This window comes from Ylistrum balloti, unplaced genomic scaffold (assembly GCF_031769215.1).
Source record: "Ylistrum balloti isolate Yb309-2 unplaced genomic scaffold, AGI_CSIRO_Ybal_v1 Utg370370, whole genome shotgun sequence".
NCBI classification, from domain to species: Eukaryota; Metazoa; Mollusca; class Bivalvia; order Pectinida; family Pectinidae; genus Ylistrum; species Ylistrum balloti.
The window spans coordinates 2,203,728-2,275,816 of record NW_026782260.1 but is presented as its reverse complement, the minus strand read 5'-3'; the positions used below and the strand labels follow the sequence as shown (position 1 = coordinate 2,275,816).

The 72,089-nt window shown below is 36.1% G+C and overlaps 1 protein-coding gene across 1 annotated transcript; it reads right to left on the bottom strand.

The window, feature by feature from the left end:
- Nucleotides 1–12,300: 12,300 nt before the first annotated feature.
- LOC132554030 (protein Wnt-6-like) lies at nt 12,301–43,946 on the bottom strand. The gene is made up of 4 exons (XM_060218328.1): nt 43,873–43,946; nt 32,929–33,149; nt 18,629–18,903; nt 12,301–12,762 (listed from the first exon to the last, which is right to left on the bottom strand). Exons 1-4 carry the CDS (start codon nt 43,944–43,946, stop codon nt 12,301–12,303), a joined length of 1,032 nt encoding a protein of 343 aa, XP_060074311.1.
- Between the last annotated feature and the right edge of the window lie 28,143 nt (nt 43,947–72,089).

Genomic DNA, 72,089 nt, shown 5'->3' with positions numbered 1-72,089 from the left:
CACACAATGACACAACCTGATACAGCTGTACTGTTCTGTCAACACACAATGACACAACCTGATACAGCTGTACTGTTCTGTCAACACACAATGACACAACCTGATACAGCTGTGCTGTTATGTCAACACACAATGACACAGCCTGATACAGCTGTACTGTTCTGTCAACACACAAAGCCACAACCTGATACAGCTGTTCTTTTCTGTCAACACACAATGACACATTCTGATAATACCATACTGTCAACACACAATGACACAACCTGATACAGCTGTGCTGTTATGTCAACACACAAGCCACAACCTGATACAGCTGTACTGTTCTGTCAACACACAATGACACAACCTGATACAACTGTTCTGTCAACACACAATGACACAACCTGATACAGCTTTACTGTTCTGTCAACACACAATGACACATTCTGATAATACCATACTGTCAACACACAATGACACAACCTGATACAGCTGTACTGTTCTGTCAACACACAATGACACATTCTGATAATACCATACTGTCAACACACAATGACACATTCTGATACAGCTGTACTGTTCTGTCAACACACAATGACACATTCTGATAATACCATACTGTCAACACACAATGACACAACCTGATACAGCTGTGCTGTTATGTCAACACACAAGCCACAACGTGATACAGCTGTACTGTTCTGTCAACACACAATGACACATTCTGATACAGCTGTACTGTTCTGTCAACACACAATGACACAACCTGATACAACTGTACTGTCAACACACAATGACACAACCTGATACAGCTGTACTGTTCTGTCAACACACAATGACACAACCTGATACAGCTTTACTGTTCTGTCAACACACAATGACACATTCTGATAATACCATACTGTCAACACACAATGACACAACCTGATACAGCTGTACTGTTCTGTCAACACACAATGACACATTCTGATAATACCATACTGTCAACACACAATGACACATTCTGATACAGCTGTACTGTTCTGTCAACACACAATGACACAACCTGATACAACTGTACTGTCAACACACAATGACACAACCTGATACAGCTGTACTGTTCTGTCAACACACAATGACACAACCTGATACAGGTTTACTGTTCTGTCAACACACAATGACACAACCTGATACAGCTGTGTTGTTCTGTCAACACACAATGACACAGCCTGATACAGCTGTACTGTTCTGTCAACACACAAAGCCACAACCTGATACAGCTGTTCTTTTCTGTGAACACACAATGACACATTCTGATAATACCATACTGTCAACACACAATGACACAACCTGATACAGCTGTGCTGTTATGTCAACACACAAGCCACAACGTGATACAGCTGTACTGTTCTGTCAACACACAATGACACATTCTGATACAGCTGTACTGTTCTGTCAACACACAATGACACAACCTGATACAACTGTACTGTCAACACACAATGACACAACCTGATACAGCTGTACTGTTCTGTCAACACACAATGACACAACCTGATACAGCTTTACTGTTCTGTCAACACACAATGACACATTCTGATAATACCATACTGTCAACACACAATGACACAACCTGATACAGCTGTTCTGTTCTGTCAACACACAATGACACATTCTGATAATACCATACTGTCAACACACAATGACACATTCTGATACAGCTGTACTGTTCTTTCAACACACAATGACACAACCTGATACAGCTGTACTGTTCTGTCAACACACAATGACACAACCGGATACAACTGTTCTGTCAACACACAATGACACAACCTGATACAGCTTTACTGTTCTGTCAACACACAATGACACATTCTGATAATACCATACTGTCAACACACAATGACACAACCTGATACAGCTGTACTGTTCTGTCAACACACAATGACACATTCTGATAATACCATACTGTCAACACACAATGACACATTCTGATACAACTGTACTGTCAACACACAATGACACAACCTGATACAGCTGTACTGTTCTGTCAACACACAATGACACAACCTGATACAGCTGTGTTGTTCTGTCAACACACAATGACACAGCCTGATACAGCTGTACTGTTCTGTCAACACACAAAGCCACAACCTGATACAGCTGTTCTTTTCTGTGAACACACAATGACACATTCTGATAATACCATACTGTCAACACACAATGACACAACCTGATACAGCTGTGCTGTTATGTCAACACACAAGCCACAACGTGATACAGCTGTACTGTTCTGTCAACACACAATGACACATTCTGATACAGCTGTACTGTTCTGTCAACACACAATGACACAACCTGATACAACTGTACTGTCAACACACAATGACACAACCTGATACAGCTGTACTGTTCTGTCAACACACAATGACACAACCTGATACAGCTTTACTGTTCTGTCAACACACAATGACACATTCTGATAATACCATACTGTCAACACACAATGACACAACCTGATACAGCTGTTCTGTTCTGTCAACACACAATGACACATTCTGATAATACCATACTGTCAACACACAATGACACATTCTGATACAGCTGTACTGTTCTTTCAACACACAATGACACAACCTGATACAGCTGTACTGTTCTGTCAACACACAATGACACAACCGGATACAACTGTTCTGTCAACACACAATGACACAACCTGATACAGCTTTACTGTTCTGTCAACACACAATGACACATTCTGATAATACCATACTGTCAACACACAATGACACAACCTGATACAGCTGTACTGTTCTGTCAACACACAATGACACATTCTGATAATACCATACTGTCAACACACAATGACACATTCTGATACAACTGTACTGTCAACACACAATGACACAACCTGATACAGCTGTACTGTTCTGTCAACACACAATGACACAACCTGATACAGGTTTACTGTTCTGTCAACACACAATGACACAACCTGATACAGCTGTGTTGTTCTGTCAACACACAATGACACAGCCTGATACAGCTGTACTGTTCTGTCAACACACAAAGCCACAACCTGATACAGCTGTTCTTTTCTGTCAACACACAATGACACATTCTGATAATACCATACTGTCAACACACAATGACACAACCTGATACAGCTGTGCTGTTATGTCAACACACAAGCCACAACGTGATACAGCTGTACTGTTCTGTCAACACACAATGACACATTCTGATACAGCTGTACTGTTCTGTCAACACACAATGACACAACCTGATACAACTGTACTGTCAACACACAATGACACAACCTGATACAGCTGTACTGTTCTGTCAACACACAATGACACAACCTGATACAGGTTTACTGTTCTGTCAACACACAATGACACATTCTGATAATACCATACTGTCAACACACAATGACACAACCTGATACAGCTGTACTGTTCTGTCAACACACAATGACACATTCTGATAATACCATACTGTCAACACACAATGACACATTCTGATACAGCTGTACTGTTCTTTCAACACACAATGACACAACCTGATACAGCTGTACTGTTCTGTCAACACACAATGACACAACCTGATACAGCTGTACTGTTCTGTCAACACACAATGACACAACCTGATACAGGTTTACTGTTCTGTCAACACACAATGACACATTCTGATAATACCATACTGTCAACACACAATGACACAACCTGATACAGCTCTACTGTTCCGTCAACACACAATGACACATTCTGATAATACCATACTGTCAACACACAATGACACAAGCTGATACAGCTGTACTGTTCTGTCAACACACAATGACACATTCTGATAATACCATACTGTCAACACACAATGACACAAGCTGATACAGCTGTACTGTTCTGTCAACATACAATGACACATTCTGATAATACCATACTGTCAACACACAATGACACAAGCTGATACAGCTGTACTGTTCTGTCAACACACAATGACACAACCTGACACAGCTGTTCTGTTCTGTCAACACGATATGACACGTGTACATCCTGAACCGAGGGGGACATATATTGAAGATAAGTTTTACCCGTGTTGTTGTGCTGTTGTTCTACCTGTAATTTGTCTCTACATTTATTTGAAAGTTAAAATTAAAGTAGAATCAAACAACACCATTATTATACGGGATCAGCTGGATACATGACTGTATATCTAATCATCGTTTCTTTGGGTTCACTGAGAACATATTATCAGGTAGGCAAACCTACCTACATAGAGTGATATAAGTATAATGTGCGGTTTGTTAAATTCTCACATCAGTTTTACGACAAGTTGATTTTCTTTCTATATTTGTTTGTGGTCCAGTAAAAACGTATGGGGAAGAAGATGATGAATGAGGATTATTGTACACATAAGTATCAACCTTTTGCTAGCTCCATTTTTATCTTTTAGTCCTATACAACATTTCATTTTGTTTAATTCAAACAGTAACAAAGCGATAGAAGTAGGGACGTATCTATAAAGACCCACCTTATCTTATAGATATGAAGATGATTCTTTTTCACGAATGAGTAATCTCCTTTCGAGCGAAAAAGAAAGATCAAAGCTTCGCACCGTCATTATTACATTCATCGCGTCATTAAAGTAGCTCACTTCCGGTATGTGATAAATGGGTGCGTTCGTATATAGTCATGTGATTTTTGTAATATAATTGTCCACACATTTAGGTAATTTTTAGGTTCATGTAATGAAAGAAATCAGATACCATATGAATTAATTTAGGTAACATCTGCTAAACACTCCATTCGTCGGGTGTGAACAGTTGGGAAACATTAATTGAATAGTTAAGTTGACGCGTAAAGTACTATGATCAGAGGTTGGCGGTCTAGCGCGTGCGTTATTAGATCTATTTCCACACACACACGAGACAGATAGACCTGTGTGTACGCTCTATATATCTTGAACACATGTTGCACACTCACTTAAATTTTGAGTGTGTTCCTCTTCATTATAATCACAACCCTTCACATGGAACACGACTTTTAAATGAATATTAGTTTGATTACGCGCCTAGCATAAGCTCTTATTCACCATGGAACAATTGAAATGCATTACAAAAGTCTGTCTCGATTAATTAATTCATTTGTGTATTTTATTTATTCAGTAGTAAAAGATGGGATTCTATTACCAGTATATAACGTCATATCAACAGCACAGTTGCCACCGTCAAGATTTTGAAGAATCTCAAAGAATCTTATTCTTTTGGTGTCAGACCACTTCACAATTATATATATAGAACAGTTACTGATTGCAACGAAATGTATGACGTCATCAACTTCTGTTTACCTTATTCTGACGTCAGATCGTAACAGCTAATATAAATACTTGTAATGCTAGACCTTTCCGTTTCACTACTCCTAGTGCTAATTGTTATGAGGTTTTCTGTCTGTATTACGTTGATGCACCATTAGAAAGAAATGTGACATGCTCTGTCACCACACGAAAACTTTCAGATGGAATGAAAAAAATTTCCGACAAATTGAAGACCGCAATTTGTGTAATTAAATATCTAGACACGAACTCTGAGACAAGGACAATTTACAAAAAAATGGCAAAATATTGCAAACAGTATTTATATCACCAGCTTCAGCAGCTTGAAATAGACATAGGAAGGGAGGTAACTTCAATTTCACTGGTTGCTATGGCATCGTATCAGATGAATCTGTGAGTACAATTCAACAGAATACACAATTGTATTTTGACAGATGAACAATCTTAACAATATTCAGTGGAAACATGTTTTAATATTAATTAAAAAAATAACTCAGGTTGGTTTTAATGATTAATCTGGAGATCCAAATATCTAAAGATAATTAAAAAAAAAAATTCAACATGAACTTCTTTATCTTCATAGAAACAATCCTTGTCGGCGTGTCTTCTACCGGTCTTTTAACTTGCTCAATAAGATTTGATATTAACAGATGTGCTCAACATGTAAACCACAGACAATGTTCAACCACGTGTCCAAGACGCCGTTTGTAATGGACCAATCAGAAAGAGAATTCAGACACACAAGAAAACCACATCATTACCGAAGCTTCGGCACTAAATTAACATTCTATCATATATGCAATATCAATATATATATTTCATGTAACCTAGGTCAGATAGCAATAATTTTGATTCGATGTCGTTATGCTGATGACCTCGGTCTCAGTAATATTGACAGGAAGTCGTTATACTGTTGATCTCGGTCTCAGTAATATTGACAGGAAGTCGTTATACTGATGATCTCGGCCTCAGTAATATTGACCGGACGTCGTTATACTGGTGATCTCGACCTCAGTAATATTGACAGGAAGTCGTTATACTGATGATCTCGGTCTCAGTAATATTGACTCGATGTCGTTATACTGGTGATCTCTGTCTCAGTAACATTGACTGGATCTCGTAATACTGGTGATCTCGGTCTCAGTAATACTGACTGGAGGTCGTAATACTGACGACCTCGGTCTCAGTAATATTGACTCGATGTCGTTATACTGGTGATCTCTGTCTCGTTAATACTGAGTGGACTTTGTAATACTGGTGATCTCGGTCTCAGTAATATTGACTGCACGTCGTAATACTGGTGATCTCGGTCTCAGTAATATTGACTGCACGTCGTAATACTGGTGATCTCGGTCTCAGTAATATTGACTGCACGTCGTAATACTGGTGATCTCGGTCTCAGTAATATTGACTCGATGTCTTTATACTGGTAATCTCGGCCTCAGTAATATTGATTGGACGTCGTTATACTGTTGATCTCGGTCTCAGTAATATTGACTGCACGTCGTAATACTGACGACCTCGGTCTCAGTAATATTGACTCGATTTCGTAATACTGGTGATTTCGGTCTCAGTAATATTGACTCGATGTCGTAATACTGGTGATCTCGGTCTCAGTAATATTGACTGAATGTCGTAATGCTGGTGATCCCGGTCTTAGTAATATTGTCGGGACGTCGTTATACTGGTGATCTCGGTCTCAGCAATATTGACTGGATGTCGTTATACTGGTGATCCCTGTCCCAGTAATATTGACAAGAGGTCGTCATACTGGTGATCTCGGTCTCAGTAATATTGACTCGATGTCGTTATACTGGTGGTCTCGGGCTAAGTAATATTAACTCGATGTCGTTATACTGACGACCTCGGTCTCAGTAACATTTTCTTGCCGCTTGTATTTTGAATCTTTTACATAAACAATACTTCAGCGGTTGTCTCCCCTCTTACACGTGAATGATACATGTTACAGGGAAGAGTTCAGTCAGGACACTTGAAGAAATTTTGCCTTTTTTTAACCACAAAAATATGGATGAAATGCCGAATAAGCATTGTGATTTAGCAATAGATAGACTTAAGTCATTGTTAGTTTAAATTGGAGAACATTTAGTTGTTTTGGGTTGTCTCTCCTTAAATATTGATCGATGTCAATATTTAAGAAATAATTTGCCCTTTATCGTTTGCTAGTGTGTGAACTGCCTTTTTCAGATAATTTAAAAGTTTTGTTTTAAGGTAATAGCGACATTTTTACTCAATATAAATGATAAGATGGACGCAATACCAGCCTTCTATATACAGATGGTACATGTTCATAAAAATGGGACTTTGTAACTTGATGTGGATATTTTGAGATATGCGGTTCGATCTCTACCCGAGTGGTTTGTGTTTCCGGGTACTGGGCACAGATCATTCTGTATTGTTGTGGTTGTGTTATTGGGATAGCAATACAACGACAGTGTATTCTGACCACTTACATAAACAGGTTTACAAACGATGTCAACCCTCAATGCCAGAAAGACATCTCGCTGCATTTTCGTAACCAGGTATAGCTACACGATGAAACGGGGTAGGTATGTGATATAGGCCAACATCGATCAAAGGTCAGAGGTCATTCTCCTGGCGTCAGTAGTATGGAACCGACGTATAGTTCGAAATGAGTGAATTTACGAGTTTCACACAAACTAATGAAAAGTGTACGGGTTAAGAAGAGTCAGTATGTTGCTCAGCAATTAAGAAATGACAGTATCATATTAAACAATATTACTTTGTTTTCATGTTTTATATCGTCTCCACGTCAATGTATTATTGCAGTCTGTCGAGTCACTAGTGGAACTAAAATAGCAGCTCTCTTGTTTCATTTTCTGATAATTCATGTAACTGCGGGATTCATCAATACATTTAAACCATGTACCGTTCAGTTGACCACGAAAGACCAATAATTGATGAATAGGCAATGTATTTATGTGAACACCGACCAGACACACCTAGTTACTAGGAGTACTTCAGATAACTAACGTGAAATGTAGGCCGTCACTAGGCTGTTTGACGTCAAATATCCAACAGCCGATATTTGTACATGTAATATTAAATTTCAGATATTACAACTTCAGGTATATCAAATGTATTAAGATCAATAAGTCAAAATGGAGAATGACCTTCCCAGATATGTAGTTTGCTATTTTTAGAGTCATCGATAATTGAAATTCTGTGCTTTAGATAATTACTTTTCAAAAATACATGTGGCGCTTTTATTGCGCCACCAATTTCAGATGACTGTGTCTTAAAATAAATCTCTATAAACAATTGCTGAGTGTTTTGGTACTTTTCAATATAGATTTTAATCTTTAGTCTGGAAAGTAAAAGTTATGTATGCTTGGAACACGTTTTGTTTACAAGTTTGATACGAACGAGTCACGGTATTAAACTATCTCATGTTTTATATATATTTCTTTACAAATAAGGCTTCCACAATTTTAACACAACAATGTGACAATGTGTCATTTGCTTTTAAGTCAATTTCGACAAATATCAGAATCTCCATTCAGATTCCAACTCTAAACCATAACGAAAGTAGCCGGCAAGATGTGATCGTGCTCTTAAAACAACACATACTGATTTCTTGATATCGTCTGACTCTATCCTCTAGATCTCCTCTGACACTGTCCTCTAGATCTCGTCTGACACTGTCCTCTGGATCTCGTCGGACACTGTCCTCTAGATCTCGTCTGACTCTGTCCTCTAGATCTCGTCTGACACTGTCCTCTAAATCTCGTCTGACAATGTCCTCTAGATCTCGTCTCACACTGTCGTCTAGATCTCGTCTGACACTGTCGTCTAGATATCATCTGACACTGTCGTCTAGATCTCGTCAGACACTGTCCTCTAAATCTCGTCTGACAATGTCCTCTAGATCTCGTCTGACACTGTCCTCTAGATCTCGTCTGACTCCGTCCTCTAGATCTCGTCTGACTCCGTCCTCTAGATCTCGTCTGACAATGTCCTCTAGATCTCATCTGACACTGTCCTCTAGATCTCGTCTGACACTATCCTCTAAATCTCGTCTGACAATGTCCTCTAGATCTTGTCTGACACTGTCCTCTAGATCTCGCCGGACACTGTCTTCTAGATCTCGTCTGACTCTGTCCTCTAGATCTCGTCTGACACTGTCCTCTAGATCTCGTCTGACTCTGTCCTCTAGATATCATCTGACTCTGTCGTCTAGATCTCGTCAGACACTGTCGTCTAGATCTCGTCAGACACTGTCCTCTAGATCTCGTCTGACACTGTCCTCTAGATCTCGTTTGACTCCGTCCTCTAGATCTCGTCTGACTCCGTCCTCTAAATCTCGTCTGACACTGTCCTCTAAATCTCCTCTGACGCTGTCCTCTAGATCCTTGCTTTCTGCTGAAGTCCGATCCCGAGGATACCATATAGATATATGATTTTACATGAGCTCGACTTGATTTGTGATTTTTGAAACGAATCTAAAAAATAGCCATTGAAACAAACCTTTGTTGTATCTAAATATCTAATGGACATGAAATCAGCATCGCGTTCATCACATGATTTATCGATCTGATAAATCTTGTCGAATATCGACATTTTCACGTCAAACTTGAGGTCATTTTGGCTCCACAACTATGGTGTCCAAATGTACTGAACATCAGGTACATTTATAATGAGATAAGAACAGAAAACAACATTGTCACGTTTTGTTTCCATCTGGTGCAAACAAATAAACACAAAAACAAGTAAACCGGGAGACATTTAATGTCGGAGAGTTTCTACTAAAATGTTTAAAATAGGAATAATTTTGTTAATTGTTAACATACAAATGGCAATTTTTGGACAGGAAGATATTAAGCGCTAGCTCTGCTTGGGAGAGTTTTTATACGTAATAATAGGCGAGGCACATGACAGAGACAAAATACAAAGAATAAAGATCAAGGCGGGTTGGTTGGCTGTGTACTTATATAGAACCAGCTTGTCGGGTCATTCCATACCGAAAGTAACTCAGACGAAATTTTTGTTTTTAATATTGATTTTTTTTATATCTTTATCAGAATAATTGAAATACATTTCAGGAGGGGTGATAATGATGGAATTCTCTTGACAGTAAAGTCAGGATTTGGTAATACTTCTATATTCATTACCCTGTCAGTCGATATTCTCCCACCCTCTCCCCTCCCCATTTTATCCCCAAATTCATAAAACCATTACGTAAAAGAAACTATTGGAGGCATTGCAACATCTAAAAATAGTTTCCCACTTTTTTCCACGGAAGTCAAATTTGTATTTTGAAGCTGAGATATCTCGAAATTCAAATATAAAAATGAAAATACTTGCATTTCATTTGAAATTTTAAAAGATTGACTTACCAGCGTAAGTATAAATTAGTGTAAAATGGTAGAAATTAATTCGGGTTTGTAGGATTGATACTCTAGTATAGTAGATATGTAAAGTACACACAACCTTCCCAACATCGATCTTAGTAATCATTAGATATCCGTGACACCGGATATAGGTACCACACAAGCGACATTTTACAAAAGGTGGACACCATATTGGCGAGTGTTTCCATACTGATAAACCATAGTTTAGTCGGAGACTAATATTAGGATGGATTTTGTATATAAACATTACTTCAGGGAATCAATGGCTGGCCATCGTATTGTACGTTTGTGCCGGTATTAGAAGATATGTCTATGCTCCTGAACACGTGCCCAGATCTTACTGTGGTTAAAACCAATACTTTTTATACGAGAGTCTTAACAGAACAATCTATGAAACCTCACCTCATACATAGTGTCTGCCTTATGATAATTGCCGTTTGCCCTGTTCCAGTATCCGTTGTCTTGAGCATCCTGTGATAAAGGACATGAACAAATGTTGCTTGTATTCAATAATATGCGTTAGACGCATCACAAGTCACTCTAATATTCTATTTTGTAATACACGAGATGAAAAATTGATACAACGCATGCGCACTGTTGTCTGTCATACATACTGTGACACGTGTTATGACATCAAACAGAATAAATTATGCCAAAAATATTCAAATCTATATGATATGATTAATTGCATTTCTAAAATATACAATTTGTAACTACTCCTAATAAGGCACGGTTGATATGGTAGCAATGACGTTTTTCGACACAATTATGACATCATCAATCTAAACTGACGTATAATGCAATGACGTCTGCCTACAAGTATGATATGAAAGAACTTGATTTCTGTGTTATTTAATGGCGAAATGCAAATTTGACAATATATCCTGATTTTTGTGTTAATCTTGGTTTTCCGTGGATGTTTTAAAATTTTAAAATGTTTCCAAATTCTCCCCTCATCCCCTTCACAATTTGAGTGTTGGATCACTGACATGATCTTGAATTTCCCATATATTAGCGATGGTAGAATTATACATTTGATAAATGCTTCTAGGGATACGACTATGGAAATATGATTCTCTGTACTTTCCTCGTATTTTACGTCAATTCATATCGTGAACTTCAGAACAATGCAGTGTATTTACAGATATTACGTTTGCTTCAATGGATGTTGCCATACCAACCAGTAAGTGTGATTATAAAGCCAGCTTCGCGGCACATCCAATCCCTACCCCTACAAAACTCTATATAAACATTATATTTACATATACCATCAAAACAATGTATCACAGAGTACCGGTCTAATAATAATAATAATGATAATCAAATTACGATTATTCAAATAGTAGTCATTGCATACAAGTACATCATTGTATGTTTAGGGATAACGTGCACGTGTCCCTCACTACGTCATAAGCGGAATCCGTAACTAAGATAGGACCTTCCGCTGTATGCAAAAACTGATGGTTAAAACCACTATGTGTTTAAAATATCCATTGGCGTATACAATACGTCCATACGTTTGCAGGCACAGTTTTTTCAATGATACCTGGTTAAAATATCAATCATCGCACTGTCTATCTATCGTCACATAGTTTTTTTATTGCCAAAGTTTAAGAACATCTCATAAACACCTGTAGATGTCTTTCGCACTTTCGCACGTTTCACATAAAACGTCACAACACCAAATAAATCTGCATTTGCAATTCTCCCTAACGTGGACTGTCTCTTTCTCGTAGCCCCTGTTGCAGCACAAGAGGTCACATCCACCAACGCCCATGGAATTCGGATCACACTGCCTACCGCGCGTGCCCAACGAACCCTGTTTCCGGTTCCGCTTACAGAAATTTGGAGAGTTCTCAGAATAGATAAGGTCTAGATGGCTTTGTGGCTTTATGGTGTCCTCCACTGGTTGAACACCCTTGCCATCGTTCGTTCCCATTACCTTTATCGCTCCGTCGAATTTCTCCTTTAACGATAGACCGACTTGACGAAATATCGGCATTTTCAGCCAACATGTTTTCAACGTACAGGATCCAGAGAGGCCGTGACATTTACACTCCGAGCGCATGTCCCCTTTAACCGCCTGTTAAATGAAACATAACAATTTCATTTAGAAACTATCAATATTTACATGATCAAATTTCACAATTTCACAACATTAACTTAGATGTACATTGCAGACAAGGTTTATTCGTTCAAAACGTTTACCGTTATGCTAGTCTTGAAGTGGCTATTAGACCTTGGCTATATATCATCATATTGGGATAATTTGGAAATTATATCTCGCAAGCGGGCGACATACGTGTGGCCCAAAAGTACGATATGATACAAACTTAGCAACCACCACTGTTACCTAGGTTCTTACTGACCTCACACATCCTCCCAACCACCACAGTTACCTAGGGTCTTACTGACCTCATACATCCTCCCAACCATCACTGTTACCTAGGTTATTACTGACCTCACACATCCTCCCAAGCACCCCTTTTACCTAGGTTATAACTTGACTCACACATCCTCCCAATCATCACTGATATCTAGATTCTTACTGACCTCACATCCTCCCAACCATCACTGTTACCTAGGTTCTTACTGACCTCATACATCCTCCCAGCCATCACTGTTACCTAGGTTCTTACTGACCTCATACATCCTTCCAACCACCACTGTTACCTAGGCTCTTACTGACCTCACACATCCTCCCAACCATCACTGTTACCTAGGTTCTTACTGACCTCACACATCCTCCCAACCATCACTGTTACCTAGGTTCTTACTGACCTCACATCCTCCCAACCACCGCTGTTACCTAGGTTCTTACTGACCTAGGTTCTTACTGACCTCACACATCCTCCCAGCCATCACTGTTACCTAGGTTCTTACTGACCTCATACATCCTCCCAGCCATCACTGTTACCTAGGTTCTTACTGACCTCACACATCCTCTTCACCACCACTGTTACCTAGGTTTATACTGACCTCATACATCCTCCCAGCCATCACTGTTACCAAGGTTCTTACTGACCTCATACATCCTCCCAACCATCACTGTTACCTAGGTTCTTACTGACCTCACACATCCTCCCAATCACCACCCATACCTAGGTTCTTACTGACCTCACACATCCTCCCAACCACCACGGATACCTAGGTTCTTACTGACCTCACACATCCTCCCCACCACCACTGTTACCCAGGTTCTTACTGACCTCATACATCCTCCCAATCATCACTGTTACCTAGGTTCTTACTGACCTCACACATCCTCTAAACCATCACTGTTACCTAGGTTCTTACTGGCCTCACACATCCTCTCTACCATCACTGTTACCTAGGTTCTTACTGACCTCACACATCCTCCCAACCACCACTGTTACCTAGGTTATTACTGACCTCACACATCCTCCCAGCCACCACTGTTACCTAGGTTCTTACTGACCTCACACATCCTCTCCACCACCACTGTTACCTAGGTTCTTACTGACCTCACACATCCTCCCAACCACCACTGTTACCTAGGTTATTACTGACCTCATACATCCTCCCAGCCACCACTGTTACCTAGGTTATTACTGACCTCACACATCCTCCCAGCCACCACTGTTACCTAGGTTCTTACTGACCTCACACATCCTCTCCACCACCACTGTTACCTAGGTTCTTACTGACCTCATACATCCTCCCAGCCATCACTGTTACCTAGGTTCTTACTGACCTCACACATCCTCTCCACCACCACTGTTACCTAGGTTTATACTGACCTCACACATCCTCCCAACCATCACTGTTACCAAGGTTCCTACTGACCTCACACATCCTCCCAACCACCACTGTTACCTAGGTTCTTACTGACCTCACACATCCTCTCCACCACCACTGTTACCTAGGTTCTTACTGACCTCACACATCCTCCCAACCATCACTGTTACCTAGGTTCTTACTGACCTCACACATCCTCCCAACCACCACTGTTACCTAGGTTCTTACTGACCTCATACATCCTCCCAACCATCACTGATACCTAGGTTTATACTGACCTCACACATCCTCTCCACCACCACTGTTACCTAGGCTCTTACTGACCTCACACATCCTCCCAACCATCACTGTTACCTAGGTTCTTACTGACCTCACACATCCTCCCAACCACCACTGATACCTAGGTTCTTACTGACCTCATACATCCTCCCAACCGCCACTGATACCTAGGTTCTTACTGACCTCACACATCCTCCCAACCATCACTGTTACCAAGGTTCTTACTGACCTCAAACATCCTCCCAACCATCACTGTTACCAAGGTTCCTACTGACCTCACACATCCTCCCAACCACCACTGTTACCTAGGTTCTTACTGACCTCACACATCCTCTCCACCACCACTGTTACCTAGGTTTATACTGACCTCATACATCCTCCCAACCATCACTGTTACCAAGGTTCTTACTGACCTCAAACATCCTCCCAACCATCACTGTTACCAAGGTTCTTACTGACCTCAAACATCCTCCCAACCATCACTGTTACCAAGGTTCTTACTGACCTCATACATCCTCCCAACCATCACTGTTACCAAGGTTCTTACTGACCTCAAACATCCTCCCAACCATCACTGTTATCTGTTTTACCTCCCGTTCTTTAAGAACAAGTTTGATGAATCTACAGCTCTTCAATATTTAATTAAATTTGAAATGATTACGAGAAATGTTAAGACGATAGTAAAATTCCCAAACGAACTAAGATATCTGTTAATGGTATAAAAGTTTGTCTTAAAATTGTCACAATACATACATTGTTGGTGTTGTATTTTTAGCCTACAAACCTGTAGAATTGTTTTCTTGGGGTAATTATTTATAAAACACCTCACGGCGGAAATCTTCCCATTTATCTCACTTCAGAAACGATTTGTGTGTGATTGACAGACCGTACATTGTAAAGTGTCCATGTTTTAAGAACTTGCTTCCTCAGAAAATGTTCCCATTGCATGCTTTTATGTTGAACTGAAGTGTTTTAAAACACGTATACGATTACCTGAGGTTAATATGACTGCATTCCAAGGAAGAACCTCACAGAAAATATTATGAATATGCAGCAAAACTCAAAGGAATTAAGATATTTAGCACTTTAAATGTCGTTTGTTATGAGAGTGATGACAAGGACCCTCGACAGTATTCGAGTATTCTGACCGGCTTTGATACAGCGATCAAAAGGCCTGTGTCAATCGCCCCACACCGTGTACAAACAGAAGCGACGTTAAATAGTCAGAACACGCGTGTACGCCCTGTCCACTTTTCACTTCGGTTAAGGTATTACCGGTTTTCTCCTGTCAGGGAAAATCAAAATAAGCTATGGTTTCCCACTTAAATTATCTGTAGACTTAAAAAAATACACGCATCAAAATATGTCTAAAGCACGAAACGGATTATCTCTAAGGCAGACTAAAAGAAAGGCTCGTCGATTCAACACGATTTTATGCCTATCCCAAGTCTAGACGATATATTAAAGTTTAGTAAAATTTCTTTTGTTTTCATATGTACATGACTGATTGCAACACGATCAAATTACCTATTATGTGTATCAGCCTATCGATGTGAAAGACAAACATGTTATGCATAACCTAACTTACCACGAACGTGTATAAGTTGCCTACCTTTCCACGCACGTGTAAACGTAACCAACCTTACCATACACGAGTGTTAGCTACTTACCTTGTCATGTAAGTATATCAGTTACCGATCTTATCACGCACGTGTAAACGTAACCAACCTTACCATAGACGTGTGTTAGCTACTTACCTTACCGCGCACGTGTATGAGTTATCTTCCTTACCACGCACGTGTATGAGTTATCTATCTTACCACGCACTGTGTGAGTTATCTACCTTACCACGCACGTGTATGAGTTATCTACATTACCACGCACGTGTATGAGTTATCTACCTTACCTCGCACGTGTATGAGTTATCTACCTTACCACGCACGTGTATGAGTTATCTACCTTACTTCGCACGTGTATGAGTTATCTACCTTACCTCACACGTGTATGAGTTATCTACCTTACCATGCACGTGTATGATGTTCATTGCACTGCAGACCTTGTCACCACACGTGACTGATACCTACGCGCGGCATATTTCTGTTTGGTATCTACATTGTACCTTTTGGATAGCCCTTCAGGTACATCATAAAACCTACTGTCCCCATTGTTGAATTCGTATTTCTCTTCTTTCTTACCAACTCTTTTCTTCCTAATGTATCGTTAGACATTGTCTGGATGTCTGGGATGGAGCGTTCACAACAGTGAGGAATACTTTTGGTTCTTTCCCTGACCGAGACATACCAAAATGATTGTTACTATTCCCTGCATAGCATCTAGTAAAGTGGAAGGTAAACGAGTGGTCTACTATTGCCGGTATCATGTGACTGGGTGGGGTGTCCCGCTAGGCGGTCGGTTATACACTTCAGTGTGATAGCACTATAAAGTCGGATTTAATTCTGCACATTCAATTAACCCATGTAATTACCTCACTCTGATGGGGAGACCGTCTTTAAACACTTATACTAAAACTTAAACCTCAGTCTTATCTCTAAAATGTACACGTAAGTTTTTCTACCCACACATGTAGTTGCTGTCTCCCTACTGTGCATGTGTAAGTGTCATTTACCTCATCACGGTTGCACTTAATCTCCTTTGAGCCACCGTCACGTCATACGAACTCAGTCGGACGTTTTTAATAATCCCTTTTTGACTCTTATGCCATATTATTGCTACCAACTACCGTAAACACTACATGCAAGTAGGATCAAGTTGGTCAACTACGTTCAAACCACAGTCACAGTAGGGTTTTGGCACTCAAGCTCACCATAGAGATATTTTGAATTATTTTTGTTAAACGGAAAAGGAGAAGAGTTTGGTTTTAATACTTGGAGTATTTAATAACCTAACCTCTGTAATACGACATCTAACGAGACTTTACAAAGACCTTCTGATAACCTCTCGTCTGCCATACGACACCTAACGAGACTTTACAAAGACCCTCTGGCAAACTCTCGTCTGTCATACGACAGTAAACGAGACTTTACAAGGACCCTCTGATAACCTCTCGTCTTTCATACGACATCTAACGAGACTTTACAAGGACCCGCTGATAACCTCTCGGTCTTCCATACGACACCTAACGAGACTTTAAAAGGACCCTCTGACAACCTCTCGTCTGCCATACGACATCTAACGAGGCTTTACAAAGACCCTCTGACAACCTCTCGTCTGTCATGCGACACCTAAACGAGACTTTACAATCTTCCGTCTCACAAACGACACATAAAGACTATCTGACAACCCCTGGCTTTTCATACGACACCTTAACGCATGTAAAGTGATGACCTGTCGTAGATGCAGGCCTGTTTTATACCCTGGATGTGCGTATACGTTAGGCTTGGACTAAAAATGTCCACTACTTCATTAGATACGATGACCGGAAGATTTGGTTAGCCTAGGGAGAATGTCTTAGATTTGTTTCTTTATCTCAACATTAAACATTTTTAACTTGCATTGTCAGCTTTAATGAGACTTAACCGCAGTCACGAGATCTATAACGGTGGTCAAATCTAACGCGGTAACATAGATTCGCCATAGTTGACTCAGTTAAACGTAGACATAGTTCAACCGCAGTTCTACGTAGTTATAAACGGAATTTGAACTTCAGGAAACGTGTGATTTGACAGTGGTAAGTCAAATTTATTTCAACATGTTCAAAATATCTCTATGGTGAGCTTGGTTGCCAAGACCCTACTATGACTTAAGTTTGAACGTAGTTGATCGTAGTAATATTTCTGTACGAGTACTATGGTAACTTCAACGACCAAGAGTGGCATACCTACACGAAAATGTAATCTGGCAATTTGAATATTTCACTTAAAGTTCGGTGCGACAGGGTACTCTTTACCTACCATGCGCCCGGCGTCGTTGTTATGAAGTTGTATAATTGTCGTTATGTCGCCTCGTCGTTTTTTCTTCCGTGCGTCCATGAACTCCTTTGACTTTTTGTAGCCAAATTCGACGTTATCTCCACACCCTCCCCATTCCCACTCCCCATCTGTTGTGATGTCCTGTATGTCATTGTCACACGTGCATTGCAGGAGTTTGCCCATACTGCATGCCTCTGTCACGGCATACACTACCCCGGCCGCTGTCACCGCGTAAACGAAGGCAGATTCACGTGTATCTGAAATTATAAAAAATACACCGGGTGACTTGGGTTTTTTTAAATGCATGATACGAAAACATGTTTCATACTCAAACTATTATCAAGAGACATTGGACATTGAAAGGCCACAGAATTTCTTAGGGAGCAGTATGATAAACAAACTGGTACCAGAGGGAACAGGGTATACAGTGGACGTGACGTCACACAAACAGGTACCATAGGGAACAGGGTATACAATGGACGTGACGTCACATAAACAAGTACCACAGGGAACAGGGTATACAGTGGACGTTACGTCACACAAAGAGGTACCAGATGGAGCAGGGTATACAGTGAACGTGACGTCACACAAACGGGTACCAGATGGAGCAGGGTATACAGTGGACGTGACGTCACACAAACAGGTACCATAGGGAACAAAGTATACAGTGACGTAACGCAGCATACAGTATATGACGTGACTTACAATTACGATATTTTAATACATCAAGTGTGTTACTATAGTAGTCTACGTGTCCCACAATTATGACGACAGAACACGTGCGAGATTAGCGTATATATATGAAGACTTTATTGACAATGCACTCAAGTTCAATTTTATTGGATAAGTATGTATCTCACAATAACAATGACACTGCACGTGTAGCTTTACTGTAAAGTTTGTATCTCTCAATAACAATGACATTGCAAGTGCAATTTCACTGTAAAGTGTGTATATCACTATTACATTGACATTGCACGTGCAATTTTACTGTAAAGTTTGTATCTCAATATTACATTGACATTGCACGTGCAATTTTACTGTAAAGTTTGTATCTCACTATTACATTAACATCATACGTGCAATTTTACTGTTTGCCCCTCAAAATTACAACGTGCAATACCATGGTTAACACTTGAGACTGATTATAAAGGACTTGTAAGACTGTGAAGCACTATGTTTACATTTATGTAGGAGGGTATGCAGTTGGACGTACGCTTAATGAAAGTAGGTTACGTTAAACAGGAAACAAACATCAATTCTAAATCTACTTTATGGACAAATAAGTCTTTCGAATTTGCAGGGATGATGACCGTGAAATCCCGATACTTAGGAACGTGTTCCTGAAACTCCGGGTTCTTCCTTAACGACTCATAAAGCCTATCATCATAAGTCTCTACAGCCATAATATTCCCTTATTATAACTTGTAACACAAAATGGTAATCACCTTGATCTCCGATATTACCAGGGAGAGAATTTTTTTACTGACCCACATAATCCAGTCTTTTCGATGTTTAAATGAGTTTGAGATTTGTCTTAACTAAGATATTGCGATATTTTAATGTCGGACGAATACACCAATAATTAGTTTTTTTTTTTCAAATTCTGGACATTCATAGGTATCCGGATACACAAACTACTGTACGAATTTCTCAGTAAGTTTAAATCCAGATTTAAGATTGTTCCCTATAAGTGTAGTCATAATTGAGTTGCAGAAAGTTCGAAACTATTCGACCTGAGCAGAGGTGTTCAGCACTCAGCAGGGGCGGAGATGAATATTTTTATCACCTCACATAAATGTGTTATGGTTTATGAGATGCACTTTAAATATACATCAAATAAATGGACCATAGACTATATCAGCACTTTTCTGCCAAACTTTTTGAGAAACAAAATAAAAAGTTTGACACCAATTTTAAGACCTACACCAAAACAATCCGCTACAAATATATTGTTCATGTAAGTAAACGGAAAAAGATAATATTTTGTTTTGAATATACTCGGGATAAGGCGCCATTTATTGGTGGAATCTGGAAATAATTCACATTTGCCTAATTTCCAAGTTTTAGCATGTGCACAGGCTTTTCGAATTATGTAAAACATACCAAATCTCAATGATATTTTAAAATACTTTATATAAAAGTACATATGACCTCCATTACAATTTTAATCAAAGACACACCTGGTTTAAATGAAGAAGTCAACAACAGCTTCTTGTGACACATTGAAATGGACAAGTTCACTGAGACACTGACAGAAATGAACGCCCGTTTGTTGATTTCAATCAGAAATCAACAGCTTAGTCTAGATTTATATCTGCAAACAGGTTCTATATTTTTTGTGCTGATTCAATAATTAATTAAAGTCCATTTTAAAGGTCATCTGAGTTGAAGACACATTTGTCTTAAGTGCGTTGCGCGCGTCGTCCGTTTTCGACTTCCCTTAAAAAAACATGAACAAATAGTATGCTATGGAAACCTTTCATGGTGAACCAAAAAGTGTTTTCAAATGTTCTCAACTTCCACGAGTTTGAGCTTAGTGACCAATGATCGAATTGATTGAAACTACAAAATTCTTTTCCTCTAGTATTTTTTTTTCGCGAACTCATTGCAACAGTCACAACGAGTTGTATGACAGAGGGCGTCACACGTTGAAAGGTCTTAGGTGCTCTACTAAAATTGTAAATTTCATGATTCCATGAACTTATGTTTAACTGCATATACAGCTTCTGTTAGTTAATAACAATTTCAAACATATTCTGTTTTATTTCTATTTTAGATACGGGAAGCGTTTAACATGGGACGGTAGTTGGTACCTTAGAGCCTGACTGACCTCAATGGCCCCCAATGACCAAACGAGGTCAAAACTAATAGCTGAAACAGGTTTCTTTCTCAGTTGCACGGATATTTATTAAAAAGATATTCATCAGTATACTAGATATCTGATAGGGCAGTTTTATTGCAATTAACAGGTGCCACCTGAAGAAAATGTGAATGTAGTTCAAGTTATCGAACTTTGTTAAAAAGGTCCTCGGGCCTCATACTTCTTTACTTCACCAATCACGAGGGTGAATAGTATTTTTCTTTAAAAAACTGTCTACGTAGATATTAAAGCACTATAAGAAACTATAGAAATGTTAGTAATGTGAATCAAATTGACATCGAGAAGTAGCTGATAATAATGGTAGTAACAAACATTAAAAATTATTTTTTGCTAATTGTTTTTGTTTTGACCCTTCATCCTATCTCTAAATCTCTTGATTTCTCTGTCTCCACGAATCAGCCTTTGTTCAAATGATTTGATATAAATTACATACAGATTTCGTAATCATTAGTCACTAATGAAAATTGTTTAGCTATTGACACGTTGCTATGAAGAAGACATATAAATTAAATCAGTTATACTTTTTAACCAGAACTTAAAATTATTTTCAATCGACATTTTTTGAATGAATGATACCTGTTTTTGAACGTGCCCAGTGGATTATATTCTGCCAGTAACCGCTGTTTGACATTCTGAAGAGGTGCCTTTTGTGTCAATAGACACCACATAGTTTCCCGTCACATCAATGTCATACAAACGCTTAATCAAACACAAAACAGGTACATCATTTCAAGATCAACTATGAACATGAGTCCTTAAACAGCAGGGAGACATTCTTCGAAAAACATGAATTCTTGAAGTATGTGGATGACGTTATCATAAAAAAATTGAGTAATGAAATAACTTTCACATCGTTGGATAGCGTTAAGGTACTTCAGCTATCTGTCAGTTAAATGGTTCAAATGGCAATCATATTAACAGTTTTTTCATTTGTGATCTGTATATAATATGAAACTAAAAGTGCTGGTATTATCAGAATAATGTTTATTTCATTTTTATGAATTTGAATAAAAAAAATATATTTTTTTGTTCCTTTCGTTTTGTTTAGGTCAGTATTGTTACAGGCGACAAAGATGTTTTTATGATACGACGAATAAAAAATTGAAGCAGGGAGGACTTGGAATATATTCTTCGATTTAGCTAGGGGCTATAATTACACCACCGTCCACAGAAGTGCACACAGTGATGTGAAATGATGTAAATTTGATGATACAAAATTTGCACTGAAGCACACGCTCTAAATCAAGTAACACAGCAGTGCTAAATTTTAGTATTTCAGTTCGAGTAACGAGTCGACTTTCTAGATAACACATAGGAATTTTACTTTAAAATCAGCACGAGGGGTGGTTTCCACCAGCAAACGTACATGGGCCTCTGAACATCAATTCCAGTAACCACGTGTGGCCGTGCATTCCAGACACGCGCGTGCCATAAAAAGATATACATACCCCTTCATCATGAGGTCACTTCTAATTTTTCAATGACAAAAATGTTCCTTTAATATGTAATCCAGCCACCCGTTATCAGCAGTGCAAGGTGTTTAAGTGGCACTAATATTAACATGCACGAATAACAGAGTATAGGGATACACGTGTTGTCGGGGATACACTATACTTGGCCAGTAGATACACGTGTTGTCGGGGATACACTATACTTGGCCAGTAGATACATGTGTGGTCGGTGATGCACTCTATCTAGCCGGTGGATACACGTGTGGTCGGTGAGACACTCACCTTAGTCGAGGGACACACGTATTGTACTTTATCTGGTCGAGGGGGAGGGGGGAATAATATTCATTATCCGAACGGTGTTTTACACATGTGATTGGTAAATCACTTTACATTGCCGAGGGACACCGGTGGTGGATACACGACTGGTTGTCACTAACACCGACCAAGGAATACACGTGATGCTGTTATTACACTAACATCGGTCAAGTGATACACGGGTGGTTGTGGAAACAGTAACCCTGGCCGGGGGATACACGTGTGGTTGATACACGTGTGGTTGTTGAAACAGTAACCCCGGTCGAGGGATACACGTGAGGTTGTTATTACACTAGCCCCGCCGAGGGATACACATGTGGTTGATACACGAGTGGTTGTTGATACACTAACCCCGGTCGAGGGATACACGTGAGGTTGTTATTACACTAGCCCCGCCGAGGGATACACGTGTGGTTGATACACGAGTGGTTGTTGATACACTAACCCCGGTCGAGGGATACACGTGAGGTTGTTATTACACTAGCCCCGCCGAGGGATACACGTGTGGTTGGTACACGTGTGGTTTGTTATTACACTAGCCCCGCCGAGGGATACACGTGTGGTTGTTATTACACTAACCCCGGCCGAGAGATACACGTGTGGTTGCTATTACAATAGCCCCGCCGCGGGAAACACGTGTGGTTGTTGATACACTAGTACGTGCTAAGGGATATAAGTGTGGTTATTATTACACTAACCCCAGCCGAGAGATACACGAGTGGTTGTTGATACACTAACCCGTGCTAAGGGTACACGAGTGGTTGTTGATACACCAGCCCGGCAGAGAGAAACACGTGTGGTTGTTGATACACTAGCCCGTGTTAAGGGATACATGAGTGGTTGTTGATACACTAGCCCTTGCTAAGGGATACATGAGTGGTTGTTGATACACTAGCCCTTGCTAAGGGATACACGAGTGGTTGTTGATACACCAACCCGGCCGAGAGATACACGAGTGGTTGTTGATACGCTAGCCCGTACTAAGGGATACACGAGTGGTTGTTGATACACTAGCCCGTGCTAAGGGATACACAAGTGGTTGTTGATACACTAGTCCTTGCTAAGGGATACATGAGTGGTTGTTGATACACTAGCCCTTGCTAAGGGATGCACGAGTGTTTGTTGATATACTATGACGGTCGAGAGATACACGAGTGGTTGTTGATACACTAGCCCGTACTAAGGGATATACGAGTGGTTGTTGATACACTAGCCCGTGCTAAGGGATACACGAGTGGTTGTTGATACACTAGCCCGTGCTAAGGGATACACGAGTGGTTGTTGATACACTAGCCCGTGTTAAGGGATACACGAGTGGTTGTTGATACACTAGCCCGTGCTAAGGGATACACGAGTGGTTGTTGATACGCTAGCCCGTACTAAGGGATACACGAGTGGTTGTTGATACACTAGCCCTTGCTAAGGGATACACGAGTGGTTGTTGATACACTAGCCCGGCAGAGAGAAACACGTGTGGTTGTTGATACACTAGCCCGTGTTAAGGGATACATGAGTGGTTGTTGATACACTAGCCCTTGCTAAGGGATACACGAGTGGTTGTTGATACACCAGTCCGGCCGAGAGATACACGAGTGGTTGTTGATACACTAGCCCTTGCTAAGGGATACACGAGTGGTTGTTGATACACTAGCCCTTGCTAAGGGATACACGAGTGGTTGTTGATACACTAGCCCGTACTAAGGGATACACGAGTGGTTGTTGATACACTAGCCCTTGCTAAGGGATACACGAGTGGTTGTTGATACACCAGTCCGGCCGAGAGATACACGAGTGGTTGTTGATACACTAGCCCTTGCTAAGGGATACACGAGTGGTTGTTGATACACTAGCCCTTGCTAAGGGATACACGAGTGGTTGTTGATACACTAGCCCGTACTAAGGGATATACGAGTGGTTGTTGATACACTAGCACGTACTAAGGGATACAAGAGTGGTTGTTGATACACTAGCCCGTACTAAGGGATACACGAGTGGTTGTTGATACACTAGCCCGTACTAAGGGATACACGAGTGGTTGTTGATACACTAGCCCTTGCTAAGGGATATACGAGTGGTTGTTGATACACTAGCCCGTGCTAAGGGATACAAGAGTGGTTGTTGATACACTAGCCCGTACTAAGGGATACAAGAGTGGTTGTTGATACACTAGCCCGTACTAAGGGATACACGAGTGGTTGTTGATACACTAGCCCTTGCTAAGGGATATACGAGTGGTTGTTGATACACTAGCCCGTGCTAAGGGATATACGAGTGGTTGTTGATACACTAGCCCGTGTTAAGGGATACACGAGTGGTTGTTGATACACTAGCCCGTGTTAAGGGATACACGAGTGGTTGTTGATACACTAGCCCGTGCTAAGGGATACACGAGTGGTTGTTGATACACTAGCCCTTGCTAAGGGATACACGAGTGGTTGTTGATACACTAACCCGTGCTAAGGGATACACGAGTGGTGAGGCGGTTAGTAGTCCGGAGGCGCAGTGGTAATCCACTCGCCTGTTACCGAGATGTCCGGGGTTCGATTCTCCGTGCAGATGTAATAAGGCATGGCTCAACAACCGGTTTCTCCGGTTTCCTCCCAAAGTAAGACAATGTTATCGCAATAATTTCTTTATGAAAGTGCAGTTAGAACAATAAAGTTTTAGTGCACTTCTTTTAGCGTGGTAAGCGCTAAAATGAGTGTACCACTAAAATGTGTACGTTTACAGTATAACATTCAAAAGGCAAGCTCACGTCTTTAATTGTAATCCGAAGTGAAAAAAGATTATTCGAATGTTCGGAGTCTACAACAGCTCAGCGTTGGACTACGTCATCTCAGATGAAGATGTGAGGTGTCTGGTTCTATGCTTCCTTCCCTTGGCGGTTTACGTTTCTCAGGAAACTGTATATGCTGTCGTGGTCATGTTCTTAAGCTCTAAATGACATGCGATGGGCCTCCCGTATCTTGTCCACTGAGGTAGTCACCAGCTACTTCTAGGACATCTCGCCTCAAAACGACCCTGACTTTTCAGCGGGCGATACACCCATCAAACAAACAAAAACCAAAAGTTTGGGAATGCTGTCGAAACGAGGAGCCTTAAGTTGGTTCCTACTTCCGTTTAAGAATCAGATTCTAACCTTAACCGGAACTGGGAATTTGATCCTAGTTCCGCTTAACCTTAACATATGGAACTAGGATCAAGTTCCCAGTTCCGTTTAAGGTTAAGTTGGTAGTCTTACTTTCTCCTGAAAGGTTTTGGGTTCGAGTCCTGCACCGAATTAAAATCTATATCATGCGTGTATGATCTTTCGTTCTGTCAGTATATACGCTTTCGTTAAACGAAACTAGGATCTGGTTCCCAGTTCCGGTTTCCTTAAACGGAACTAGGAACTGGGAACCAAATTCGGTTCCGTCGAAACGGTTGACCAGAAGACCGCTATCTCTTTATTTTTAACGTCTGATTAACGAATGATCATGCGCCAAGAATAGTGGACCATGATCGAACATAACCACGTGAAAAGAATGAAGAAAAATTAATTCCAACGGTTCCTATACATGAAAAACAACGTCTATTTTTTTCAAACATCAAAACTATCAATCAACAGCGGAAAGCAAAACCGAGAAAAAGAAAAAAGTCACAGGAAAGGGAAGGAAATAGAAAGATTCAAAGTGATGCAATGGAACCGGAAGAATCTGTTTCTTTGTTTATGGCCGCCTTGATAGCAGACAGACGAAAACTCTCATTTCCTGCAAAAGGACTCCACCTTTAGTCACCTTCTACGATCATGCAGTGGAATAAATCAGATCGTACTCTGGGACTTTCCGATGTTCTCGTATAGAAGCCACTTTTGACCTGAAGGGCTACCACAGATACAGCAATAATATTTCTTGGGTCAGAAAGACTGCAGGCATAATAAAGGGGGGGGGGTTGCTATTCAATTAGTTTTAATATCTTATTTAGAGCATGTTCTGCAAACATAAATCTAAAGTGCGCATGTCTGTTAATCGGCAGATGGGAACATATAAGACTATCACAGATAGTCATCAACCTTCCAGTAGGGAAGCCAGTATATCCACAGGGCTTGTTTGGAAGGCAGCAGTTTGTTTTATCAGTTTATACAAATCCATGGAACCAACATTGATCAATTTAATACATTACTCACTAAATTTTAATTTAATACAGATTTGAAAACAGAATGCTATCTTCAAAAGACCATTGGAGTTGCGTAAATAGCTCGCAAATGGTTGCGTAATTCTCGTGCAGAATGTTAGCATGCGGCAGAAAAAACATAAAAAACACGGTACAGTCTTGAGTAGTTACGATATATACAACATGCAAGTAGGTTTTGATTACACGTTCAAAGGCTTGTCTCGGTAGTGGTCTATTCTCTGCTGTAGCTTAATTCAATTGAACATTTTGGAAAAACGCTTATCTCTACTGCAGTCGGTAGCCAAATCAAAGGAGCCAGGGTCTGTGTTGATGGTTAGCATTAGATTAATACCGTGGAGAACGATGGTTCCGCCTTTGATGGGCTAATTCAGGGAGGCACCTCGGCATATCAGCGCTATTTGAACTTAACTTGTAGTATATTTGGAGGGTCTAATATTCAGCATCCCTTTGATGTGTAACACTAGACTACTCTTAACTCATTTGCCGGTCAGCTGCCAGCAGCTTTCCGCTAAAGAGTCCTTTGATCTGAAAACGAATTGGGTCGTAGTTCGTTGAGGATTCTCTGTAGTATTCCGTCAAAACCATAAAACCTATCTGCAACAGCATTTGGCTTGCGATGGGCCATGTGTGCTTGTAGGTTCAAAATCTTTCAGATATATACAGCATTTTGCACAGGTCTCCATTTGATCAGTTCTCGTTACAAAACTGGGGATATTTCTCATACATTCAGCTATGGATATGCTTTAACAGGTAAGCCACTTTCTGATATCATTTCACATTTGTAGTGACAACACATGCTTATTGTTTGGTAATATGAAACTTTTACACAATGACATGTACTCTAGAATGACCCTAGCAAACCATGAAAGTTATATTTTTTCTCTGCTTGGAATAGGACTTCGTTTTTAATCTCAAATTTTGGTTAAGACCTTGTGATGAGGGGGACGAAATTATGACGAAATGGTCATGCATTAATAAGGTAACAAGATGCCAAATAACGACATCACTAAAGCTGTCGGTGTAAAGTGAAATACCTCCAAATAATAATCTTTAACTACTAAATGATTTGTCTCGGTAGAAGACATTTTATACGTTCCGTATATCTCCTAGGCTCAGATCAAACGGCGTATCAAAATACAAAACGGCCATGAATGACTCTTTATAGCTTTGTATACATATTTGTATTCACAAGGGTATATCAAAACTTAGTTATTTATCAAATTTTAAAACTTTTCTTTGAATTACCTTTAACAAAAACTAATTACCTAGGTATAATGTTATTTGTTGCCCTGATAGTTACAACCATAGCTGCCGCTGCAGCTGGGTGATCAAGATTGGTCTAGGGTTGTGGTATGCCCGAGGCACCAACAGTAGCAATGTACGTATGGAAGGGGAGATCATCACATCAGATTTCCTGCCGTATAGTTTATCATTTAAAGATAAGCAAGCGAATTGTTTTAGTCAAATGATATCCGATATGTCCATGGGTGAAATTGAATTTTAAAAGTCTTGATAATTCATGGTAAGTTGGGAATGGATTTTTATATAAAAGGGATATGGTTTCAGATTTAATTTCTGCACATGTTGGAAAATATTGCATTTTTTTGTTCCAATGAAGATTTAATGGAACGACAACGAGTGTTTTGAAATATATTGCGTTGTAAATGTCAGAATGGGGAATGATAGAACACACATCACGTACTAGAATTGGGACAGCGATCAGGAATGTAAGGGAATGACCGACTGTATCATACCATAGTGGGATTTTAAAGCAGTGAACGGTTGCATATATATTGCGGTAGAAGGATGAGGCAGTGAATGATTGTATATATATCGTGGTGTAAGGGTGAAGCAGTGAATGGTTGTATATATATCGTGGTAGAAGGGTGAAGCAGTGAATGGTTGTATATATATCGTGGTAGAAGGGTGAAGCAGTGAATGATTGTATATATATCGTGGTAGAAGGGTGAAGCAGTGAATGGTTGTATATATATCGTGGTAGAAGGGTGAAGCAGTGAATGATTGTATATATATCGTGGTAGAAGGGTGAAGCAGTGAATGGTTATATATATATTGCGGTAGAAGGATGAGGCAGTGAATGATTGTATCATTATCGTGGTAGAAGGGTGAAGCAGTGAATGGTTGTATATATATCGTGGTAGAAGGGTGAAGCAGTGAATGGTTGTATATATATCGTGGTAGAAGGGTGAAGCAGTGAATGGTTGTATCTGTATCGTGGTGGAAGGGTGAAGCAGTGAATGGTTGTATATATATCGTGGTGGAAGGGTGAAGCAGTGAATGGTTGTATCTGTATCGTGGTGGAAGGGTGAAGCAGTGAATGGTTGTATATATATCGTGGTAGAAGGGTGAAGCAGTGAATGGTTGTATATATATCGTGGTAGAAGGGTGAAGCAGTGAATGGTTGTATATATATCGTGGTGGAAGGGTGAAGCAGTGAATGGTTGTATCATTATCGTGGTAGAAGGGTGAAACAGTGAATGGTTGTATCATTATCGTGTTGGAAGGGTGAAGCAGTGAATGGTTGTATATATATCGTGGTAGAAGGGTGAAGCAGTGAATGGTTGTATCTGTATCGTGGTAGAAGGGTGAAGCAGTGAATGATTGTATCATTATCGTGGTAGAAGGTTGAAGCAGTGAATGGTTGTATATATATCGTGGTAGAAGGTTGAAGCAGTGAATGGTTGTATATATATCGTGGTGGAAGGGTGAAGCAGTGAATAGTTATATATATATCGTAGTGGAAGGGTGAAGCAGTGAATGGTTGTATCTGTATCGTGGTAGAAGGGTGAAGCAGTGAATGGTTGTATATATATCGTGGTGGAAGGGTGAAGCAGTGAATGGTTGTATATATATCGTGTTAGAAGGGTGAAACAGTGAATGGTTGTATCTGTATCGTGGTAGAAGGGTGAAGCAGTGAATGGTTGTATATATATCGTGGTAGAAGGGTGAATCAGTGAATGGTTGTATATATATCGTGGTAGAAGGGTGAAGCAGTGAATGGTTGTATATATGTCGTGGTAGAAGGTTGAAGCAGTGAATGGTTGTATATATAGCGCGGTAGAAGGATGAAGCAGTGAATGGTTGTATATATATCGTGGTGGAAGGATGAAGCAGTGAATGATTGTATGTATATCGTGGTAGAAGGTCGAAGCAGTGAATGATTGTATATATATCGTGATAGAAGGGTGAAGCAGTGAATGGTTATATATATATCGTGGTAGAAGGTTGAATCAGTGAATGATTGTATATATATCGTGATAGAAGGGTGAAGCAGTGAATGATTGTATCATTATCGTGGTAGAAGGTTGAAGCAGTGAATGGTTGTATATATATCGTGGTAGAAGGGTGAATCAGTGAATGGTTGTATATATATCGTGGTAGAAGGGTGAAGCAGTGAATGGTTGTATATATACTGTGGTAGAAGGTTGAAGCAGTGAATGGTTGTATATATAGCGCGGTAGAAGGATGAAGCAGTGAGTGGTTGTATATATATCGTGATAGAAGGGTGAAGCAGTGAATGGTTATATATATATCGTGGTAGAAGGGTGAAGCAGTGAATGATAGTATGTATATCGTGGTAACGACGTTAATTTTGTATCAGGAAAAAATGCAAGAAAATTATAATCTGTTGTTTATAAGTCGGCTAGCTCTGGTTACAATTTGAATTATGTATTGTCTGTAATTCTAATAACTCTATCTCCAAATAAATAAAGAAAATAATGTGTTGTTTATAGGATAAACATCCCACCAATTACATACCACATACACCACACAAATTACATACAACACACAATGTGTTGTTTATAGGATAAACATCCCACCAATTACATACCACATACAATGTGTTGTTTATAGGACAAACATCCCAACAATTACATACAACACACAATGTGTTGTATATAGGATAAACATAACGCAAATTACATACAACACACAATGTGTTGTTCATAGGATTATTAACACCACACAAACTACATACAACACACAATGTGTTGTTTATAGGATAAACATAACACAAATTACATACAACACACAATGTGTTGTTTATAGGATTATTAACACCACACAAATTACATACAACACACAATGTGTTGTTTATAGGATAAACATAACACAAATTACATACAACACACAATGTGTTGTTTATAGGATAAACATCCCACCAATTACATACAACACACAATATGTTGTTTATAGGATAAACATCCCACCAATTACATACAACACACAATGTGTTGTATATAGGATAAACATAACGCAAATTACATACAACATACAATGTGTTGTTTATAGGATGATTTACACCTCACGTAATATGTTGTTTTAAGACAGTTTACACTTCATTAATCACAAACAAATCACAATTTTCCTGGTAAAAGCTTCAGTATGTATTTTTCCTCGTCTGGATACCTTATTATATTATATATAAAGATCTATTAGAACTATAGTACCCGTCCCCTCAAATTTATACAGCTTAAATGTTTTACTAGGAATGAGTATAAACTAAATAAACGCCTGAAGCATAGTTGAGTACTGCAAGCAAATCAAACACATCACACGATAAACGATACAGACTTGTTTAATTTGTCATAATTTGTAAACCCGCCTGAGATAACCTTATCTGAAGTACCTCTGTCAGGATCTGTAAACGTGCGAACACGTGTAATTGACGTGTCAGTAGCTGAGATAGGGTGAAGGTATTGGAGGTGTGATCACATATACACGGAGTAACCCTGTGATTGGTCTATCATGGAGTTACAAAAGACTTGACGTTACAAGATTTACATAAAAATAGAACTTTTTCTTCACATGATATTGAAATTATTACATGCATGTTTTATTTTCCTTAACCGAGTATATTTTTTTATTATTTTATTATTTTGATAACGGCTCCTTTTTAGTAAATTGAAGAAAGGATGCCTTTCAATTTTTATAAATACTTTTCTCGTTGTCTTTTAGAATAAAAGTACCCAGACAACAGTCACTGCATACATTCTGCTAGTACATTAACTCCTTTAGGACATAGATGCTACTTCATTTACAGGTACATAAATGTCATTGCTAAATCTACATGTTTTGTCTGTGTTGAATTGTTCGCGAAGGCAACTTTTAATAGAACTATTAACGGGTTTGGAAAGGTGTCATAGGGTTGGTTAGAAAAAGGTGCAGTCCTTACTGGACAAGACAACATCCCATCTGCATTATATGCAAGGTAACTAATTTGCTGGCGATTTGCCTTAAACTATTAATTAACTGAGAATTTGTGTATATGTTTTATCTGAAACTATTTAAGATAAGCCCTGCACATTATTCGTAGTTCATTATAATTTGGAAACTTGGCTACCATGAATTTCAAATCCATCATAAATCAGTTCATCATCAAATTTAAACACAGAAAATTAAACCGCCCGATCCAGGAGAGTTTAAACGAGACTTACCCCGGCGTAATACCCGTGCCAGCGTTTTCCGTGAGGTTGTGCAGTTCCACCTCCTATTTCTGAACTGGTACTGACATTCAGCTAAAGCCAATTTAGCGCCGTTTGCCACTTCCTCTACAATTTCAATCTCATTCCGACAAATCTCCCGCTGCTTTCCCGCAAGTCGTCTGCTTTTACGGCAAATGCTATTCGGATCCATCACTAGGGGACTTCCCACCGCCCTGTTCGTCCGCCAAAAAAAAAGTTCCGGAAAAGAGAAAACAAAAGTGTAATATTTTTTTTGTAAAAATTGACGGGTTACATATTGTATTCATCAATATAGTATAGTATCTTCAGTTTTCATTTCTGGTATTTTGACATATAGCGGAGAGGTTTATACATCTGGTTCAAGTACTTAAGCAGACAGAGCTCAGTTTAAAGCTCGTTTTAGAAAGTAACGGAGTAAGATAGGCGATTACTGGCGATGGAGTAGGGACTGGTGCCAAACAGTTAATTACGATGAACATTTCTTTTGTCAGTCATGAAAAAACATAACAGCTTCAAATTCCATAAAACAAAAAACTACATGCAAAATACATCAAATCTCCTAGTTATTAAAAAAAGTACGCTAGTTGGCATAGTGACGTAAAAATCGGAAGGGCGTCGCCTTATAATAACAGTGATCAGCTGACTGTATCTCCTAAAATCATGTATTGGTAGTTCATATAAAACTGGGCTTATTTGTCACTAGAGTAAGTCGGACATAAACGATATGAGACAGACGAGAGCTTGTTGTGTATATGCTTGTATGTATATGATGTGATAATCTATGTTTTATAACTATTTTTAATGTATGTTTGAAATTGATTACAGTTTCGCTTTCTTATATAAACTTATTGTTTTGGAATCGACAATTAAGTAGTCTGGAGTAAATATATAATCTGATATCAGTTGCCAAGAGTGGATGTCTGGAAAATTGTAGACAAAAATACATATAGAACACTACACTTACTTCAAACCCAAACAAAATCAATATTACAATGAATCTATTTAACAAAATTACGCATGACACGTTTTAATTCATTTGAAAAAGGCAAAAGTCAAAATATATTCATATACTTGACATTGTTCTAAAAATCATTATTATCAAATATTGATAAATTTGAAATTTATTGATTTGTAGGATCAGTACATTTTATATTTTGATATATATTGTTTTATTCCCAAGTCTCCTCCTAGGTTTAACACTGTCCCTCATATCATTGAAGAGTCTTATAAGATACAGGTATATGATGCTGTTAAGTTCATTTTTATTTGTATGGAAAGGTGATATTTTCTGGTACGTCTTTAGTACGATAATAACATAACAATGAATTTGAATTAACCCTAATACTTATATACCGATGTAAACACAAAATACACCACAATACACTGTCAGAATGACTAATACACCTCTGCCAAGGAATATTTTTATTTAGTCAATGTTTCACTGTTGTTATCACAAACTGAATTTTTTTATTGTTTTCGATCAATAGAAAAATATGTTTGCTTCGTTATAAGCAAATGACGTCACAAATAATCTTTGGATTATGTTCACAAAAAATAAGTTTGTATTGAAAAAAAAATAAATAGTAAATAAAATAGTAGTAAACAAATTAAATCTGTATGTGATTGATTTAACCACGTTTACTTGCCTACAGCAATATAAGTCACATTCTGTAAAATCATACATTTTGGCGAGACTCAAATTTCGCGGGGTTCTAAAAATATATCCTTTCCTTGGCACTTGATTTCATTGATTATTGTTTGCCACAATATTCACTTGTGCTGTAGTCCGTGTCAACTTATATCTTTTTATCATTTCGTGGATATATAAATTTAGAGTAAAATTAGAGTACCCACAAATTTTTTGAAAATAAAACACCAACGAAAATTTATGATTTTACAGTAAAGCAGTTTGATCTGATTTCCTGATGAATAGTGTTTCTATAAACCAGAATTGGATACGTAGACATCCATACCTTAGTAAGCCATACAACGTGTAAATCAATTGCTAACAATATAACTAGGAAAAAATGTACATGTACTATTTCTAACGTTTGTTTGGTAATCAGTTTACTTCATTTATTTTTTCTCTTTTCACAAAATGAAACAGAAAAAAATACATTTACTTATTTATGCATAAGATCAACAGGGCAATTAAACCTGGATTCTTGTAGAAATCGTTTTTTTTTCTATCTATCCCTTTCTTATATGAATATCAGTTCCAGTGGTACATAGAATGTCACTGTGAAAGTTTATCTTTCAGTAAACATATATAGCAGTTTATATCGTTGGTCAAATAATCTAAAAATAGCCTGGACACATGGCTTTAAATAACGGTTAGTCATTTCATAAGATCAGTTGTGTAAGTTGTTGGGAATTTCAATTTATCACAAAGCTGCCTATCAGTTCAGCTGTCAAAATCAAACGAAGTATGTAATGCACATTTACAATTGTATATAATCTTTATTGAAATGATATTGATATCAAATTCTAAACACAAATATGCGAGACCGTTACAAATTTCAAAATAAGGTTACACGCATAGGGTATAAGATAGGGTTATGTTTGATATTTAGACTGAAATAATTATAAAAATTGTGGCGAACCCATCGTAAAGGTACATTTTGGTATACATCAATTTGTATGCCTAGATCAGTTTCACGTTGTATGTTTGGCGGAGTACGGCACTGCGGAGTTTGTTTTGGCACAGGGAAAGGTTCACACCCGTGATCCCATTTTGCTGAAATGACATGTAAGTGGCTCCACATGAAATCAACACTTGACATGCAGGTCGTTATGAATAATATTTCAAAATGTCTGAACTTCCGGTTCGTGGTGGCAGTCTTGCACTAAAGTGACATGTATCGTGGTTAAGAGAGTTAAAACGAGATACAGAAGTTTGTCTTCCAAGATTGAAATAAACTGGTATGACAGTTATATATGAACACACATCTTAAACTACATCATGTAATTACAACTAAATTCAAAACAAAGTGAAAGCATTTTCATTTGTGTAGACTGAGGGCGGTTTATTGGTGTGATCTTGAAAATCATTGTATTAATGACATGTCTTTAGTAAATCTGACCTGATTGTCATAAAGAAGATAATAACATTTGTACAATTGTATTTAAGACGTTAACAGAAGTCTTTTTATACTGTCATTTTCCATATTCAAGGATTTTTTTAAATATCATATGTAGTAACGATTTGGTATCCAGAATGGTGTTGGCAATCAACCATATGTTTCATTTATTTTTCGTTGTGTTTTCATTGATACCTGCATAATTGCGTTGATCCTTTATGTATTTGGAAAGTAAGGAGAGCTTTGATTAAGAAATTTAGAATGCATCACGCAACATATGATTTTAATTAAACTGAACGTTAATAGGACATACAGCAACTATAAACTTAACCAAATACAATTTTAATTTTTCTTTGTTTTCACGATATTATATTATCAGAAATTTAAAATATATCATGCAACATATGATTTTAATTGATTCTGACTGTTAATAGGACCTTAAACAACAATAAACTAAATCAAATATAATTTTAATTTGCTTTGTTTTAATGATATTTTGTTATATATCAATTTTTAGTGCGTCTCTAACAGCTGCTTTTGTTTATATATTTAATGGGGTTCGTCTGGTCGACAACTTCTGCAAGCATTTAACTGTAAACATCGTACACATTTAACTTCAGGAATAAGGATGATGTCTAGATATACTGTCCTTTTCATTGTTTGTACTCTCTAAACTTATTTGAAAACCCTACCCAGGGTACCCTAGTTTATCGCATCACGAGCTAAACCGAATCGTGATGGGAGGGCCGTGGAATTGCACTGTGAGGTAATTTTCTATAACTCAATTATTCGTGGTTCGTGGACTTTGGCAATATACAAGTTTCGCCTTTTATTTATCTGACATTTCAAATCAGTTCGTTTTTCAGTGTACGCTATGTTCCAAGGGTTACGTTTCCCACCCTATCAGACATTCGGTTTGATCGATATGAATAAGTGAATTCTTACTTGTCTTTTATGCCGGATATTGAAAAATAAAATGATTACTTTCAAAAATCTGTAAAATTATTCAAAAACATTTCAATTATTGCTGTTAAATTCTTTAATATTTATCTTATTGTCAGATATCTTTCACAGTAACAATCTCATTTGTTGTAAATGATTTTTAATGTAAAATCCTGATGCTATTATTCATAGTTATTTATAATTGTCAAAAATTTAATTGCCTTTGAAATTAAATCCGTCTTAAATCATTATCACAAAGCAACTTACACAAGATTAGTGTTGGTTCATTCGTCAAATTATACATGCGATTATTTACGAGTACGGGAATATATTCATATGTATGATTTTGTTTAGAAAAGAACAATAAAGGTTTTATATCCTTTTTCATGACGTCTACACAAAGGAACTGCTGTTAAAGATACGAATTGAAAGTAGAATCAATTCATCATGACATTTAATACACACAATTACCAAAATAGTTAGAAAATTATCATTTCTAAGAAAATGGTATAAAAATGCAGTTTCAGAATATTGTAAGTTATGCTATTTATTATAACGAGATGATTGTATCTGAAATAAGTATTAGCTACATACACCAAATCACATACATTACTAACATACTTCTAACAGGTGTGAACTGACATGTTCCTCCACATCACTAACACTTTAACAGTGTCAGAGATAGTGATGGTATCCTGAGATGATTCTAGATCTTTCTGAAATTATATTTCGTGTTGATATCACTCTACTTCCTGAATCGACCTGGTATCTTAACCGTTACGTAAGAAAGTTCACATCGTCAATACACTTTCACACTGTTCCTCGAAATAAGCGATATTTCTGTGATGAATTGTATACGATACATTGAAATCATTTGCTCGACATAAGGAGAGTTGATCACTTCGAGAAAGCGATGAATTCCTCATTAAAGACGTTTTATAATTCCACACTACAGTGATTCAGCTGTTAAACGGTGGACAATTCAATACAAACACAGTTCGATTGAAAAATAAGATTGCTAAATTAATTGAAAATACGAAACGAAAAACCATAGGTTGGTTCAGAAAGATGGATCATAAGCAAATTCCTAGTCATTGATTACAAGAAAATAAAATTGACTGGACGTAAGAGTTAGTTCTAAGCCCAGTATAAAGGTTGACGTCAAAACAGCTTAGGGACACATCTTGTTTAAAACGACCAAGAAAATTAAAACAAGAAAATCGAAGTATATGTTACAGGAATGAAAAGGGTAGAAATAGTTTTAAATAGTTTCAACAGATGGTGGAAACGATTTAGTTTGTCTGAAAACAAATGTTTACAGCAGAATCCAATAAGAATATATAATAATTCTGCGAGAGTCAGGATTTTCTGGTTGATTGCAATGTAACCTTCCCACCTATTAACCCTATTGTTCTTTTACTTATCACCGTTTAGTATGGTAGATATATAGTAAATATATCAGTGTTACGTTATACATGGGCAGGACTATAGGTTGTAACAGGTCACGTCTCCCAAGACTTAGTTCCGCCATATCACCGTCAGATTTATCGTTTCAAGGTTCTATTTCATTCTTATCTATAGGCCTTCTAACTCTGGCAGATTTATTGTTTTCGTCTTTTGCATATGACAGATTATTTTGAGCACCTTAAATTGTTAGGTGTTTCTGACAACATTGAAAGTCTTGCAGAACAAATACAATGCCATTCAAAATAATTAAAATGTATTTATCAATTTATACTCTTTTATTGGATAGCCACTTAGGGTTAACTTTTGACAATGTCCATATTTCAGAGAATGGTCGAAAGCAAGAAAGAGCCATATTTTGTTAATCCTTATTCGTCATTCATTCAGAAATTAAAACCACGAACTGATTAAAAATAGACTGATATGTATTGATATGTTTCTTTCACATAGTAATAATAGGCTTCTAGCAAAGATTGTACAAAAGACAAGTGGATGTCACGTTTCAATGTTGAATATATATAAATTGATCGTAACTTGTTTGATATGTTTACAATATGTTTAATGTCGGCTCACTCTGAATAACGATTTAGTGTGTATGCTTCGTATCACATTGATTATAAAGTACCACACATCTTGAAGGGGAAAATGTGTAACACTGATTTAAGCTGGAGAGATAATGTTACATGTTAGTGTAGAAAGTATGTAACATTGCAGATATCTAATACCAGCAGCAATATCTTGTACAACCGTGAATATCCCGTTACAGTGTGAACAGCCTGTATTAAAGTGAATATCACTCTTCATATTAGACATGGATGTATTAAGTTTATAAGTGAATGATAATGATGTTTCATAGTTGATGATATATATAACTTTACAGTACCAAACTATGTATTATTTCTCAAGCAGGTGTTTATTCATTATTTTTGAAAAGATTAAGATTTATTACGTAGCCTGTAAGGAATATATTGTATTTTTCTTTATCAATATCAACCATACTATAAATTGTTCCACAAAAACGGGTATAACAGTGACTATGTATAATAATGTCTCATATATTCAGATATATACTATATTTTGTTTAAGAGACAACAAAACGTCGACTATCGTGTTTAAAGTTACTGAAATATAGAATATTTAATAAAGTGTAGTTGTGTTTCAATACGAGAGCATTTAAGTATGGAAATACAGATTGTGATATAAAAACACCATTACTATACGCAACTGCAGTGTGATGATCACTGTAGTGTGGTATTAAATTTCAAATAGCAAGTCCTGATGAAGGGTTAGAATGAAAATACTGTAAGACTTGTTCAATAGATAACTTATATACAATAGATACCACCATTTGATAAGATTTAAGTAATATATACATTTTATGAGAAGTAAGGATATTAATAGAATGACATTTTATACGGCTGATTCTGTTCACGTACCAAATGTGTTAAAAACTTAATGGGGAAGTACGGAAATCACACTCAACCCCAATAAATATTAAAATATATTAGTGAAAGTGAGCTTACCTTGTAATTTATTGGTTTAAATTATGATGCTAAATATATTTTAAAATAACATTATACACATATGTTCCGGTTTCACTATTTGTAAAAAATAGACGTTGTGTGCATCATACTACAGACGTTGATAACGGAATATCCTCTTTGTAAATATATTTCCTTGATACGACTCTTTTGATTAATATCAGCATGCAATGATACATCACACCATCCAATAGTTTTGTACTTGAGATAATATACTCTATTCTATATTTATTTTGTATTTTAAAAAATGTTTTGCTTGTGTGTCTTCGTTATGAATCGTTAACATATACGCATGTGAAAAGTTATATTGTTTAACCACCTTTGAATATAATCAAAGGCTCCTTATTGCAGTCTATGTTCGTTTAATGTTAAAATTATGTTAACTATTTAAGGTATAATTTTATGTTGTTGGTTGAGGGTTTGATGCTTGTGTAAGTACTCAAGACTATGGTGTATGATATTATTTATCCCTTCAGTAAATTCCCTGAAACTGTGATAAGATAACGCACATAATTGAAAAAAGTTGCAACCACTTGTGACTGTAAATTGCTTTAACCAATTTGTTGCTTTCGTATCTATGTAAATGATGACCTGCCGAGATTAGGTACACATCTTACAGACCACAAAATGCATTGTTTCAACTACAGCAGATAATTTGCGCACCCACTCATGTGATAGTTTTCGTCACCGCGCCTTAAACATACCCATCCCTCCACCCAGTTGCTAATCTCTTTTTTATCTGAGAAAAACGGTGGTTTAATTAAGTGTTAATTATGTTTTTTTAACCAGAAATTGACACTCGACTGTAATCACCCCACTGCCACTTGTGTTTTAATGCTGTACCATATCGCCAGTATTACGTGCGTACTAAATGTCCCCTTTGACCTGTCCAGGATTCCTTATGCATTTGTGTTTATCATGACAAAAAAATGTTTTAAATGTTTTGTTTTTTCTGATGATCATTTTTATTTTGACGCAAAAAAGTCATTTTATTATTTCAATGACTCATTATATATAGAAGGAAACTACATAACCAGTGAATATTATTGTTTGGCCAGTACGACATACGGGTTAAAAGACTTCACAATAATTGGTATTCACATCAAAATTCAACTAATAACGTTATGTCTATATTTCGTGAATTTCATTAATCTACAATGGGTATGTTCTGCACACTCTGGTATAGTATTCCGAATACAATGTTCCCAATTGAAACATCGCCTGGCAAACACAAGAAGTGTTTCTGCAATGAATTTAAAAAATATGCCGAGGTTTTACAACATAAATTAATAAATGTTCGCCGATTTGGTAATAAAAGAAGTAATGACCAGATATTTAATTGGGATATTTTAATGCTGATTCCTTATTCCTAAAATAAAAATCGGGTTCAGATTGTGTTTATTACAATTATAGGTTCTTGCATAATTTCGTAATTTTCTTAACTGCTTAATGGAAAATCGACTTGGCAACGAAAGCAGATGCAGTTGTTCATCTTCTTAAAAATGTCTGGTAATATATTTTGTATTGTTACAAAATGGATATACTGTCCATCGAGTGTGAAATACAAACAGCTGTTTTACATAAGTATGTGGTTTACATTACCTTAAGTGCTTACATGATATCGTGGAGTGTCTACCCTGTGTTGGCCTTAGGCACTGAAGTTCAGGCTTAAACAAAGTTAACATATTTTCAACCCAAAAAAATATATATTCCTCACATATTATCATTTGCACTCGATGAACTGTGATTCTGAACATTTGCACATGGACTAGATACAGAACATCCCATCATGCTTTATAGAAATTCATGTTATAACAATATCGGTAACACTGTGCATATCATTAACTCGGGTAGAAAAATAGATAATTTCTAGTAATGAATATATTATATGCGTATCTTTCATTAAAAAATATTATTTACTATTCTGAAAACCTAACATATGTGACATATAATTGATGTTTCAGCGTGACAACTTTTTATAACAAAATAGTAAATATATATTTCAATCTTTACCCAAACAAGATCTATCTAATGTAATTATATCTTAAGTCATGCTTAAATAGTGTGATGAACATTGTTTGATTACCTAATTGTTTCACGCGCTCATTAAGTTAGTTATTAATTAGTATTTCCGATTGATATAAATCTAATATATTTATTGATCTGTTTACTTCATATAATTATTTACGGATCTAATGTGTATGTTGTTACAATGAATCCCTATTGGTAGAGTACTGACGTATCAAGGAGTCTTGTAAAATAATTTGTTTGATATTTATACAGGAAATCGATTTCAAATGTAAATTATTTTAAAGACTCAATTTATCAAAATATACTTAAAACGTCTATTAAAATTCAAATTTAAAGAACACACAGGGTGATTTAAAGCGGAATGTTGTGTATCAAAATATGATATCATATCATCGAACATCGCCCTATGAGGATCAAATCAATGATAGATGTTTGCAGGGTTACATTTAATGTTTACCTCTTCTAAGTGACACCAAAACCAGTGAAACTTAAATATTCATTAGGTTGTAACTACAGTTAGAAAAACGTATCAAGAATTGACAAGATCTTTATATAAATTATTTGAAAACATGATGCCCTATCGTAAAATCAAAACTCAATATATGCTGCCAAATGTTCATAAAGGACATATATCGGACTAGATTCGGTATAAATCAATTAAACAGTGGTATTAACGAGTTTAAAATAGACTTTTAACAAATTACATTATCTACATATATGTTGTTTATGAAATAAATATCGAATATAAACTATTTAGATAAATTCGATAAATCAATAAATCATTCACCTTCTTTATTTGTGATATCATTTTAAGTTTCTTTATCTTTATTTTAATATCTTGTGCACGACAAAACTTGACTCTTGCATCATAAATTATTATTCAGTTTGGTTTTTATCATTTTTTGTCTTTAATAAAAAAATACAATAATGCATATGAAAACAATTGCTTGGTTTCCATCATTTTTCTTTCAAATCGGAGAGCTAAATTATTTTTTATTGAATTCTTCTTGTTTTAAACATATCTATGTATAGAGATACCATCAACTGGGTCATTTTAATTACAGGATTGTGATATACTACCCGCTTAATTCATCATGTAAACGCTTTGATTATCCTCTAATACTATGTCTTCAAGCGTCTTTGTGATGGCGTTGTGAAGACTTGTGTGTGTATCTGAGTGAGCGATGATACGTAAATGATACCCAGTCTATCAACAAAGGTCACCTTAGGTCAACGCCATTCGTTAGAATCGCCCTGTGTAAATCACGATGACCTAGGCTAGACAACGTACTGGTATGCGTGGTTTGCAATCAGTATTAATTGAATGCCCAGTTAAAGATTACCTTGAAATCTATCTGTCTCAGTCACCTAAGTAATTATCTCGGGTAATTAGCATCTGAATTTAACATATGTTCAATATTATAACTACTAGATAATTCTTAACACAGGTTGTGTCCAGCATTGTCCATTCCGAGATAACTACGCACATTTGCTTAATCCCTATCCTAAATTTTTAATGCTAACTACTTAATCATTTGATTCATGAAAAAATATACAAATGGATTTAAAATTACCGAAATAATTATATCTAAAACCTACAATTTGATATAGAAACTGTTAACTGAAATGAATAATGATACACCATTACTGAATTAAATCATACAAAAAATACATCTTAATGTTAAGTTCTTTACAGAAAAAAAGGAAATCGAAATGTGTTAATTTGAAAGAAAAATACCTAATTTTCTTTTTAAAAATCTACAAAGGGAATTGTATGCATTTTATTATTATTAGATATATGAATATGCTAATGAGCCGAATTATTGTGAATTACATGAATATGTAAATGAGCTACTTACCACCATAGACCTATGATATTGGTTGGACACAGCAGATAAAAGTATACAAATACAAGTACTCCTTGAACTTGCATGGTTTGACATGCAATGGTCGTGCGTCTCTCGTGAGAATGGCTGGACTGATCGCCGCCAGTAATTGTACCGGAATCGATATTACGTAATTCTTATTTCCAATTCCCAAGGAGAAATAACACCATGTCTTTGTTGGTGGTTCCAAAAGTAATTCAAGAACAATTCCATACGTGTAACCGTTTACCTATAAAGTTCTCACTGATACACACATACATTCCATTATATACATGCATGCAAGAAAGAGGCTTGTTGCAGTTTATTTGGGAATGAATACTAACAAAGTGCGTATTGGGAGAGCAGTTACCACGTACTTGTCAATCAGTTCCAATCACCCTTGTTCTAATAACCACAACAACAGAGTGTACCGGCGTGTGGCAGCCTACCCCGGGGTGAGGTTGTATGGACGGCGATCCAAGGACGGGCCTTACTCTCGCATACATTTCCTCATTTCCTAGTCTAACTTATAGTAGGCTAGCAGTAAAGGATAAATGCTCACTCCATACGGGTAGTTTTGATGTACTACATCCTCTAAAATAGTGTGTTTGGGTAGCCGGTGCTCCAGTCTTCGACTTCCGTCACTGGGAGAATTCAAGCGAACCATGGCTCATGTGGTCTCGGCTACATTATATATGACTGTGAATGTGTATTCTGACGATGAAGCATTCTTTTAATATGTATAGAGCGGTGTCTATCCCCTCAATCCCGATTTCCTCAAAACGAATAGACCAATGCCGTTACGTCATCTATGTCTTCCTGTGCCGAAAATCCTCCGATATGGCTTGTTGGCGACCTCATACAGTTACAGTTATCCGGTAATGCTTCAAGTGATCTGAACGGCCTGAAAAAGAGGTACATAAGATAGTGAGATTTGATAAAACATGCATGGCTTAGGTATGGACTTGGTTTACTAAACGTCATTAAAACATCTATGTATGACAAACCTCAACTTGGTGGCTTACCGTATCATCAGAAAATGAACATAGCGAGGATCGGTCTCAGTAAAAAAACTATCAGGGACTAATATAATTGAAATGAATAAAGGAGAAGAACCAATAAGTATAATTCACGGGATACACAGGTGACTTTCCTACCAGAGTACCACAGGTGAAGCCTCTCGTGTCGTTGTGTGGCTCACCGACCCTATTTGGTGTGCTGGGGTTTTATTGTAGTGTATAACATCACAATAGTGAGACTCGTTTGATCAGTGACCCCAACAGACCGTGTTATCTGATACAACTACGATGGCTCAATATATGGGAATAAAAACATACGCTTATATTTGAAGTTAATACTAGATTTTCAACCATGTTTTCTCCTCTCGAAGTATGTCCCCTGCCGAATGACGGCGCATCAAAAAGCTTTGTTTTGATGCGGATTAAGAAGGGTGCATGTATTTGTGTGATGTAATGACCACCAGATTGTCTAGACATTTAGTATAAGGGTTAGTGATTAAATAGAAATTGGGGTGTTAATCTAACTGTTATATCGTTGATTTGTTCAAGTTGTAACAGTCACACCATAGTCTGATGCACTATAAATACTTAGAATAGAAAGAACTGTTAAAAATAATATCAAATTTGAATATTATCCAATTTGTGATGTAAAAAAGTGTTCGTAGACTAAACAAATAAATATTTGAAAATGTTATTCAAAGTGACTCTAGGCTAATCACACCAATGATAGGACACATGATCAAGGGTGACAAGTTTCAGCACAAATCATTAGTCCAAACCCGTAGCCCACCCAGCTATCGGCTCTTTGAAGTACGGCAACGTCGGTCAATACCTCAGACGCTTACAACACAACCGTATTAGCAAATAATATATTTTAACTCCGAGATCATCACACAAACTGAGGTGTATATGCTGAAGGACTTCAGTTTCAGTGAGTTTCTGGTATTTCATTACCACTGTAGAGAATGTGAAGGCGTACCATTGAACAGAGACTAGAGGAAAAAAGTCACTACAGACTTGATGTTAGCATGTTCAATAAAATTTTACTGTAGCATTAATATATATATCACATTCTTAATCGAGACAATATCACCCTAACGCCTGCATAATGTCAGTACGCAGTAGACGAAAGGGCAACAGTACCTCCCATTATGATTAATGTTCCAATAGAATGTACATATATGTTATTCAAATTGTCGATCATATATCCCTATAACGTTAACGAAACAAAATATTTGTCGTCTTGAATTTATTTTTCAATTTTATATATGGCTATGATAAAAAGTCTGTTTTCTCAAAATTGAATAACGGCACTTTAGAAAAAATCTAGAAATCGAGATTATGACTATTTTGTATTTGTTACGTTGAGTACTTGTTTCTCGGGAGACTATCTAATATTGATTTCAGTTTTGGTCCAATATTTCCCTAGTTAGATGATAAAATACATAAAATTTTAGATTAGGTATATGTCGTTGAATTATAATCCAATAAGCGTATGGCATATACAGTTTATTATATCTTCTGGATGCACTAGGGTAATAAAATGATTTGATAGAACTTGCATAAAAGGCACTTGGCCAATAGTAAATATCCCCAAATCTTCCCAAGATTTATAGTGAAGCATCCCTAGGGTATTAGTTATTTATTGATTGATTTTGGCCTTAAACTAGTGTATGATATGATATTGTATACATGGATTACTACCTTACAAATGTTTTGTTGCAGGCAAATAATTTACTTTCAGTATCATTATCTTTAGCTGTATTTGTAATATATCGTTTGAGACAAGAAGAACATAGACTGTCAGAGTCCGTGTTAAGTCCTAAATAACCACGTGTTGTAGAAATGTTGATTTGATTTCGCTGTCTGCCTCGGTTTTGTAAATGGTTAATTGTGTTCCTGTTTAGGTCGGAAATTGAGTAATTAGTTGTCTTAGCATGTAATTGGTTAATTTACATTGTGTTTCATTTTATGACCCCGTTTTATTTCCTTCTCGCTTACGACAGGTTTCTCATCACTCGGGATTTCTTGGTATCTGTATATTCTATCTTGTCTGTCCGAACGTATGTAACATCATTAAATAGATAAAAATATTAACTATTTATTTACCTGAAGCTGACGTATCAATCGTTTTAACATATATACCACGAACATGTTACAAGTAGAAATAAATATTTGTAATACTTTTTATACGAGGAAGAAGGATGCTGAATTCAGTTCGGATAGAATGAAGTTCCTAAAAATCAAGAAGTGTTTTAACTATCTCAGTGTTTAATAAAACATCCAAAATTCAACAGACATAAAATTTTACAGGGACAGACACTGGAAATTTAAAATAACGAACTTTCATTTTTTATTCCTTCCTAACAGATATCTACTGCCATGGGAATGGCTCTCGTTTAACAGTGTCCTGGTAAATAACTTGGAAAGACTTATCCGTCTGGATCTCCGTATTCTTGAACTCGTCTGGATGTTTCAGAGTGTCAGTGTATAGGCATACCATGATGAATTTATAATCTGTTAAATTTTTATGGTATAATCCGATCATATTCCAATACACAGAATTTGTTTCATTTGACATCAAGTAATTCTGACTGGTTCTAATTTAATAATTTAGAATAAGTAAATTAACTAAATTTCAAGAAATCTTAATTAGCTGATTGGGAATAGCCGTAAATATCAAAATAGGTAAATAGGTAATATCTTAACCAAAAAAACATCGATAACAATATCATAATTTAATATAATTATATTTCATAATGATAAACACGGACTGGAAAAATATATTCGACAGAAACGGTAATGAAAAGTAATAGGTATGTCATTATACAGTTGAATCTTTAAACCTGTGTTTTCAGAGAGGACTCGCTGTAATACCAGATACCAGAAATACCACAACAGACGTTACAATGACGTATCTGATTCCACATAACTGCACACAAGTATGGGGAAAGACGCTATTTCCGTATTTATGTGTTTTATTAAATTTAAGCCACTAATTAGCAAAAAGTGCAACCCAATTATAAGATACTACAGCAAAAGTTTCCTTTAATTAAACATGGTATTAGGTCGTTAATTGAAAGGATTATAACAAGATCACCCTCCTGCACATGCGGTAGATGTTTTGTATTTTACAGACATCAAAATACAGTATAATACATGTTTTCCCACCTCAGTTTATGTGTCTGTATTCTCCATGAATACCGACATATTACGTCTTTCTAATCACTACTTTACAAGTATCGTGCCTTGTCATTAAGTCACCTGGCTATCACTAAATGGACTTCCGGACGAGCCTTGACGAATTTAAAAACTGACATAAATTGCCCAACATATCTTAATATTTTTTTTTGTATTTTGACATATCTATGTATTATTCACGAATCAGGGTGGGTGGTTAGAAGCTAGATATTATTACATAGCAGGGTAAGATGGTAGAGGCATGTGTCGAGGTGAGTTATCGAGTCTTCACGTGTCGGTGTGAGTTGTTAAAGACTAAATTATTATTACGTGTCGGTATGAGTGGTTAGAGACTATTATTATTATGTGTCGGTATGAGTGGTTAGAGACTATTATTATTATGTGTCGTTGTGAGTGGTTAGAGAGTATTATTATCATGTGTCGTTGTGAGTGGTTAGAGAGTATTATTATTATGTGTCGGTGTGAATGGTTAGAGACTATATTATTATTATGTGTCAGTGTGAGTGGTTAGAGACTATATTATTATCATATGTCGGTGTGAGTGGTTAGAGACTATTATTGTTACGTGTCGGTGTGAATGGTTAGAGACTATATTATTATTATGTGTCAGTGTGAGTGGTTAGAGACTATATTATTATCATATGTCGGTGTGAGTGGTTAGAGACTATTATTGTTACGTGTCGGTGTGAATGGTTAGAGACTGTATTATTATTATGTGTCAGTGTGAGTGGTTAGAGACTATATTATTATTATGTGTCGGTGTGAGTGGTTAGAGACTGTATTATTATTATGTGTCAGTGTGAGTGGTTAGAGACTATATTATTATTATGTGTCGGTGTGAGTGGTTAGAGACTATATTATTATTATGTGTCCGTGCGAGTGGTTAGAGACTATATTATTATTATGTGTCGGTGTGAGTGGTTAGAGACTGTATTATTATCATGTGTCGGTGTGAGTGGTTAGAGACTATTATTGTTACGTGTCTGTGTGAGTGGTTAGAGACTATTATTATTATGTGTCAGTGTGAGTGGTTAGAGACTGTATTATTATTATGTGTCGGTGTGAGTGGTTAGAGATTATTATTATATGTCGGTGTGAGTGGTTAGAGATTATTATTATATGTCGGTGTGAGTGGTTAGAGATTATTATGTGTCAGTGTGAGTGGTTAGAGATTATATTATTATGTGTCGGTGTGAGTGGTTAGAGATTATATTATTATGTGTCGGTGTGAGTGGTTAGAGATTATATTATTATGTGTCGGTGTGAGTGGTTAGAGACTAATATTATTATGTGTCGGTGTGAGTGGTTAGAGACTATATTATTGTTATGTGTCGGTGTGAGTGGTTAGAGATTATTATTATTATGTGTCGGTGTGAGTGGTTAGAGACTATATTATTATGTGTCGGTGTGAGTGGTTAGAGATTATTATTATTATGTGTCGGTGTGAGTGGTTAGAGACTATTATTATTATGTGTCGGTGTGAGTGGTTAGAGACTATATTATTATGTGTCGGTGTGAGTGGTTAGAGATTATTATGTGTCGGTGTGAGTGGTTAGAGACTGTATTATTATTATGAGTCAGTGTGAGTGGTTAGAGATTATTATTATTATGTGTCGGTGTGAGTGGTTAGAGATTATTATTATTATGCGTCGGTGTGAGTGGTTAGAGACTATATCATTATTATGTGTCGGTGTGAGTGGTTAGAGATTATATTATTATGTGTCGGTGTGAGTGGTTAGAGATTATATTATTATGTGTCGGTGTGAGTGGTTAGAGACTATTATTATTATGTGTCGGTGTGAGTGGTTAGAGACTATATTATTATGTGTCGGTGTGAGTGGTTAGAGACTATATTATTATTATGTGTCGGTGTGAGTGGTTAGAGACTATATTATTATGTGTCGGTGTGAGTGGTTAGAGATTATTATTATTATGTGTCGGTGTGAGTGGTTAGAGATTATATTATTATGTGTCGGTATGAGTGGTTAGAGACTCTATTATTATTATGTGTCGGTGTGATTGGTTAGAGACTATATTATTATGTGTCGGTGTGAGTGGTTAGAGGCTATCATTATTATGTGTCGGTGTGATTGGTTAGAGACTATATTATTATTTACGTAAGTAAGACACCTTTTATCGAAATCTTCAGGAGCTTATAAAAGGAACCCATGAAATAGTTTAGGGGCTGTATAGAAGTTGTATATCCATTATTTTCCGTCATTATGAATTTACAAACATTTATATGTTGGATCCTGATAGTAAATATATATTTATTACATCAACATTATTTACACATAGCTGTAAACACACTGATTTTAGCAATATCAAATTTTAGAGCAATTTTCAATAATTTAACGCAATAATGAAAACTAATTATGTTAACAACCTACAGAATCCGCAACTGGTGGAAATATACTTTGGTGCATTGTCTCTAGCTCAAAATACACTAAAATAATCTGTACGTTTACCGATAAGATGTGTTTACTGGGATTACACTGATAAAAATCTGAACGATATTTTTTCTTTTCTTATATATCATATTTATCTTTCAAGTTTTCATTCATATACATACATATCATTCTCATATTTTGTGTATTCAGATTACGCAATTATGGTGATCATAATATGAAATACATATTTTATATGTTGTATGAAAGATATGAACTCAGCGCAAGGAATATCCAATTTGATGTTTTTAACATTCCTGTTTAATATCATCCTACGCTGGTGTCCATTTCCAAACGTAAAGCTGGTAGCAAATTGCAGAATCTTGACTCGGCTAATAACATTTCGATGCAGAGGTAACAGTGGTGTATCTTACTGGTATGAAACTTGTAGAAAAAATCATTACCTAGTAGATCTTTTTAACATGTGTTATTTGAAGACAGTCTAACCATCTATGCGGAAATATCGAGAAATATTAAATTTTAGCGTACAAAGGCTGTTCAAACGGCATACCTTTGACGACAATCGCGCCTTCCTCTAGACGCGGTGAAGCGATGGTAACAGGTTGTAATTTAGGGACGAATTCCAGCTACATTTGAAAATACCCTCATATCTCAACAACAGCCATGAATCATTGATCGTGGTATAGACGAGGACATGAAAAAATCATAAATGATATTTTAATTTACTTCAATCCCGTCAGGTGTTTAATGGGTGTGGGGAGTCGTCATCATACACTGAAATACCGGGTAAATTCGCGGTATGTGATAACATAAAGAGGCATCGCTAAGTTTTCATTCACGGCTGCTGACCTCGGGCAGATTTATGAAGGACAAACAAATAAGAACTTGCATGGGTAGTCCCTCGGTACTAATTATCCAATTCGATTGAAGATATGGCATTTCAGGGATAAAATATACATGTAGCTCAATATTCAAGGAAGACAATTTGAAAGAAAATGGATGTAAGAAATGAGTACAGAACGAGTGAAAGAAATACAGTTGAGAGAGACAGAGAAGAATGCAGACTGTGAAACATTCCAGACAGACGGAGGAGAAAAAGACGAAAAAGAAAACGAAAGAACGAATGAAGAAGGGATAAATGAGACGGGGAATGGGAATATATAGGAAAAACGACATATACATTGATAAATGAAAACAGACTCTGATGAAATCATAAGAAATTGAACTGTAGTCCGCTGAGCTGCTACACTCACTACAAACATGTACCTACTTAAGTGTATAAAAATTGATATACTACCAGAGAACCATTTAAGATTCGAACCTGTGATAAAAAGTGACAACTGAGCACACCTGTTACATGTGTTAAAGTAGAACCCCAAAAAGCTCCTATTTATAGCCATGTCCACGATAATCTAGGTTGATAAGGCGCTTTATTACAGGAGGTCGATCAGAGATTTGGAGCAGATCCATCGGGATTATTCTCGGAGACACAACATAACACAGTGGTTTCTGCACGGCTACTGTGTATGTCATCCATTCAAAAAAAAACCCTGTCATTAATATGATATTTAGAGTTCTTCAGTACAAACAAGTTTATCAAATACAATCATCACGATTTACGGGATAACATAACAACAACCTTATCCACCTATCGAAGGTTGCAGTTTTCGTGTAAACACATCATTTCGAGCAATTCTAGTGATTTTGGATCAAATCACAGAAACAAACCCATCCGTCCTATACATATGTGTGTTATTTGTTTGTGAAAGTCAACTCACAGAACGGATGACGGTTTGTTAATAAGTAGTTCATCTCCATTTATAGAATCAATTAACATGAAGAATGAAATAAAGCAAACCCCGTTTTTATTACAACGTTCTAATAGAAAACGATAACAAAACGACACGTCGATATCAGAACTACACGACAGAACTAAACAAAACGACACGTCGATATCAGAACTACACGACAGAACTAAACAAAACGACACGTCGATATCAGAACTACACGACAGAGCTAAACAAAACGACACGTCGATATCAGAACTACATGACAGAACTAAACAAAACGACACATTGATATCAGAACTACAGGACAGAGCTAAACAAAACGACACGTCGATATCAGAACTACACGACAGAACTAAACAAAACGACACATTGATATCAGAACTACATGACAGAACTAAACAAAACGACACCTCGATATTTGGACTACATGACAGAACTAAACAAAACGACACCTCGATATTTGGACTACACGACAGAACTAAACAAAAACGACACGTCGATATCAGAACTACACGACAGAACTAAACAAAACGACACATCGATATCAGAACTACATGACAGAACTAAACAAAAACGACACGTCGATATCAGAACTACATGACAGAACTAAACAAAACGACATTAATTTCAGAACTACACGTTAAAGCTATACAAAACGACACAACACTACAAGAAGCATAACATCACGTTAACACAACTCTACAATACACATACCACAGTGTCTACACAACTCTACAATACACATACCACAGTGTCTACACATTCTACAATACACATACCACAGTGTCTACACAACTCTACAATACACATACCACAGTGTCTACACATTCTACAATACACATACCACAGTGTCTACACAACTCTACAATACACATACCACAGTGTCTACAATACACATACCACAGTGTCTACACAATTCTACAATACACATACCACAGTGTCTACACAACTCTACAATACACATACTACCGTGTTTACACGGCTCTACAATACACATACCACAGTGTCTACACAACTCTACAATACACATACCACAGTGTCTACACAACTCTACAACACAGATACCACAGTGTCTACACAACTCTGCAAAACACATATCACAGTGTTTACACAACTCTGCAATACACATACCACAGTGTTTACACGGCTCTACAATACACATACCACAGTGTCTACACCATTCTACAATACACATACCACAGTGTCTACACAACACTACAATACACATACCACAGTGTCTACACCATTCTACAATACACATACCACAGTGTCTACACAACTCTACAATACACATACCACAGTGTCTTCACAACTCTACAATACACATACCACTGTGTTTTCACGGCTTTACAACACGCATACTATGACGTCAACACAACACAACAATTTTGAAAAACAAAACAATAAATCGATATATTTATAACTTTATTGTATTCCAGTGTCTGCACAAACTGAAGTAATATACCACAGTGCAGAGTAGGTATTTTATATAGAAATACTAAGTATTTGTATCGTCAATATTGTAACTGCTGCAAAATGTACAAAAGACAAAAATTAATTAACGCTTTAATTACAAATTCAGAATTATAGACAGTAGAGCCAACTGATAAATGAAACTGCGTCATACAGCTGTTTCGTCAGTGGTGCTAAGGGCCTAAATTTTGAAACCTTTTGAAAATGACGTACATGATTGATGTTCGACAACTTGCTTCTTATTAGCCGATTTCATCCTTTACAATACTTTCAGCTACTGTACAATCAATAATTTTCGCGGGGATTTATTTTCATTGAGTTCGTGGCTACCCTTAATCCACGAATTTATGTGTCACTGAACTGTGCAAATAAGTATAAGTAGATTCGTTGAGCTATATTTATCCACGAAATTAAGTGCCCAGGAAATAGCGACAATTGAAACCCACGAAAATACATGATTTAACAGTAAAATGATGTTCTTTTCTACACTATTCGCTCACTTGATTGGTCCGTCCTGGTTCCTAGTGATTACTTGATGAATCGGATTGTCTTACTTTGGGAAAGGTCGGAATTGAGGCCATTTTGGTTTTTGTTTGTTTTCTTGGTAAGGAAACAAAGTGATCTTGGCAATAGTTTATGCATTGATTGTTGTGAATTATTTTTAAAATTATTTTTAAAATTCATTATAGATTGGTTTGAGATTTGTTTTGTCTACATATTTATCAAGTATTAGTATTGTAGCTTAAATCAAATGAATCGCCCAGACATAGCTTTGTTGCCAATATATCTATCTTAAAGGAACAATCTGTTTTACAAATGTACAACAAACGCTCAAAGCGACATCTGTTTTAAAGGTTTGATATAACAGTTTGTATTTCATAACTACTCATCACAATGTTTAGTCGGTGAAGTGTGTGTATGAATTATCGTAAACAAAAAGGCATTTTAATGTATTTTTTCTCGAAATCCTTCAATTTGCCTCAGAATGTTTTCGATTTTGTTTTGCACACGCAACAATATAGAAATATATGCTTAAACGTCTCGAGAATCTTCATGTTAACGAAATAACTCATGATTAATGTTCGTCCACATTTTCGATATTCTGGTACACTTATCATACAGCGACAGTAACAGAACAAATTATGAATGACCTTTTTGGAGGGAACTGTATATAAAGAGAATACATGGCAAGTGTCTTAAAATATAAGCTGTATTTTGGCGGGGTGAAGAAAGACAAAAGTGACGAGACTCTGGTGAGTTTCTTATGTCTCTCTGTCCAGGGCAAAATTACGGGTTATATTTTAAGACCCTGACCATCTATTTTATTTGTCCTGCAACATTGATTGAAAATCAGACAATCCAAATATCAGTAGTTTTGTTGTTCAATCGCTGAATTTTGCCTAATGACGTACGCCAAAGTAGTTGCTCCGCGCAGAAAAGTAGTTCCAAACTTCAACATAATGACAGCGATTTTATGAATTTTCGTAAATAAACTTATTCATTGCAACATTTAAAATCACTCATTTCAACAGTTATTCATGTTATTAAATATAATTTTAAAGTAACTTCAGAGAATAATTTTGTCGAATTACCGCACATGCTGATATACAGCTGTTTTCCGTCACTGCCCAATACAGTAAAAATATATGTGGCAGGTGTATTCCGACAATGGCGATGCCAGTTGCAGGATAAAATTGCACTGGACCATTCTACAATGTAGCATAAATAGGTTCACATTTCAATCTGATTGCTAAAACTTTTTTTGATTTGTTTCAGGTTTCTAATTAATTGAAAAGCCGAAAGGATACGTGATGGGGATTCAATGTTCGTAAGTAGACGAAAACAATAAAGCCATCCATACGATCTTTTGTTTAAGTTCTCATTTATTTTTAAATTGAAGGTGTTTTACTGGAAAGAAGAGTCACTTTGTGTATTTGTTCAATCTTTATAACAAGTACGAAATTATTTTGAATTAACATTTTCAAATCTTAATAGTTGTCTTCTGATACAGACATCATTTTTATTTGCAATTAAAGTGTATATATTAGATGCTAATTTTATTAAATGCCTACTTTGAAAACGATCAGTACAACTCAGAGAACATACTCTAAAATATAACATATGGACTTGTTTGTTCATATTGCGATGTTTGCAAAAACTTGTCATAAAAGACTGAACAAAAGACGCGCAACTGAATATCACATTTAAATGCAAAATTAGAATTAGATGTAACAATGAACGATGATTTCGTCTGTATTAATACAATTGTTTCGTCCCCCTAGGGGTCATCAGTGACGCTAAGGATCAATGACGTTAGAGGGGATCCAAACTGGTCACAACCCACTAAGTCCAATATCCAATGAATTTCATTATTTTCAATGGTTAGTTATTTCAAACGAACGTGAAAGTGCACGTGTATAGTCTGGACGGTGCAACTGTCAAAAGATGTCAATGAAGGTTGTTACGTCATCTTACAAAGATATAGAGAGTTTCTTAAGATATAAGCTGTATTTTTATGAGGGTGAAGAATGACGAAAGTGGCAAGCTGAGGAGCAACTTTTGTCTTTCTGTCCTAAGCCGGAATGCAGCTTATTTTTTTTAGATTCAGACAATCGAAACTTGAACAGTTTGATAGGACTATTTTATCTTCGTTTACCTGACGTTGACGTTACGCTGTATTGTGCCTGGTGACTCACGTCAAAATAAATGCTCCGCGCGGAAATATAGTTCCATACCTTCATGGATTTAAAAAGCAATTTTATTAATTTTCGTAAATAAAATTGTTTGTTATAACAAACACTTATTTTTTATATGAAATATTTAAGTTAATCAGAAAGCAATTCTGTAGAATTAATGCACGTGGTACAAGACAGCTGTTTTCCGTCACTGCTTAATACAGCAAAAATATATGTGTCAAGTGTTTTCCGTCAATGACAGCGCTTATTCACGGATACAATGATTTGTCTGGCTACATCGTGACGTCACATCCTGTTCAGTATTCTATAAGTATTTACTTATCAACGCTTATATACAAATTGGAAGACAACTGACAGAAAATCAGAAAAAAATGGTGTGTGTGATAGTATGTGAGAGGAGGAACACACAGAAAGAAAATAGTAGTAAATGACATTGACCACGTGATATTGCAGTCACATCCCATAATTTTACTGGAGTTTGTACAATAAGCTGTATAACATTGAAATCAAACTACAATATAAGTATAGGTACGTAATAGCAATAATAACATGAAACAGTTACCATAGTAACACTGCAAATCATAATCTTTGATTTTTGTCGTATTTGACTGATTTATTGTCAACATTCCCCGGTATAATTGATAAAACATTTCACCTTGATTCAATAGAAAACTGTATGATCTCCAAATACTAATTCTAAAAGTGTAGAGTTATGTATCGACATTAGTCTGACATGGGCCTGCATAACGCTATACTTAGTTTAAACATATTTTATTGACAATGACATTGACAATAGGATTAGTCAGTAAGTTTTACCAACTTATGAATGACTTCTCCTACAACATACACATAAACATTTACATAAATATGGTCACGTGGTGACATGAAACTATTATAATAGTCATTTTTATGTAAAACGCTATACTGCTCATGCATGGTCTCTATAAATTGATAGAAAATCCTTAAATTCGTATTGGTTAAAATTTCTTTTCACATAAATCAATCAAACTATTATACCACGCCTACTGGTGAGTCAGGACATTGAAAAACAGAAGAATGGTGTATAGCGAATGCTTATGACGTGTTAAAACATACAATGACGTCACTGACGTAATTATGACTGCCATGTGCACGTTTTCAGCAAACGTAGTATGACGATATTTGCTTTCTCTTAAAATTTACGTTATTTTTTCGTTAAACACTACTGATAATTACCTTGCGGTAAAACTTTTGTAAAGAGTCGATAAAATACACATTTTAAGTAAAGTTTTATTTAAAACGTCACGTCCTGTGATAACTTTAAAGGAACTTTACTTAGCTCGCGGTGAATCAAACTATACCGCTATGATTCATATACGTTCAGCTATAAGTTATTGTAAAATTGTAAAAAAAAAAAAAAAAAAAAAATCATGGTAGATTTTGGTAAAGAATTATATTGTGATATTTCTATCAGATTTTGTTTCGTTCATCGTTGAGTCCAGTCCATCATAAGGCCTGGGCGCTGATGTGTATTTATCCAAAGAATAGGAAATAAACAAAATATTCAAAGAGGTAATCACACAAAATTTAGAACCAGGTTCGATCTCAACCCGCACGATTGCCTGAGAGTTAATAGGGATTGTGTATAAATTGCGTCGTTGCCTGAACACTCCCCATTAATGGTGAGAGTGTGCGTCTGGGAGGGGCGTGACTACAGACCTACAACGGCATATATTACCTCTTGCTAACATGGATTTGGATAAAATCCAAGCAGAAGGTGTGTTGTATATGTGCTACAATTGTAAGAAAGTTTACAAGTAACTAAACTGTCCGTCTGCAGTAAGCCTTTAAGTGATTATTATGAAATCCTTGAAACTGTCTTACATTACTGTATGAAGAAAAGACTGATACAAAAGTGGCTGTGATTTTACCCCCATAATCCCTAAATTATCTTTCTTAATTAATGCACCAATGCTTATTGTTTAACACGGAAATACATCACATATGCCCAGTTGGAAACGTGGTTTGGAGGCCCTTCACGGGATGAAATAAGTCACTTAAAATCACAATTATTACAAAATCGGTCACGATGTAGAAAAAATGCAAGTTTCGTATAGGAACGTGGAATCATAGTGAATCAGCGGAACAAACCACAAGTTGAAGTATTGAATATGAAATACCAGGGTTACAAAGATCGAGAGAGAGAGATTCAGATTGATAGTTCATTGCCAGAAAGAAACCAGCTATTTCATCCTCTTATAAATTCCGTATCAATATTTGTTTTGATAAATTAGTATTTTTTTTTTACAAAACAAGTGAAACAATGTAATCAGAAAAAAATTATTGATTATATTGAAAATTAATCGATAACTCTGTCCCGGAACAGATATTGTCCAGTATGAATTGGAAGTCACGTGATGATGGATTCACTCGTTAATTACAATGGTGCGAGTTCCGTATTTATAGAATGAAACACAAGATAGGTAAGGTTAAAGTTTTATATTGTAACTGTAAGTAATTATAATTATTTATCTATCAGATCTATTCCGTGATTTTATCATTGAAAAAATAAAAAGACAAAAACGATTTCCTCGGGTCATGTTTTAGTCAACAGTAAGGGATAACACAATTCCTTACCACTACACCAAAACAATACAAATAGGATTTCAGTATTGTCACCATATTCACAGGGAGTATAAGGTGTTTCGTCCTCGCAAATTTAATTAAAATGAACGACACGTATTTTTAATCGGTTAATTCAATGTACATATTACTTCACGAAAGATGTTATATATTTTTTTTCTTTTATTGTCTACAATTTATTAATCCGAAGATACATCTAAAGATATCAATTTGATTTTAATTAATTTAACACGATAGTTTACAGATTTATATATAAATATTTGTATTTTTTAATTTGTTTATTTTCATATCAAATTCTTTTAATTTGCTTCCATCTTTTTCAATTATTCCCAGTTCTTATCACGTCTTGATTTTTTTAAACGATTCACTCCATTTTTTATTGTCCAAATTTGACGCCTAACCTGAACGAGTTATTAAAGAAAGGTCCTGGTTGATAGATACTTGACAAAATCCTGATTAAGACGTTATGTTGTTCTCCTCTACATAAATCCGAATCCCATCCATATCTTACACTACATTTACTACAATTCGTTGCGTTGGTAAATTTGTTAGTGAACCTTGATAATACGTCACTTCAAAATCAGAAACTTCAATACACTTGCGTTTCAAATGACTAATGGTAGTCGTTGAGGTCACCCATTTCTTTTTAAACTTGTCAATCAGAGAGATGGGGGCGTTTTTGTGGGGATATGAACGTTACAGTACGGCGTTGTGAAATTTTCACATGTTATCTCCAATATGCAGTACATGTTCAAAAACAGCTGAAATATTCTTCAGGATAATTTATTGTCAATTATTCATCGAGCGTGCAAACTGTTTAATGTTTACACAAAGATTTGTTGTTTCATTCGGCTTCGTAGTGGTATTTTTGTTATTGAACGTTTTTCAGTTGCAACATTCTATTCAATATTGTATGATAATATGTAAATAATTTAGAGTTACACTTAAAATTAATAACAAAAACAAAAATAAAAGAACAAAACAAAGAAAAAAATTAAAACGATAATAAACGATCAATTAAATAAACAAAAAGAAGAAAAAGAAAAAGCACCCCCCCCCCCCCCCCACAAAAAAAAATTATATATAAACAAAAACAAAAACAAAACAAAACACAACACAGGAGAGAAAATGGAAAAAGATGTATAACAGTTTGATATTTTTTTTGTTTCTCCCTCTCAATGAATACATGAAAGTTGAAATGCCGATATTTCGTCAGATGGTCAGTATTTTGAAGTGAAGACTACACGAGAGAAAAACAGTACTCGTTTACATTCAGAAGTACATGATGCTAATAAGGCATCTGTCACGTGGGCGGTCAAAACAAGGTCACTTGTTTCAGTAGTTGTCCTAAAATCACCTTGATTTTAGCTACTCCGTTAACACTAGAGTAAACAACGAGAGTCGCGGCCAGGCAGCTCTACAAGTCGTATTAAATACCGTCAGGGATCTAGACACACTCCAATGATTAATTTCGTTTTAATGCCATGCCACGTATAAACAATCAGGCAAATAGATTCATTGTTTTAAAAGTTTAATCCCTTTATTTTGACGCATTGTTTGTCCACATCAAACGATTTTACCTAAAGTACGGCCGTATGAACATCACCCTGACGTAGCCCAGGCGGGATACAAAGCCTCGCATCACTATGTTTGTCTAATCAAGGAGTCTATCACAGTGCTTCGGGACACAATTCCGGAAATACGAGAGACACTTGAAGATAGCATTTAGAAAGACCGACCTGCCCATGTGCCGTATTTAAAATAATTATAAGAAAATAATTCGGTTTTCACCATACAAAATGATCTATCGAAAATAATACCTTTTTTCGCGATTATTTAATGGAATTTACAACAAACTGGGTTACAAACGTAGACAAGGGAAGACAAATTTGAAAAACAAATAACATAAAACGCTTGTCTTTAAGTTTATGTATTGTTAATTCTTTACAAATATGATTAAAAGACACTGACAAGGGTAAATTTATCATCATAATGACAGGATGAACATTTCGCAAATCAATAATGCAATACAAAAGTTTATATTTTAAAATAAAGCTAATTATATTGGTTTATGATTAAGAAGGTGTCTTTATATATAGATCAAATGATGAAAGTGTACTCAGAAACATAGAGATTGCTTTACAACCACGCTAAAGACAAGGATAACAAGTGTGTTATGTTGTGACAAACAATCTTGTCTGTACAACTGACAACCCATGCTTCCTAGACATGAACTTCTGTCAGTAATATTGACAATTCCTCCACTCGTACGTCTGTCAGTAATATTGACAATCCCTCCACTCGTAAACCTGTCATTAATATTGACAATCCCTCCACTCGTAAACCTGTCAGTAATATTGACAATCCCTCCACTCGTAAGTCTGTCAGTAATATTGACAATCCATCCACTCGTCAGACTATCAGTAATATTGACAATCCCTCCACTCGTAAGTCTGTCAGTAATATTGACAATCCCTCCACTCGTAAGTCTGTCAGTAATATTGACAATCCCTCCACTCGTAAACCTGTCATTAATATTGACAATCCCTCCACTCGTTAGTCTGTCATTAATATTGACAATCCCTCCACTCGTAAACCTGTCAGTAATATTGACAATCCCTCCACTCGTAAGTCTGTCAGTAATATTGACAATCCCTCCACTCGTCAGACTATCAGTAATATTGACAATCCCTCCACTCGTAAGTCTGTCAGTAATATTGACAATCCCTCCACTCGTCAGACTATCAGTAATATTGACAATCCCTCCACTCGTTAGTCTGTCATTAATATTGACAATCCCTCCACTTGTAAACCTGTCAGTAATATTGACAATCCCTCCACTCGTAAGTCTGTCAGTAATATTGACAATCCCTCCACTCGTCAGACTATCAGTAATATTGACAATCCCTCCACTCGTAAGTCTGTCAGTAATATTGACAATCCCTCCACTCGTCAGACTATCAGTAATATTGACAATCCCTCCACTCGTAAGTCTGTCAGTAATATTGACAGTCCCTCCACTCGTAAGTCTGTCAGTAATATTGACAATCCATCCACTCGTAAGTCTGTCAGTAATATTGACAATCCCTCCACACGTACGTCTGTCAGTAATATTGACAATCCCTCCACTCGTAAGAGTGTCAGTAATATTGACAATCCCTCCACTCGTTAGTCTGTCAGTAATATTGACAATCCCTCCACTCGTAAGTCTGTCAGTAATATTGACAATTCCTCCACTCGTACGTCTGTCAGTAATATTGACAATCCATCCACTCGTTAGTCTGTCAGTAATATTGACAATCCCTCCACTCGTAAGTCTGTCAGTAATATTGACAATCCCTCCACTCGTACGTCTGTCAATAATATTGAAAATCCATCCACTTGTACGTCTGTCAGTAATATTGAAAATCCATCCACTCGTAAATCCGATAATTCTGGTCCTGACATAACTGTTTATGATATTACAATTTCTGATATTTCTGCTGATGATAATACCCTTTTCGGTAGGAAAGAAATATTGATACATATTGGGAACTGAAACTGGGAGATTTAAAATAATTTCCTAAAGACATTTGTCAAAATCAGCGCACACTCCGAAATAGTATTGCTGTAAATTATGCAAGCGCTCTTTGATGGTCAAAGATTTCTTGACGTACCCTCTTGTCGAAGAAATGAAAATTTCACTAACCTGTATGCTAGTCGTCCTAAACCTTACAATGCTAGGCTATTGTTTCTGTGGGCGTGGAAAGACGACTACATGTTATTACATAGAGTTATGTATTATAAAAGTACATGTTACCCTCTAATATATATATTTACACATTTATGAGAGTTTATCACCTTTTTATTTACGGACAGATATGGCACCTGTAAACAAGCACTTCCACACCCCCACATAATGTTGTGTACAAAGATACACAGACTGCAGCCTGTTTCTCACGCCAAACAATTGTATTCATGTAAACATAATCGACAGAGATGCTAATGCGACCTTTGACCCCAGTAGATATAAATGAATGGATGCTGTCTGACAATATTGCCAACATTTCCTTGCTATTTATGTAGAAAGTAGCATGTGCAGTCAACACATGTTCAGGTTGTACTCTTACTTCATTAAATAAATGTACACAACAATATACAAAACGACCTACTTTATAGGGACCTGGCACCCTGGATTTGTCCGCCATGTTCTATATTTCAGATTCCTCCGCGGTTACTCAGCGGTACAAATTTCGTATCTTCATGGAACTTAAGATATTTCTCTACATTAAAACTCGGTGAAACTCGCTGTGTCTGAGCTAGAGAGTCTTCAGTATCTTTATGTCTAAAATCATCTGAATTTGTAGTTTTTAATGAGCATTATTTCAATATAACATTACACACTATAACAATGTTTAATATCTATATAACCGGACAGTTATCTCCACACTATAACTATGTTTACTATCTATATAACCGGAAAGTTATCTCCACACTATAACTATGTTTACTATCTGTATAACCGGACAGTTATCTCCACACTATAACGATGTTTACTATCTATATACCCGGACAGTTATCTCCACACTATAATGATATTTACTATATAACCGGACAGTTATCTCCATACTATAACGATGTTTAATATCTATATAGCCGGACAGTTATTTCTATAACATGTACTATCTACCGGACAGTTATCTCCACACTATAACCATGTTAACTATCTATATAGCCGGACAGTTATCTCCACACTATAACGATGTTTACTATCTACATAACCGGACAGTTATCTCCACACTATAACCATGTTAACTATCTATATAACCGGACAGTTATCTCCACACTATAACGATGTTTACTATCTACATAACCAGACAGTTATCTCCACACTATAACGATGTTTACTATCTACATAACCGGACAGTTATCTCCACACTATAACCATGTTTACTATCTATATAACCGGACAGTTATCTCCACACTATAACGATGTTTACTATCTATATAACCGGACAGTTATCTCCACACTATAACGATGTTTACTATCTATATAGCCGGACAGTTATCTCTACATTATAACGATGTTTACTATCTATATAACCGGACAGACATAACGATGTTATCTCCACACTATATAACGATGTTTACTATCTATATAACCAGACAGTTATCTCCACACTATAACGATATTTACTATATAACCGGACAGTTATCTCCACACTATAACGATGTTTACTATCTATATAACCGGACAGTTATCTCTACATTATAACGATGTTTACTATCTATATAACCGGACAGTTATCTCCACACTATAACGATGTTTACTATCTATATAACCAGACAGTTATCTCCACACTATAACGATGTTTACTATCTATATAACCGGACAGTTATCTCCACACTATAACGATGTTTACTATCTATATAACCGGACAGTTATCTCCACACTATAACGATGTTTTCTATCTATATAACCGGACAGTTATCTCCACACTATAACGACGTAGAAAACCAATGTTCTTTTGTTTACAATAATGCGTATTAAGATATTTATAATTAAACACATTAGATATTCTGATGTAATTTGAATTATTAAATTGGAGGTCAAAACAAAGACCAACAAAATATTTTAGTCAGAAAAATAGAACATACAGCGATAGAAATAAAAAAAAAGCTCGGAAAAACATAAAAATTTTAAACTGGTACGTGAGAGAGCGACAGTTACTTGTCACTAAATTTGTATCTTTTTTTAAATTGATTTATATCTATTAAATAGTTTATTACATGAGAGAGGAGATAGTATCCGTAGAGTTTTAATATCGCCTTCTATATCTGTTAGGAAGCCTTTATATACAGAACAGGTTATATCTACGTTAAGAAAGCATTAAACAGTGTGCAAGCCAAATAGAAAAAATAGCGAAATAGTGCATACATTCATACGCAAAGAATCCATCTGGAGGGGCATTAGAAACGGATCTAGATAATACGGCACAACTGGCGATATCTATGAGTATCCTTGACCAAAATTTATCATTTCAGAATCACTTCCTGGCAGAACAAAACAAACAAAGCAATGATATAAATGATCGGTACCATTGAGAATGAACATACAGCTTAATTAAAACCAAACATGTTGGTATGGTATTTCTCCTATATTTCTTTTGTCTGGGTATTGGCCAAGTGGCTCCAGGTATTGAGGCTGACCGTAAAATCTATATATTGTCCGTTGTTAAATATAGCATTACTTATATATCCTTCTGTGACGTAGGACAATCATTCTATGTTTTACCGAATCATACACATGGTCCTGGTCGAGGATCGTAATGCCAGAGTTATCGATCTGTTTTATTATATCGTTATCTGGAATGATTTCGGTCAAACTGAGCACCTGAGTACGCCTCTTGTACTCATTTACAAGAAATGTTCAGGTCATGTTTCCATTCATGTCTGTGTTAATATATTAGACAAACAAACAATAACAACAACATGTAGTTTTAATGATCAATGAATTAAACTTCATCATACAGCTGTTTATTTGATTTCGTAAATCCCGTGAAAAAATACGTCTTTCCTGATATAAAACTTTGGTAAAACCGCTAGCAATGTTCCCTTCTCCTACGTGTATCGTTATCAAACGTGAAGTTTGCAATATTAGACAGCCGGATATTTATTTAGTAAAACACGGTATTTATCTGTCAGCAAAGTAATTTAATACCAAATGTAAGCCCTATATTGAAATATCAACCTAAAGAAAGCTTCCATTTTGATCTATTTGTCGAAATTCATTAATATTATCAGGTGAAATTGTAAATCTGGGCGGTAGGGTGGCGCAGTGAAAACGCACTCGCCTTTCACGTAGACGTCAGGGGTTCGATTTCCGGTACGGACGTGAAAAGGTGTGGGGTCACCTGCCCGACCACGTGGGTTTTCCCCACAGGTACTCCGGTTTCCTCCCACAATAAGATCCCTCGTGCGCTAACATCCGGGCCAACAAGAGTGATTAGTATAAGTTGAAATAACTTGTCTCTCAATTGTTGTAAAATAAATAAAGTTTATATACAGGTAAAATTGTAGCTAAATACAATAACACATATTCATATAGATAGCAGAAATGCCCTGTATGATTCTGTTGGACACGAATGCAGGTTGGACAAACACAGGCCTCGCGGTGGAGTGTATTTCATTATAAACGTATCAGAATTGCAGAACAAACAATTTTCAAAGGTAAAATATTTCACATATTCTGCTGTGCAAATCTTAAATCTGCGAATGACTGACAAAGATCAATTATGTATCCGCTTCAAACGATAAATCGATTTTGTTAGATTTCATTGATCAAAAAGCTTTAAGTTAAATAATTGAAGTTTGATAAAAGATGATGTAGGGCCTCCTTAACACGAGCTCTGAAGCAGCAAAGTCATTTGAATACTGTACAAGTGTAGCTATTATATCTTATGGAAGCCGATTAGGACAATAAAGTAGAACATTCAGTGATTTTTGTATTGATATATATAGATAGATATATAAATTTGTTACAAGATTCGCGTGATTTTATTCCAGTTAATATTAACCAAAGTCACCAACAAAATAACGATTATGATGATATTTAAACACTTCTATTCCTAACGAGAGGTCTTAGGGTCATCAAAGCATGTATGCCCTAATTTTTTTTATCAATATTTTATGCTGCAGTATAGTTCATCATTTGGCTGTGTCGTAATCTAATTCGAAATGTCTGCAAAAAGGTGTTATTCATTTGTGTACTTTTTTGCAAATCTTAGATTAATTTTTATAAGTAAAGCTGTTGTGACCCACATATCCAAACAAAATATTAGAAATGTTCATATTTATCCAAACACTACTTTGATGATACTGTGAACATGTTCACTCTCTGACTGGATAGACCAATTAACGACATAAGATTTCCTAGAAAGAACTATTGACAAAACAAAAAACAAAACAAAAAACAGTTCTCCTTCATTACAAAAGCGTCAGACATGCTGATGTGTCGGGAAATCATTCAAAAAGGATTTTAATAATTAAAACAATATATTCTACCATATCAAATCTTCAATCATATAATTCTTAAGGTTGAGATATTTCATTACGTAACATTAGATTTATATCTCATTTTTGCGTAATTCCTAAAACTGACAGCAATTCAACGTATTTCCTTGTATATTTGAGTTATTTCAACAAAATCTGCTTGTACATACTTCCTGTAACTTGAAGTCTTATTTCCTCGTTGCTTATCGTTTCAAATGTCAACTAACTTTTTTAAGATACGTCAAACTCTTACAACTACAATGCACAAACATCCACAGTTCTCCTGCTATCACAAGTTATCACCATGCTCTATGGAAACTTTTTGTTTTGTTTAAATACAAAATATTCTTTATATACCAACAAGCAACATCTTGCCTCTGACAACACCAATGAATATTTTCTTCTTCGATTAATATGTGAATCAAGCGTTTACAAGAATATGATCGGTATTCGTTTACTCTGAATAGTGGTTCATAATACATACATATGTATTTAACTTTCTTTCTATATAATACAATATTACAAATATACTTATAGTTTAATTACAAGGTATCTGAACCAACTGTTTTGTATTAAAACATTTTCCCGTCCATTTTTATTTTCTTCATTTGCCTTCCATATTTTTTATTCAATTCTCTCTCATCACTTGTGAGACCTACAATGACGAAACAGCTGTATGATGCAATTTAAATGGCGAACTGCCTTTAACCTTTACCTTATCTTAAACTCCGTTTCATTAAATATCCTAATATCTACTGTGTCTTTCGTCCGGTCCATCTTATCAAACATCCTAATCACTATATTGTCTTTCGTCCGGTCCATCTTATCAAACATCCTAATCACTATTGTGTCTTTTGTACAGGTCCATATCATTAAATATCCAAATCACTTTTGTGTCTTTCGTCCGGTTCATCTTATCAAACATCCTAATCACTATTATGTCTTTCGTCCAGTCCATCTTATCAAACATCATAATCACTATTGTGTCTTTTGTACAGGTCCATATCATTAAATATCCCAATCACTTTTGTGTCTTTCGTCCGGTTCATCTTATCAAACATCCTAATCACTATATTGTCTTTCGTACGGTCCATCTTATCAAACATCCTAATCGCTATTGTGTCTTTCGTACGGTCTATATCATTAAATATCCTTATCAATATTGCGTCTTTCGTGCCGTCCTTTCCGCGAAATATCCTAATCACTATTGATTAAGAATAAAAAGTACCATTTCAACAAACAGTTATATGGCATTTCAACGGTGTTTTCTTCAATTCATAATTATGTTTATGAACAAATTATATATTTCATCAGCAATATATCATAGCAATCTACATACAGTTGTGACGTATTTGTTGTCCAGATCAAACTTATAAGACATATATTTATTAAATAAGTACATTTCATCGTCAAGTCACCAGGAATATTCACATAAATTCAATTAAATTACCCAAAACATCGTGTGATACAAAATCTAGGTATGTTACATCAGTATATCAAATATATCACTGCAAAAAAAATTCACAAGAGCTAAAAAAAAAAAAAAAAGGAAGCTAATTTAAATGAATTACAGAGATTTATATGTGAATGCAAATGAAAAAAACATTACTAATGCTAGTTTCCCCACTTTAAACCGGAATTAATGTCATCAATTGTATCACAGAAAATAGGAAAACATATTTTTTCGAACATTTGCCGTTGAACATCCAATTTAAAGTCTGAAAAAATGACATCATCATACAAACAGTCAGTATATTAATTATAAGTGTTGGATGTTATTTCCTGATTTCTGATTGGACGATGAGATCGAGTCTTAGTTCAAATCCCTTTAACCAAGGACGAAAGAAACACGTGATACGAGTGATATTAGATATTTGAGAATTTCCATATTAAGTCAATGGTTGAAAACATTCATTGAGTTGTCAAACCTCTATTGCTGAATGCTACATGATAGACTTTTCATCAATATTTCCTTTGTAGAAAAAAAGTATTATGTATTGGTAATCATATAATCATATTGGTAACAGTTTTAATACAAATCTAGTAGATATTAACAAACGATACATATAAATGTCACCTCTCAATAAGAGTCAGCTACTGTATGGTTAAACAATTAATCAAACAGCTCCATGCAGCTGTTTCGTCCTTCTCCGTATTTTCAGTGATAAAAGCCTGAATTGAAAGCTTGGAGGCGACTGAGAAATCAAAACAGTTCGGAACAAATGTAACACATGAGATTGGAAGCTGAACTAATCTTAGCAGTATATCGATATTATAATTTTTCCCTTTTGTATGTTTTAAAAGAAAAACGTCAAATACTTTTCTTTGTTCCAAACCGTGCCGCTATTCGAATGAATTAAAAACGCGGGATTTAAAAACCTGTTGCCCTTATCCGCTTCCATAGATTTATGGTAAAAGATGGTTTGATGTCGACGACAAATACCAGTTAATCTGTGTCAATATTGACTAGGTCTGTAGTCAACTTAACATGGAAAGTCAGGACATTTTTCTGTGTTAGCGTATCTCAATCCTCCCGGTAGTCTAGGGCTCTCTGTGATTTAATAGCAGATAAAACGATTCCAGAAGTGTGATCATTGAATTAAGTATTAAATATTTTAATTCGTTTGCTACTCGAGTGATTTAGGTTGTCCGACTTTAAAGGAACCGATTAACCGGGCTAGTTATATAAGGATTTTTGGCACATAAATTGTCTACACTGGAGTCGAATGAATGTTTCCACACAGGCAAGAAATTCAACAACGGCAGTATATCTTACCTTGTTGTGAAATGGTGAAGTGCTAAATCACAAAGCATGCCTAACGTAAATACAGAGGTAAAAATATATCATACTCCCGATATGTTGAAGGGGTGAAGTCATAGCGTCAATACTTCACAATTGGCACCTGTCTTTTTTCTCATTTCGCACCACAAGTTGTTAAACGCAAATTGAAAGAGAGATTAAAATTTAAAAGGTTGATATTATGATGTTAGAAATAATCACAACCACGTTACGATCTTTAATTGCCCGTGTTTTATTTTAGAAATTTTTATTGTCTGTTATTGAGTTTCTTATTATGATTTCCAAACGGCAGGTTATGTTGTTAAGGACTCAACGAATACCATTATGTCATATCCAGTGTTGATGATGCATGAATGTTGAGATCGATGAAGACAGATGGCTCCTGTTCAGACAGAACAAACAATTACAGCACCATAACCAAAGCATAAGAGGCAGGAATGCAAAGGGATATGTTTAATCATAAATGACTTTTCATCATTGAAATGTCTAAAATTCATTAAAGTATTAGGATTCACACCTCAGTTTGAACAAACTTGCTTACACTGAGCTTTGATGTTCGGTTTCACCCCTGTCAGACTAAGTATTGGAAAATCTGAATTATTTACAAACTGAATTATTATATTAACACCATTCTACATCACAAGAATTAAACTGAAGACGTGATTAGCATTAAATATGAAGTCTAACCCATCAAAAGACCTACTTATCACCTATCTTGATACCGTTTACTATATGTCTGTAGAAACGAAAGTGTAAACCATTCATTTGTCGTTCCAAGGTATAATGTTTAAAAACGTATATGTTAAACCCTTGGCTGCAAACATAGCTATTTTTTTCTTTACTCATTCACATGGGAATCTGGTCAAACGTAGATACGATAAGTTACACTCTGTACATTTTATGCACCTTTTTTCGGCATGCGCCAGAAGTTCCCCGTTTATCTCGATTTACCGTGCGTTCCGAATTTTTATCAAGAGAGACATTAAATAGAGTGAACTACCTGGCTCCGTAACACTACCTATAAACAAATCTCCTGTATAAAGTTGTATACTTATATTATCTTTAGGTTGGTTGATGAGGGTCACCGATATGACGTCACAATTTCAAGGTCAAATCCACTGCGATCCCTTTTTAGAATAGAACAATTTTTTATCGGGGCCGGTAATGGATTACAAGGGTTAGTGAACATTTATTAGCCATGTAATTAAAACACTACATCTTTGTTGAATTATTATTGTTTGTGTATAAATTGAATTATGCTGATATAATTGTTAAAATTGTTTCAAGGAAGAGTTTCATTTTATGATGATAGAATTAACTACTTATCTAGAATCTCAAAAACATTGTCTGAAAGTCTGCATGTTTAAATTAAATCACAGATACCTAACCATCAAAACACAAAAAAACATGATCCTGAGATCGTTGTAGAAAGTTCACACAGTATGGCCTGAAATTATTTCCCTATTCCCTATTCCAAATTATTCTATTTGTAAGCGGTATGTATAATCTATTTTTATATGCCAAATTGATTAACAAAAGACACGAAACAGTTACTTTAACTACATAAGTAGCATGCGTTCGATGGATAGTTAAAATAAAACGCAGTTAGGTTTAAAATCACATTCAAGAAATATGTGACATACTAAAGATATTGATCTAACAGAATGACACGACAGTAACAAACTGTAAGGAAAAGTTACTTCCGTTTCCAGAAATCATACTGTATTTCAAATTTAGATAAATCATTTCGTTCGCTTATGACGTCACATTGATATTTGAAATTCACGTGCATGTAGATGATGCCAGATTGTTGTGGTTTAAATGACAAATGAATACAACTAATATTGAGCCGTTGAAATGTTATGGTATATGAAAGAAAATTACTTTTATCTTAAGGTAACAATGTAAGTTTTTCAAAAGTTTGATTTTGAAAATAAGGAAAAGGTATTTTGACATATATTGTTATGAAAATTCTAAATTTTATTTGAAACTCACTATCACTACTTTTTCAAATTTTCATTTTTCATTATTTATTTTGAAATGAACATTTATTCTTCTTTTTTATTTTTGTTACTGTATTGTTATGTATTGTTAAAGTATCTTTACAGTACCTAACGTTTCGTCCTAAATGTGTTGCACCTAATAAACAGGTAATTATACGGGGAAATATA

Bases quoted from the DNA above. Each gene is read 5' to 3' on its own strand.
- LOC132554030 (XM_060218328.1), bottom strand. From the start codon at position 43,946: ATGCAAGTTCAAGGAGTACTTGTATTTGTATACTTTTATCTGCTGTGT. The intron at 33,150-43,872 runs GTAAGTAGCTCA...GCGGACGAACAG, and splicing joins AATATCATAGGTCTATGGTG to GGCGGTGGGAAGTCCCCTAG. The intron at 12,763-18,628 runs GTAGGTAAAGAG...TTCATTTAACAG, and splicing joins ACAACGACGCCGGGCGCATG to GCGGTTAAAGGGGACATGCG.